The sequence below is a fragment of the Ruditapes philippinarum genome, unplaced genomic scaffold (genome assembly GCF_026571515.1).
Source record: "Ruditapes philippinarum isolate M1 unplaced genomic scaffold, ASM2657151v2 ctg6280_1_1_1_1, whole genome shotgun sequence".
Classification (NCBI taxonomy): Eukaryota; Metazoa; Mollusca; class Bivalvia; order Venerida; family Veneridae; genus Ruditapes; species Ruditapes philippinarum.
Window position 1 is genome coordinate 5831 of NW_026864649.1, and position 68976 is coordinate 74806.

Below are 68976 nucleotides of genomic sequence, written 5' to 3' on the forward strand. Positions count from 1 at the left end.
ACCAATAGTTCCTAGTTATGTAGCAGATTAACTTACCTACATGTCCTCTAAACCATTTTTTATCCATGTTTAATGGTGGACTTATGTTCAGTATATGACCATGAGAACTTTTCTTCAAATATGGTAGACATGCTCTTGAACTAAAACAGAAAATATTATACTTCATTTGTTATCTAGTAGATTGATGATTTATACACACCAAATGCTAAGTTTGAAAAAGACATATTAAGAACACCAAATACATGTATAATGCTACATGTCATTTAGTAAAGCTACCTGTTAGTTGGAAATAACAAGATGAAACCTTAAGAGGGCCAAACTTCTATAAACTTAAGAGGGTTCATACAGACACAATATGGGGAGACCAGGTTCTATACTGTTGAAAGATAAATTTTGTATTTTGATACTGAAATCATTTTATTTTGAATTTAAAATTTTGTTCGAAGTTCAGAAAAAGGCAAATGCATTTCACATATTCAGCAGGCTAAGGGTTAATGAAAATTTACCATAAGTATGTGCCTCTCCCATTCACACCCATCATGAGGTCATATTTTTTCATTGGTGTAGCCATAGTTCCTGTAAGACTGATTGCACTAGCATTGTTCACTAGTATGTCTATACCTCCAAACTTGGCAACAGTTTCTTCTACAGCTTTCTCTACCTCTTTTTCTTCACGGATATCAACTATACATGGCAGGCACTTTCCACCTAAAGCTTCAACTGAAATCACCATTCAACAAATACAAATATCACAGCAAAATCCTAGTGCTTAGGAATGATGGTATAAAGGGCAAAATGTTTGGAAAGAAGCAAGGCCAGGTGGTCTAGAGAGGAGCAGTAACTTAGTGAAAACAAAGGAGCAGGTGGTAAGACGATGGTTCAGATCCCAGGTGGTAAGACGATGGTTGATCCCAGGTGGTAAGACGATGGTTGATCCCAGGTGGTAAGACGATGGTTGATCCCAGGTGGTAAGAGGAAGGTTGATCCCAGGGGTTACTGTAAACAAGTGACCTTCAAGTTGTAATGTGCTGCATTGATATTAATAATAATTCTAAATATACATCTTCAAATTGATATTTATATGCTGACAGCACAGTTTTATTTACATCCTGGCTTTCAAATTTCATTTTATGATACTATTTCCTTATTTATTTCTTTGCAATACAATGATTCATAATACATTTTGTATAAAAACAGTGCAGAAAAAGGTAAAACAATATCTATATACATAAGAGATGTACAAACCCTCTTGTGCTGCTGTATATATGGTACCAGGTAGTTTAGGGTGAGGTGTTGCAGTTTTAGCCGCTATAACAATATTAGCTCCATCTTTTGCTGCCTTTAAGGCTATACTTTTCCCTATTCCTCTACTTGCTCCAGTGATGAATAAGGTTTTACCTGCTAGCTTTCTGCAATGTTTCATATAATTTTCATATATCAATTATATTAAAATGCTTTATCACATTATGCCTCAGAAATGAATAAATTTTTACTTTTTTAGAAAGTGCAAACATGAACTTTTTAACATTTAAATATTGGCTTTTCAGCAATGCATGTTTAATGCTTGTTACCTGATAAAAGTAGTGCCAAATGTAAAATAATTAGTGAGAAAAGTAGAACAAGAGGGCCATGATGGCCTTTATATTGCTCATCTGTTTATTAAGGCATGAAGATAATGTTAGCAGATAAAATGTAATAATCTTAAACTGGTATCATAACATTCATATCTGCATCTGAAAAAGTGCAAATGTAAACAAGGTTTTCCAAAATATGGGCTCAGTGGCCTATTTTTTGAACACAGATGACCCACCTTGAACTTGACTTAGAAATCATTAAAACAACCTTGCTGACAAATTTCCAGGATATTTGGGCTGAAAATATTAACAATTAATGTTAACAATGGGCTCAGTGGCCTAGTTTTTGACCCCTATGCCCCATTTTCAAAGTTGAGCTAGAAATCAACATAACAACCTTTCTGACCAATTCCCAGGACATTAGAGCTAAATTGCCTCCAGAGTGTTGGTTTAAACATATTTATTTAAGCTCGATTGCGAAACAAGTTCTTCCAACTTATATTAATCACTTTCGAGTTGGCTTCCTGGAACCAGCCAGTACTGGTGTCGTATGAAGAAACATGGTCGTGACCCGAGTAGGGCTCGAACCCATGATCTCTGGGTTGAGAGGCAGACACCTTAACCCCTAGGCCACCGCTCCACAGTGTTAACATTGTTTTTCAATATTTGGGCTGTGTGACCTATTTTTTCACCCCAGATGACCCATTTTAGAACTAGAATTCGTCTAAACAACCTTTCTGGTCAATTTTTCTGGGTATTTGAGCGATTACAAGATTATTTTTTTTGCTCCAGTTGTAAAGTAGAATTCCAATTACAACAGGTTATATAATTATTTTATAATATTGTATAATATTACTCAAGAAGTAAATCATATATAATCTTCATACATATTTTTAAAGAAATATTAAGGGTTTAAGCTTTGTTACTTTAATTTAGATTTAAGTTTAGTTTAAAGTTTAATGATATCAAACATGTACTGTTTTATAGACATTTCATTCTTTTCATACACTAGTTTAATGTTGATTATAGTTGTATTAAGCAACATTGTAGAAATTATTGATACACTCTGTAACAGTAAAACTTAACTTAGCATGGCCTAAGACTCTTTATATACAACATAGAATGTTTCTACTTTTACTTATATTTTAAATTTAGTGAGATACATATTGTTAATTTAGCATTTGCGTGATTTATATATGTTTAAGTACCTAAATTCTATTTATAGAATACAAAGGGTTTAATAATTTTCAACACCACATTGACAACAGTGGTGCCAAGTGAGATAGCAGCCTGCTTCTATTTTTAGAAACACTTATTAACATATTTTTTCATCTCCAGAACACTCCCTAAATGACCCATGTTCAAACTAGTCCCAGAAATTACTTGAACAAACATCATGACCAAGTTTGATGACAATTAATGCAAAAATGTGACCACTTGTGTGTTAACAAACTAAATGTGGACGGGAAGACAGACAATCAATGACCCTAAAATCTCACCCTGAGCCAGCTCAGATGAGCTAAAAAAGTTGACTTTCATACCAAGCACTAAATCACCTAAAGAAAAATGGTTCAGGTAATCAGTCAATGAGTTACTTTTTGGAAATTATCAAAGTACACCAGCATAAAAATGTCACAAAGTAAACCATTTCGTAAATGCTCAGAAGTGCTTTCAGTACTTTGATTTTTGTAGTATTCTATTTTCATGCCGAACCTCAGTTTTATACTAAATCCAATGTAAATTATTGTATCATCTTTTTGTAAAATTCAGAGTTATCGAGTGAAATTACTTATTTCAGTATTTTTATTGATTGCTTAAATTTCTTGGTATCATTCCAAGCATTTTGACATATTTTTCATAAAATTCGGTCCAGTAATAAGAAAGTTAGATTTTTGTGATAAAGTGCAAATTTATTTATGTTCTATAAATTTGATATTACGGGCCTGTATATTTTGTTATACATGAGTTCTGGAATGCAAGAAAATCGTGAAAGTTATGTTTCACGCTTTCCACTCTGGGTAAATGCCAGCACTGAACCATCCAAGGTATATTGCTTTCAAATATGAAAATTTCAGTCTATAAAACAAGACTGTATAAAAATCTATATTTTGCACCCTTGACTTTGACCCAAGGGTTGTTGTGGCCAAGTATGAAGACAATACACCAACAACTTAGAAATTAATGATCCAGGTAAAAGTTAGCGAACAGCAATGGCTACAACAACGCTGCCAGGACTATACTTTTTTTTTTCAAAAAAAAAAAAAAAAGTCGAGCTAAACATATCATTAAAAAATAAAGGCTTAATAGCAAATGTGTAGAAATCTATTCTTGGCCTCCTTGACCTTGACCTACTAACCCCTAACTCAATTGATACAAGTTATCTTCCAATCAAATATAAAAGGCGTCTGTCCATGAATAAAGGCTTTATGGGCAAAAGTGGGGAAAATCTACTGTTAGCACTGATGACCTTGACCCAACTGACCCATTATCATCCCACACAATATAAAAAACATGATCATCAGTAAAAATAATGCAAATTTTGACATCCTTGACCTTGACCACTGACCCCTATCTCAATCAAAAGGCATACATGTGAACTTTTTCGATGATTAAGTAGGTGATTTTTCTTCAATAAGAGGGAGATTTTAGAATATGCAATAAACAAAGAAGAAAGTTCTGATATAAAAAAGAGGGACATTTCTTTAATTTGTGAAAATAGCCCTTATTTTAAGTAAAAATCATTGAAAATATGGCTAAAGAAAGTGGGAGCCTCCTGCTAAAAGTGGGAGAATTCACATGTTGTATCACACGTTCACATTTTATCATCCCCTCCCCCCCCTTCAAGATTGCTTTGCATTTGTCCTTGTGTCAGTTCTTAGACCAAATGGTTTTCAAGTGATAACTAGAGAACGCTTAGGCCTAGGAACTTCAAACTTGATATGATGATTGTTCATGACCAGTAGATGACCCCTATTGATTTAAAGGTCAAGGGGTCAACAGTCAAGGTCACATTGCCCTTGTAGGTATAAATGGTTTCAGATAAATAACTAAAGAATGCATAGGCCTAGGAACTTCAAACTTTGTATGTCAGATGATTGTTCATGATCAGCAGATAACCCCTATTGATTTTTTTGTGGAGTAAGCGGTCTCTAGGGTCAAGGTCAAGGTCACTGGTTTAAAAAATGAATATAAACATTTTTGCTCATACAGCCTTTATATTTTAGTTGATGTTTTAGTTTAATACAAACATGTCAAGGGAGGTCCTCCTTCTTTGGATGTAGTAAGGGGTAATTTGGGTCAAGGTCAATGTCACCAATGTCAAGGTCACCAATGTTAAAAATAGATTTTTACATTTTTAAAGGTGTATTGACCTTATTCTATTGACAGAAATGTTATTTATAATTGATAGAAACATAAACTTTGATGGAGTTAGTGGTCAGTTGGGTCAAGGTCACCAGTGCTAAAAATAGATTTTTACACATTTGCTCATACAGCCTTTATTAAGTGACAGATATATTTTATATTTGGTAGGAAGATAACTTGCATGGTCATCATTTTGATTGGGGTAGGGATCAGTGGGTCAAGGTCATTTGTGCTAAAAATAGATTTTTACACTTTGGCCCATACAGCTTTTACAGCTATATGCCCGCAGCCATAAAAAGACCAAAAAATAATTATGGGAGACGAGTGGCATGATCTTACACACAGTACCTAGTCCTATAAAGATGTATTGCTATATTTATCTATTATCAGGATATACATTGCCTTGAATTTTTTGTTAATAGTGTGAGCTCAAGCAGTACCAGCACAACAAAATAATAATTCCAACAGCTTAAATATGTATTAAAATTGTCTAAGTTTAAACGTGCTTTTTATGTAAATACACTAATATCATAAACATAATCGTAATCTAGTCCAACTAATTGTACTCCGCGACGAGATATTGTGCTATTTTCGTGTCTGGGCAATATCTCGCCTCTACGTTAAAGCGAGATTCTGCCCCAGAACGAAAATATCTCAGAATCAAGCTTTGGCACGTCAATATATTTTGACTAAATCGTAATCATAAATAAATGGGTGGGGTAGATTTGTCTTGGGCCGAATCATTCGATCCTTATACAACCGATAGATTTGCAAATAAAAAGAAAAATGGGATATAAATATGCAGTTTATATAATTAAAATGACGATTTCTGTTTATTACATGAGCCGCCATATAAACCTTACATTAAAGAGTAAGATAACAATTTTACCCGGTGTTTGCTGCCATTTTCTGTCAGTCTCCGTTGTCGGTTGTCGCTGGACTTTGTGACTTCAGGTATCAATTTTGAATGAAAAATGAACCACCAAGAATTGAATAAATTATTTACCTTCATCCCCTCAATTATCAAAACAAAGAAAAGAAAAAGAAAATTAAATATATTGGATATGTTTTGTCGTTACATTTATTGAATAAATTGTATTTCAAAATGCATTTTGCATATTTTCGTTTAAGAAATATTTCGTTTTGTAGTCTACCGACTTCAGAGGTCATAAAATATATCGTTCCTTGCAAATCACGAGCTTGAGAAGTAAACAAACAAGTATGCTAAAATTTATTTGATCGTCATCAACACCATAATACAAAATCGTCTTAATTTAACTTTATCAGTTTATGTCAAGGGATTGTGTAACACAGTATTCTAATAGCATTACTTTTAGACATTAAACTACAAATTTGTTTTGTTTGTTCATTACACTTTAATCGTCTAGCTTTATCTGTTTATAATAATTAAAGTACAGTACAGTGTATAATGTTTACTTTTCATTAATGAAGTCTTCTTGTACATGCCACACACATAGAATTCTCAGAAGACTATGAGTTAGTAGGCCCTACTGATTAAAACATCTAGAAAGGTGAACAGTTTGAGTTGTTCTTCATAACAATATGGTTGATGAATTTCTTGACATAGGCTAGTCCAATATATTAGACGTTACAGGCTTGTTATAGTTTTTGTCGGTCTAGTCCAATATATTAGACGTTACAGGCTTGTTATAGTTTTTGTCGGTCAAGCCTGACGTCTAATAGTTATTGCTCAAAAACGCATAGCATCATAAAAAATTCCAAAAATGTCTATTGTCCTGCCTTGCAAGCTTTATTCAAAAGATTATCATATTTTCTTTCAATTTCATGCTCAATCATACACAAAAACTGTCAAACGATGTACTTATCAATTTAAAATAAAATATAAACATCAATCTATTTTTGTCTGTCAGCCATACTGGTTAAGCAAGGTGCTTTACAGATTGATTCCAAATTTTTGAACGGAAAAATATATTCGAACACACTGACGGTGCATGGGCAATTATTTCGTTAAAAAAATATTCCGTTAGATTGTTCTGACTCAGTTAAACGCTTGCATTTGAATTAGCCAATCAGATTTCGCGCACTTTACGGCCGCCATTTGTTTATCGGCTGTAAAAGGAATTGAAATACATGAGAGGATTTAATCGTGATTTTTCGGATGTGACAGTTTAATTATTTTGACAAAAGGTATTTATTTTTTAGTTTTGTTCATAAATAGGTCAAAAAATATGTAAATACACGCTGTCTTCATTGTTTTTCGTTCCGCCCGATTTTCTGGCGGAACATGCTATGGGTTTTTGAGCAATTTCGATATGACGTTGCTTTGCCCAGAAGCAAAAATATCTCAAAGCGACGTCATATTTATAGGACTAGACATAGGCCTACTGAGTAAGAAAAATATACTGTAGACACTGAGGTTTAATTAGTCCTGAACATCAAGGAATAGCTTTTGACCATGGTTTCATGTTAAATGCCAAGGTATAGGCGACTCCACTTTCTTTTGCCTATCTGACTGGTAGTCAGACTATTCTCTCCCTTACCAGTTCCTTCCCTGACGTTTCCTCCCTGACGGTTCTCTCCCTATTTTGGGGGAGAACCGTCTGCATGTTTGCAAGTAAGCAGACAGTTCCTCCTCATTTTTATTTATATTAATACATTATTTTTGAAGTATATAGATGTTTAATAAATGGATAAGTTTATTATTAAATAATTATTAATTGAAATAAATTAGAGAAAAAAATATTTCATTGAAGTGTTTAGATGTTTCATACATGCATGGCCATTGGTATGTTAATGATTAATTGATATAAATTAGATTAAAAAAAATAATTTTAGCACATAAGTATATTAGACTGATTGTTTTATTAGATCTAAAGTATACTTTTTCATGTGTTTAGTCATTGAAAATAATTATTGAATAATTTACTTGATTAGGATAATCATTCCATATTAATTATTGTTTGAGTTTTTTTATTTGCTTTTTTTAAAAATAAGAAAAAAAATCATAAGAAAAAATGATTTATGAATTTTAATTGCTAAATTTCATTCTTTTGTATAATGAAGAAAGGAGTTCAATACACATTTGCATTAAGTTTGCTGTCAGAGATAATTAAGGTGTTTATTAATTAATTATTCAAGACTCAAGGTGTAATCTAATGATTAAACTAAATGTGAAAAGGTGTTGATAAATAAATATTTATTAGTTATTTGGTATTATATATTGTTTCATGTTAATGACTACATGTTCTTTAATAAATTTTTTTATGAAAGTAAAAGTGAAATGTGATTGCATACCAGTTGTTGCTTATTTATTTTCTATAACATACTTGTTATCACCTTATTAAGTAATTCCCTATTTAACAAATGAATGAATATCCCTAGACTTTAACATAATTAGAGGTGTATATCAATCACTGTCAAATAATCTTACCTCTCACAATGAAGGTGTTAATAGGATTAAAATACCTGAAAAAGGTGTTTAATTTACAAACACTTTTCAGAATCAAATAAACATAAAACATTAAATGCTCTTAATGTCAAATACATTCTTTTAATATAGTCTTCATTAAGAAATATTAGAAGTAAAAACTAAAATGATAAATAATAAAAAAATTGGGGGAGAACTGTCTGCATATTTCAAATTTGGGAGAGAACCATCAGGGGAGGAAACGGTTTGGGAGAGAACCGTCAGGGAGAGGAACTGGTTAGGGAGAGAATAGTCTGTCATTCATCTGACTTCAGGTTTGTTTGATACTGTTCTAAATGTGGCAGATTAAATTTCCCCCTTCCTCTCTCAGAATCCTTAATTAGTCTATTTTACTCCTCTTCAATCCCTCAGTAATGATGAAAATATTAATTCCCATCATCTAGACTGCAGTCACTCTAGACCCATAACAACTGCCACTCTGTAAAAAATGAGATTCCCAGTCTACAACAGTTTATCACCAAAATAAAGCCAGCCATACTAAGCTTTACAGAAACTTGGCTCAAACCGGAAATAAATTCTTTGGAAATTTTTCCAGACCACCTGAATTTTAATATATATGGGGATGATAGATTAAATAGGCCAGAAGGGGGGACGCTGTTAGCCATATCATGATCTATTATGTAGGGCTGGGGCGAGTATCTGAGTACTCGGATAATCACGAATCAAAGTGAAAAATCGAGTTTGAATATTCGTAAGCCCAGAGATCGTGCATCGCGATCTATTTTTTTTATATACATTCACTGTTTCTCACACTCATAAAATCGAGAAAAATACGATTTGAGTATAAATTATATGAAGTTTACCTAAATACAATTTGCCGGTTAAAGACCATGTACCATGATGCTGAGCTAGGAAGTAATTGGTTTAAAAAAAAATACTCAGTCATCCAAAGAATAAAAACATAAACCTAGTTTATATTTTATATGTTTAATGTTTAGTATTGTTTTTTTAAATAAACATGTTTTTGTAACGAATGTACATGTTTTTATGGGTGTGTTGATAACAAAAGATTTGTGGTTCCATTTGTGAATCGTAAGTGCTGAATCGTGGTTCGGATCGGATCATCACTTATCCGACGATCCACACCCCTACTATTATGAGCCAGGAACAGCCCCACCTCTAATCAAATTGTAACGCTATCTGGGCAAAGATTACTAAGTACCCTTAAAGGTATAAGAAATATATATATATTTCCTCTTTTGACAAACCTCATGAGAATGATGAGGAATCCCTTAATCAACTCTGGTCAACCCTTAGTAAGATCCCAAGGAATAGCTCAGTTTGGAACCTTGGTGATTTCAACATGCAAAGCATAAAGTGGTCAAATGAATCCCTAAAAGATGGCCGTAGGCACAAGAGCATTTATGTTGCCCTTTTAGAAAACCTTCTAACAGCCTCGCCATTTTTTAGCAGAAACATCCCTTGATGTCGCCCCAGCCAGTGTTATATCCTCGTAACTAACTCGTTTCATGTACTATAACTATTACATATTATTCTTAATTATACCCCCACAAACGAAGTTTAGGGGGGGTATATAGGAGTCAGCTTTTCGGTCGGTCGGTCCGTCGGTCGGTCCACATCATGGTTTCCGGACGATAACTAGAGTTGGGAATGAGGTATTGTAATCAAACTTGGTATATAGCAACCTTATATGGAAACTCCGGTTGGTATTGCATTTGGACCCCCCGGGGTCAAGGTCAAGGTCACTGTTACTAAAAATAGAAAAATGGTTTCCGGACAATAACTAGAGTTAGGAATGAGATATTGTTATCAAACTTGGCGTATAGCAAGCTTATATGAAGACCTGGGTTGGTATTGCATTTGGGCCCTCTGGGGTCAAGGTCACTGTTACTAAAAATAGAAAAATGGTTTCCGGACAATAACTTGACTTAGGAATGACATACTGTAATCAAACTTGGTGTATAGCAAGCTTATATGAAGACCTGGGTTGGTATTGCATTTGGACCCCCTGGGGTCAAGGTCAAGGTCACCGTTAGGAAAAATAGACAAATGGTTTCCGGACAATAACTAGAGTTAGGAATTAGATATTGTAATCTAATTTGGTGTAAAGGAAGCTTATATGAAGACCTGGGTTGGTATTACATTTGGACCCCCTAGGGTCAAGGTCACCGTTACAGTGTTACTAAAAATAGAAAATGGTTTCCGGACAATAACAAGAGTTAGGAATGAGATATTGTTATCAAACTTGGCGTATAGCAAGCCTATATGAAGACTTTGGTTGGTATTGCATTTGGGCCCCCTGGGGTCAAGGTCAAGGTCACCGTTACGAAAAATGGTTTTCGGACAATAACTAGAGTTAGGAATGAGATATTGTAATCTTATTTGGTGTATAGGAAGCTTATATGAAGACCTGGGTTGGTATTGCATTTGGACCCCCTAGGGTCAAGGTCACTGTTACAGTGTTACTAAAAATAGAAAAAATGGTTTCCTGACAATAACTAGAGTTAGGAATGAGATATTGTAATCAAACTTGGTGTATAGCAAGCTTATTTCGAGACCCCAGTTGTGATTACAATTAATTGAAATATTTCTTTGTACACAGTTGATAGTTTGTGTTCAAATTTTTCTTCAGACTACTTTTTTTTCAAAAAGTCAAAGTTGTTGGTGGGGGTATTAATCACCTTCAGTGATAGGTCTAGTGAGAGTTTGTAACCCTTATTAATTTTGATATATTTTGTTCATGGTAAATCTGTTGTTTGACACTGAAGTAAATAATCATGGGGCTGAATATAAGCATGTATATCTATAAAAATAACACAATATTAGAAATCTTCAACCAATCGGAACTATTTTTTCATTACGAAAATTAATGCGCCTGTCATTTGACAATCTTTACGCAGTGTCTCCCCTTAATTTTTTGGCGTTAATGTACATATGAAGGGAAGTAACCGCTTTGAGAAGTTTGGACTACTTTCGGCATTTGCAAATAAGAATATCAGGGTCTGAAATTTCGCTATACCATTAAAAAAATCATGTAAAGACCTTTTTATACTAAAAGACTGTGAAAAGTCAGTGGGCTTTTATTTCTCTATAGATAAAAGGACATGTTATTTTTTTAGAAAAGTGGAGAAAAGTGAAAAAAGATCATAAATATGGCTGCAAAAAGCAAATCCAAAAGAGTTTTTGTTGCTGGGACAGGATTGACCAAATTTGAAAGGCCAATGACAAAAGACTGGGATTACCCAGACATGGGTAAACAAGCTGGTTAGTATGTTTATCATCTTTGCAGTTATATTTCCAATCCTTGAAGATGATTCAGTATGACATTATTATCGTTTGTGGTACAAATGTACAAAATGTATTTAATATTCCTTCTATTTGACCCTTTTCTACTGTATAATCACTCTTAAGATATTTTGCCTAGTTTTCAAATTTGTCTTTTGACAGCTTCATAACATCTCATCTGCTTTCAAAATTCCATTTTACAATGTATTTAGTTTTGCCGATTGTTTTCTCGTTTAGGACACAATCATAATTTTCATTCTTTAATTTAGGGATTACACATTGCTTTTCAAGGAATGGCACAAACATGTTTCATTGAAGGTTCCATGACGGACACATGTGGATTTTTCTAAATTTAAAATTTCATCATTTCATCTTTAAATGTTGAAATCTACTTAAGCAGGGGCTAGGGGGTATGAAGTCTGTGAACAGACTAGATTAAACTTAGCCTGTAACATTTTCAGATTTTGCTCCTTTTTTTGGCATTCTTTAGGGATTCCCTTTTTCTGTGTTACATGTATATTACATTTTGTGTTATTTTTTCAGGTTTAGAGTTGTCATTTTGTAAGAATAAATTTGATATTTCCTTGTAAAGCAAGAATTGTTGTAATCTATGTTAATAAAAAAACTTATATTACAATAATATTATATCACAGGATTGGCTGCTCTTAAAGATGCTGGTCTGAAATACAATAAAATCCAGTCTGTTGTAGCAAGTTATTGTTATGGGGAACCAACCTGTGGTCAGAGAGCTGTATACCAGCTAGGACTTACTGGGGTACCAGTATACAATGTAAACAACAACTGTTCATCAGGTTCTACTGCACTAATGATGGCCCGCAGACTGGTACAGAGTGGTGTTGAGGACTGTGTACTTGCTTTAGGTAAGTTTATTCCTTGCTTCCTTCTTAAGATTGGTCAAGTACTTTTACTTATAAAGAAAAAGAGTAACTGGACTTGGTCATCTTTCTTTATCTGTTTATACTTTATAGATCTTCTCTAAAAACGTTGTACTTATGACTAATAGAGGGTCAGTATAAATATTTTGTATTTTATGTAATTTATTGAAACTTTAAATGAAAAGATCAGTAGTTTTCATTGACAGTCCTTAACTTTTACTTGACATTTTTATATAGTAAAGCTTGATTATATAAGGTCCAGCACACACACACTCCCTTTTCTTATCACAAAAAAGTAATAATCAAGGCAGTTAAAAAGGGCAGTTCCAGTGGTAAAAGATAATTTTAATCAAGTTGTTAAATGTTATAAAAGTTGGGAATTTGATGTTTCTTTATGTATACACTTATTAAGACATATAATAATTTTGTTTTTACAGGTTTTATTTCATACCATTGTGTAGATAGTAAGATAACTTTATAGCTCTAACAAATTAATGCTTGATATCCTGTTGTAGGATTTGAGAAAATGGAGAAGGGTTTATCTGAAAGGTATACAGACAAAGCGTCCCCTGTGGCAGTACACATGAATCACATGGTTAAAATAGGCGCCAAACCAGGACTTATTCAGCCACGCATGAACAACATGACCTCTGATGTCATCAAATTGTATGCTTATGCAGCCAGAGAATATATGAAGAAATTTCCTCACACAAAATTGTCAGACTTTATTGAAGTAGCATATAAGAACCACAAACAGAGTATCAATAATCCAAAAGCAACAATGTCAAAGGAAATATCAAGGGAGGACATTGGTGGTAAATTGATGTTATGTGAACCAATTACATTTTGGATGTCAGCACCTGTGGCTGATGGAGGTGCTGCGGCTATTGTATGCAGTGAAGATTTCATGTTAAAAAACAATCTTCAAAACAGGTATAATATTTATAATACTTAAGCAACTTCCAAAGCACCTATCAAATATTGCCATTCTGTTTTTAGGTCGACTTTTTTTTTTTTTTTTTTTTTTTTTTTTTTAAATAGTAGAGGTATTGCTATAGTCGCGGCGGCGTTGCCATTGCCGTCCTCAAACTTGTACCTGGATCATAACTTTTTTTATTTCTTGGTGTATTGTCTTCATACTTGGCCACAACAACCCTTGGGACAAGACCTTTCAGTAGACCACACTAACCTTGACCTTCATCCATTAAAGACCTTGACCTTTAAGGTTAAAAGTCCAAATTTTGCTTGTTCATGCTGTTATTGGCTGTAACTTTGTTATTTTTGAATGGATTGTCTTCAAACTTGAACATAATAATCTTCAAGGATATCCCTTAAAAATAACCAGACAGACCTTGGCCTTCACTCATAAATGACCTTGACTTTGAAGGTCAAATTATTGAAATTTTCATGTTTTTGGCTATTATTGGCTGTAACTTTGTTATTTTTGAATGGATTGTCTTCAAACTTGAACATAATAATCTTCAGGGATAACCCTTAAAAATAACCAGACAGACCATGACTTTCACTTATTAATGACCTTGACTTTGAAGTTCAAATTATTGAAATTTTCATTGTTTTGGCTGTAACTGGCTGTAACTTGCTATTATTGAAGGGATCAACTTCATATTATAACAGAACATACTTAAGGACAAGACCTTGTTGTTTATCAAACACTTGGGCTCATTAATGACCTTGACCTTGAAGGTTAAATTACTGAATTTTCTCAGATTTGTGCATTAAATGACCATATATATTTATTGGTGTGTGTGTGTATATATATATAGATATATCATCATCTTCACCACGTGACACAACCATTTGACACCACATGTCTCCACCACGTGACTCCACCTCATGACACCACCACACAACTCAACCATGTGACACCACTGCGTGACTCCACCTTGTGACTTCACCCAAGACTCCACCATGTGACTTTACCACGTGACTCTACCACGTGACTTCACCACGTGAAGCCACCACATGACTCGGTCTCATGACACCACCATGTGACTCCACCACGTAAATTCACCAAGTGACTCTACCACGTGACTCCACCTCGTGACTTCACCATGTGACTTCACCACGTGACTCCACCACGTTACTCCACCACGTGACTCTACCACCTGACACTACCACGTGACTTCACCATGTGACTACCATGTGACACCACCATGTGACTCGGCCAAGTGACACCACCACATGACTCCATCACGTGATTTTTTCACGTGATGAAGTCATGTGACTCTACCACGTGACTCTACCATGTGACACCACCACATGACTCCACCACATGACTTTACCACGTGACACCACCATGTGACTACGCCACATGACTACCATGTGACACCACCTAGTGACTTAACCATGCGATACCACCACATGACACCACCACATGACTTTACCACATGACTCCACCACATGACACCACCACGTGACTCCACCATGTGACACCACCACATGACTCAACCACGTGACACCACCATGTGACTTTACCACGTGACTCCACCACTTGACTCCACCACGTGCCACAACCATGTTGCTCCACCACGTGACTCCACCACATGACACCATGTGACTCAACCACTGACACCACCACAAGACACCACCACGTGTCAACCACGTGACACCACCACGTGTATCTATTTATAAAATTGCATGTTTCTATTTATAGAATTTTCTATTTATAGAATTGCGTGTTTCTATTTATATATATATATAATTTAGTATATTTATATATACAAAATATATAGACAAAACTTATGTGACAAGACAGACAGATTAATTTTATAAAAAAGGAAACGTTAAAATTTTGTTCGAACATTTCTTTGTTTGCTTTTAGAGAAAGCAAAAAGTCGAGCGTTGCCCCGCCCGGCGGTGGCTCTTGTTAAATATCCTTACAACAATATCTGTAGTATCAGAATCTGTGTTTTGAATGGGGGACATCCATAACCAAGTGGTTAAGATTCCTGACTGTATTAGTAACCATTGTGTGAATATACTGACAGAGAATTTGTTTATATGTTATATTTGCTGTTAAATGTTTGAAGAACTGCATGACTAATTAATAGAAACACAAGGTTTTCTTCTACCGATAAGATTATGGTAGAAAGTTATATATGTATGTATACACTGAGACTGGCATGATGTATGTATAAGTATATATATTATCATTGTTTATGTTAACAGAGCAGTGGAGATTGTTGCACAAAGTATGGTAACAGATCTACCATCAACATTTGAAAAAAGTTTTATGGATTTGTCTGGGTTTGGTATGGCAAAGAAGGCAGCACAGCAGTGCTATGATGAAAGTGGAATGACATCCTCGGATGTTGATGTTTTGGAGGTAGAGTAAAGCTTTTTTAAGCAAAGCTGTATTTAGATTGATTTTGACTTATAAATTTAACTTATATAAGCTTATGTTAAGAGTAAATGTTGATGGACATGATAGTAGGTGTACATATTTCAACAATTTCTGTCGAAGGGTATTTACTATATATAATGAAAAAAGTTCAGCATGTGTATATATTTTGGAGGAGACATTATTAGTTATACAAGTTGCTGACAGGATATACACGAGAATATAGCCTGAGTTAGATAAATATGACCCGAGGCCCTAGCAGAGGGTCATATTTATGTCAGTAAGGTTATATTCTCCTGCATATCCCATCATTACTTGTATAACAAATTTATAATTGCACAAATTGTTATTGACAATAGTTTCATAAGAAAACCAAGCAACTTTCAACGGCCACAATAAAAGGAATTCAAGTACAGAGTGAAAAGTATAATTTTTTGTGTGTGTGTGTTTTTTTTTTCAGGTTCATGATTGTTTCTCCTGTAATGAGATGTTTATGTATGAGGCGTTACAACTTACAGGAGAGGGAAGGGCCGCAGACTTGCTACATTCTGGCAAGTGGCGAAAAAATAGCAAAGGAGGAGATCAGTTTGTACTTGGTGGACGATGGGTCGTAAATCCATCTGGAGGACTTGAGTCTAAAGGGCACCCAATAGGAGCTACAGGTAATGTTGATTATTCTGTACTTCAGAAGTAAGGTACATGTACATGATCAAATATAATCATGGACAAAACTTTAACACCATAGTCATGCTTATACCTGTATATCAGATTTTGATATGTCAGATATTAAAAACTTGTGTTTAAGTCCTTGTGACATGTATCAGATTTTGAGTTTTTAGCTCACCTGTCACAAAGTGACAGGGTGAGCTTTTGTGATCGCTTTTCGTCCGGCGTCCGCAAACTTTTACTTTAAATGACATCTCCTCATAAACCACTAAGCCAATTTCATCCAAACTTCACAGGAATGTTCCTTTGGTGGTCACCTTTGAAAATTGTTCAAAGAATTTAATTCCATGCAGAACTCTGGTTGCCATGACAACCAAAAGAAAAAACTTTAAATATCTTCTTCTAAAAAAACCCAAAGAGCTAGAGCTTAGATATTTGGCATGAAACATCTTCTAGTGAGTGTCTACCAAGTTTATTCAAATAAAAGCCCTGGGGTCAAAATTGGCCCGCCCCAGGGGGTCATTGATTTTCCCTATATGCATATAGTAAAAACATAAAAAATCTTCTTTAAAATAACCAAAAGAGCTAGAGCTAAAATATGTAGCATGAAACATCTTTTAATGGGTGTCTACCAAGTTTGTTCAAATAAAAGCCCTGGGGTTAAAATTGGCCCCGCCCCAGGGGGTCATTGATTTTCCTATATTCATATAGTAAAAACTTAAACATCTTCTTTTAAAGAACTCATAGAGCTAGAGCTAAAATATTTAGCATGAAACATCTTCTAATGGATGTCTACCAAGTTTGTTCAAATAAGAGCCCTGGGGTTCAAAATTGGCCCCGCCCTGGGGGTCATTGATTTTCCTTATATGTGTATAGTAACAACTAAAAAAATCTTCCTTGAAAAAACTCAAAGAGCTAGAGTTTAGATATAAAGCATGAAGCATCTTCTAGTGAGTGTCTACAAAGTTTGTTCAAACAAAAGCCCTGGGGTCAAAATTGGCCCCGCTCGGAGGACATTGATTTTCCTTATATGTGTATAGCAAAAACTTCAAAATCTTCTTTGAAAAAACCCGAATAGCTAGAGTTAAGAAATTAAGCATGAAGCATTTTCTAGTAAGTGTCTACAAAGATTGTTCAAATAAAAGCCCTGGGGTCAAAACTGGCCCTGCCCCAGGGGTGTCAGTGTTTTTAACTATATGTGTAAAGAAAAAACTTCAAAATCTTAAGCAATCTCTACCAAGTTTGTTCAAATAAAAGCCCTGGGGTTTAAACTGGCCCCGCTATGGGGGCCTATATACAGGTGAGCAACTTCAGGGCCATGATGGCCCTCTTGTTTTAATATAATGTCAGATTTTGAGTGTTTGTGTAATATAATGTCAGATTTTGAGTGTTTGTGTCATATATATATATTATGTATTGTAGGATTAGCTCAGTGTGCAGAGCTGGTATCACAGTTACGTGGAGAGAGTGAGAAGAGGCAGGTAGATGGTGCGTGTGTCGCACTTCAGCATAATTTTGGAATTGGTGGGGCAGCTGTTGTCACCATGTATAAAAAATATACACCAAGTGTTGCTCAAGCAAGGCTTTGAAAACGCTGATATTCCTTTTTGGAAGCAGACATTTGTGATAGCATGATTGTGATGTACAAGTCATACCATGTGACTATAAAGTACATGTATTAACCTTTAGCCTGCTGGTGGTAATTGAATCTACCCATGTGACCAGTGCAGACCAAGATTAGCTGGCACTTCCTTGCCTTCTGATTATGATCTGCACTGTTCAATATTCAGTCAGTATTTATTTTGAAAATTACCCTAAAAATGTTGAGTGATTTTATTTAAATTGAAAGATGGACAAGTCTATTTAAAATAATATACAGGTTAAGGGTTAAAGATATTTTATGTCAACCATGACATACGTATTAAGCAGATACATTTTCATGCATACTGTAAAATCATATACATGTATTATTGATTGGGCAAAATTTAATTTCAAAATGACATATATTGTTAAATGATGTTGTTCTTTTATTACATAAATGTATGTATGTTATAGAATCAGTTTTCTATTTAATTTTATCTGTAAACGTCTGCAAATTTTCAGTTTTCTATTTTACATAATGTATCTATTAAAAGTCTTTTTTTACTGTTTGTTTATCTTTAGAATTGGGCATAATACAAATAAAGATATAATAACCTATTTGGCGGTAATCATTTAAAATGGGTAAAGGTTGCCTAGTGGTAAAAGTGGTCTAGTTCACAACTCAGGGATATTGGGCTCAAGCCCTATTCTGGTCACAATTATGTTTCTTTATATTATACAATCACTGGTTCCTAGCAAACACGTGGTTAAAATCAGATTTAAACTTGATCAAGCTTAAATAAATATGTTTCAGGTATGACTATCCTAATGCATTTCCTCTGCTATGAAGAGTATCTAAACAGGCTACAAATGCATTGAAACTGAGGGTTGTGGGTTCAAACCCCATAGGGTCAACTCTTTTTTTTCTTTCTTATTTTTCTTTTAAAATTTTTTGTGTATTAGTTGGATCTCCTTTTGATAGAAAAAGTGTTTAATTTTGATTAAAAGAAGATCAACTAATATACATCTGAGAAAATTTGGGCAATCTTTGAAAACAGTCCCTCAGTTGGGTAAATTTTAGGTATCTTTTACTTTTTTCTAAGCAGGAAAATGTGTTTAAAATGGGAGAGGTAGGGTAACATTTTCCCACATATTTCAAATGTTTTGAGAAGAAACAATCATTTTGCTTCAGTCATTTCTTAGCTGAGTGTTATCATTAGGAAAACTCATTTCAGAAGAATGATATTCCAAATCATTTAGAGATACCTAGTTTCTGAAAAAAGGCCTTCTTGTTTCCAATCTGTAGTTCAGAAAAAAGTCCATAACTCGTAAACTGTGTGGTAAATTTCGTTAAATATTTTGCATACAGGTGTCCTTTAAGGCAATTTTTCAGTTCCTAATAATGCCCGTTAGGGTAGTCATACCTTAATTAAACCATAACTGACTGCGTTTTATTTTCAATTATTAGGTTGTACTATCAAATTAACTTCTATGATTTTATTTAGAATCATCTGGCTGTTTAATTCATTCTTAAAACTAGTTTTATTCCTTTGTATTATTTATCATGTTAAAGAATGCTTTACACATAGCAATTATTACCTCCACTTGTCACTATTTTGGGGGTCACTCTCAATATATCATATGCTGAGAATAAGATAAAAATCTCTCTTACATAATATTATTTTGCTGCATATGTATAAAAGAATTTGAGAATTCATGTAAAACTTCTGTTTATATTGTTTTTTGCATATTTTGTCAGTTATATAGATTATTGACCCCAGAATTGAAGGTAAATATAGTAAAAATTTGGAACTGATCAAAATGTATATGGAATGAATTATTTGTAAGCTAAATTTAATAGCTGTTCTGTTTACTCAGGGGATATTTCACTTATATAATAGTATGTTTCACTCATGCTGTTGGGTGTTTCACGCTGGCTGTTGGGTGTTACACTCATGCTTCATGCTGTTGGGTGTTTCACTCATGCTGTTGGATGTTTCACTCATACTGTTGGGTGTTTCACTCATATGGTTGTGTGTTTCACTCAGACTGTTCTGTGTTTCACATATGTTACTGGGTGTTTCATTCATGCTGTTGGGTGTTTCACTCATGCTGTTTGATGTTTCACTCATACTGTTGTGTGTTTCACTCATATGGTTGGGGTGTTTCACTCAGACTTTCTGTGTTTCACATATGTTACTGGGTGTTTCACTCATGCTGTTGGGTGTTTCAGTCATACAGTTGGGTGTTTCAGTTGTAAAGTTGGGTGATTCACTGAAGCTGTTGGGTGTTTCACTTGTGCTGTTGGGTGTTTCACTTGTGCTGTTAGGTGTTTCACTCATACTGTTGGGTGTTTCACTCATACTGTTGGGTGTTTCACTCATGCTGTTGGGTGTTTTACACATGCTACTGTGTGTTTCACTTGTGCTATTGGGTGTTTCACTCATACTGTTGGGTGTTTCACTCATGCTGTTGGGTGTTTCACTCAAGCTGTTCAGTGTTTTACACATGCAACTGTGTGTTTCACTTAAGCTGTTGGGTGTTTCATACATGCTCTAGGGTGTTTCTACTTTACTTTGAAATGAAGTACATGTTTAAGATGTTCCTTATTTATAAATTCAAACTATTTCAGCCCTAATACTTCTGGATAACTTACCAGCATTAAAGAATTTAAAGTTCCTGGCTTGATTCATGGAGGGGAGGGGCACAGAGGGAGAAACATAGGCACTCCTTAAATATACATCAATTATATGATGGGCAACATATAACTGAAACAGTTGAAGTTTGTTTTTAGATAATTTAATTTTAAAACAAGGATAAAATAGCCTTCGTTATTTAACTGATGCGTGTGTTTAAAGATGTTCACTTATACAAAAGTCAGTAACACTGGGCACAAAATATTTGTTATTCAGAATGACTTTAATGATATTGATTATGTTTGTTTTACATAAAAATTTTGTCACTAAAGCAGCATGCCTACAGATTATTTCAACCTTTGATGAAAATTAAGAAAGAGTTCTGAAAGGTTAAAAATTTGTTAATGTACATGTATAAATACAGCAACTTGTGGAAGCTAAGACACCTAGCATTCACAAAAATTGCATACAATATGTCAAGATATAGAGGATATTGAATGATTGTAGTTTAATACTAAATTTATTGAACAAGTGGAATAAAATCATATTATGCGAGCCTCTGGCGAGCTTAATATTGTTTTATTCAACAAGTTCAATAAATTTAGTATTGAATCTACACGATTTTAACATTCTTTTTATCACATATATAAAATAAAACAGTAAACTGTTAAAATGAGTAATTTTTCAATGATGGGCCTATTGTGTAACGCTAACATTAGTGAACTTTAATGCTATGTTTCTAGATAGCGTAAATGACGTCACATCAAAGTGTTATTACACTAGTGTAATATCGTTTTTATTAAATGGCTTTTTTGCACTCCTGCATCGCAGTTTATGTGATAAACTAACATATAGCTTGTACGTTATTAGAGGAGAAATGGTAAAAAAATAAAGTTATTTCAGTGACATCTTGAAATAAAACAAGTTTAATTTTCTTAAATAAGCATCTGGAGGCATGCCACTTTAAATGCATATTACATATTTATTAAGTGGTGCAAATATTATTTTATATCAATAAACATATATAAAAAATAAAGATTTCACCAGCTTTGTCATTTTTTGTCCTCAGGAATGTCAGTGGAGCTGCATTTTTTTTTAAAAAATAACCCTTTGCTTTATGTCAAACATAAAGATATGAAATTAAATCAGATTTTTATCAGATGTGGTTGACATACAAGAAATAGAATGATATAATATTATCACTGTTTACATGTCAGCTTTAATAAACAGTATAGTCAAGCCAGCTTAAACTTCTTTGCAGTCTACCTCGGTGTATATTTACAAGGTATGATCGTGTAGAAAGCTGTAATAAAACTACCGGGACTATCCTTGCATTTAGCTGTTTTCACATTGTAAACTAAGCCGCTTGCATTACACAAGTTTTAACTGTATGTACATAGTGAAAATCAATGATTCCCCTCCCCACTGAGTGGGACAAATTTTGACCCCAGGGCTATAATTTGAACAATACTGGAAGAGGTCCACTTATAATGCAATGTTGCTTGCAAAAATCTAACCTCTAGCCTTTGTGAATTCAAAGATGATTTTTTAACATTTTACTATATACATATAAGGAAAACCTATAACCCCTGGGGCAGCTAGAGGAAAAATTTGAACAATTTTGGTAGAGGACCTATAGATGATATCATATACAAAATATCAAAGCTCTATTAGCTTTGTACCTTCAGACAAGAGAATTTTTATAGATTTTACTATATGAACATAATGAAAATCAAATACCCCTGGGGCGGGGCCAATTTTGACCCCAGGGCTTTAATTTAAACAATCTCGGTAGAGGTTTACTAGACAATGCCTTTTGCAAAATATCTCTGTTCTAAGCCGTGTGGGTCTTTACAAGAAGATTTTTAAAATTTATTCTTATCATTCCTTTTGATTGCCATGGCAACCAGATTTCTGCATGGAATCAAACTCTTTGAACAACTTTAGAAGCCCACCAACCAAGGATCAATCCTGCCAAGTTTGATTAAAATTGGACTAGTGTTTTTTTACAAGAAGATTTTTTAAGTTCACTATATAATCTAATATACAATGTATGTAACACACATACACACACACGCACACACACACACATAGGTGAATCTCTATATGCCACCTTATTGCAGATACTGCAGTGCCATAAAACATGCTACAACTGCATGTGGTCATGAGAACCTATCAATTAAAATAACATTATGCCCATTCAAGGGTAAGTAATGATTGAACAGGTGAAAGTCAAAATAAGTTTATTTTTGCCATAATTTTTAATTTTTTAATTAATTCGCATGGACAATAAATAACTTGCATGGCCCATGGAAATTTCTTTAAATGTCCATAGGAATTTATCTGAACATTCAATTTATAGAAAGAGTGGGGCAGTCTTTGTATATTTTAGGCCATCGTCGGTTACCCACGATTGATAAACATGTTACATAACATGCAATCAATATAAATGTTAATGGTTCGGCCGTGATGATCCGACGATGATTTTAGGCAGATTTTTATATTTTATCCATAACATTTTCTCAGATAAAATGTTGATCAATCATATCAGTCAATCTTATGAAATAAGATAGTCATTTCAGCTCAACTTGACTTTGAAAAAATGAGCATAATGTCACTTTAATGCATGTTTTTTCCTTGTTCATGTATACCTGAGACTGCAATTTTATGCAAGAGTGAAGAGTAATGAATAAACTGCTGAGTTGCAATGTTTCTTTACCAGTAAAATTAATGCTTATATACCATGTAGTGTAATTGTTTAACAGTGTTAAGCTTTAAACATGCAGATTATAAAGTTGTTAGTTTTCTTTAATTATCTTTACATAAATGAGATAATAGAATGTTATTTTATTATCTTAACATTAATGAGATAATAAAAAGTTATTTTAGTTACCTTCAATTATCTTTACATTAATGAGATAATAAAATGGTATTTTGTTACCTTTACATTAATGAGATAATAAAATGGTGGTATTTTAGTTATTTTTACATTAATGAGATAATAAAATGGTATTTTAGTTATTTTTACATTAATGAGATAATAAAATGGTGATATTTTAGTTATTTTTACATAAATGCGATAATAAAATGTTATTTTAGTTATCTTTACATTAATGAGATAATAGAATGTTATTTTAGTTACCTTTACATTAATGAGATAATAAAATGGTATTTTATTTATCTTTACATTAATGAGATAATAAAATGTTATTTTTGTTACCTTTACATTAATGAGATAAAATGGTGGTATTTTAGTTATTTTTACATTAATGAGATAATAAAATGGTATTTTAGTTATCTTTACATTAATGAGATAATAAAATGTTAATTTTGTTACCTTTAATTATCTTTTCATAATGAGATAATAAAATGTTATTTTCTTTTAACATCTTACAATGCAGGGAAAGATAATATTTCAAACATTCATCTTTTATTTAAGTTCTTTATCTAAGTTCTTACTTACCTTATATTAGCTAACAGTTAATGTATATAAAAATGTATGTCTAAATGAAACATAATCTGTATAAACTTGATAAAGTATTCATGAACTCAACAATCCAAAATTCTCTTTAATATGGGCATTTCGACTTGTCCAAAAGGGGTGGTGTGTGCATCTATTATTGTCCAGAAGGGGAAATGTTGGCAATTGAACTTGTCCAAAAGGGGAATAGTGGGCATTTCAACTTGTCCAAAAGGTGTTGAGTGGGCATTTCGACTTGTTCAAAGACGGGGAATGTGGGCATTTTGACTTGTCCAAAAGGGGGAATGTTGGCATTTTGACTTGTTCAAAGACGGGGAATGTGGGCATTTTGACTTGTCCAAAAGGGGGAATGTTGGCATTTTGACTTGTTCAAAGACGGGGAATGTGGGCATTTTGACTTGTCCAAAAGGGAGAATGTGGGCATTTTGACTTGTTCAAAGACGGGGAATGTGGGCATTTTGACTTGTCCAAAAGGGGGAATGTTGGCATTTCAACTTTTCCAAAAGGGGAATGTGGGTATTTTCACTTGTCCATAAGGGTTGGCATTGCAACTTGTCCAAAAGGGAGAATGTGGGCATTCCGACTTGTCCGTTAGGGGGAATGTGGGCATTTCAAATTTCAAAAAGGCGTAATGTGGGCATTTCTACTAGTCCAAAAGGGAGAATGTGGGCATTTTGACTTGTTCAAAGACGGGGAATATGGGCATTTTGACTTGTCCAAAAGGGGGAATGTTGGCATTTCAACTTTTCCAAAAGGGAAATGTGGGTATTTTCACTTGTCCATAAGGGGGAATGTTGGCATTGCAACTTGTCTAAAAGGGAGAATGTGGGCATTCTAACTTGTCCAATAGGGGGAATGTGGAAATTTCAAATTTCAAAAAGGCGTAATGTGGGCATTTCTACTTGTCCAAAAGGGAGAATGTGGGCATTTCGACTTGTTCAAAGACGGGAAATGTTGGCAATTGAACTTGTCCAAAAGGGGGAATGTGGCCATTTCAATTTGTCCAAAAGGGGGAATGTGGCCATTTCAACTTGTCCAAATGGGGTAATGTGGATAGACAATTTTTAAAAAAAACACCAGTTTATTCAAAGTCAAATTATTGTATAATAACAATCACTATTTCAAGAAATATACATTTTAAAACAATTACTCAAGTGAAAGTCAAATTTTTTTACACAAAGTCTATGATAAAAGAAAAATTTACAACATAAATAAATATTTAAATCTCCCTCTATCTTCATTGTATATTTGTAGAGAAAGGTAATACTTGCTACCATCAAGTGCATTTAGTTTAAAACACATATTGTATCCCAGTTGTTGGTTGCCATAGAAATAATTATTTTGTTTACCTTTATTTTAAAGGAATCTTTTATTGAGAGAATGTCTTCAGTACGAATGTATATTCTGGTAAAATTTGAAAGAGATATTTATTGAAGAAATTATGGACATGTGGCAAATGGACGGACGACTAGAGATCCAAAAACTTTGGTTCATACATGTTGTATATTGGGTATCTAGGCCAACATTCATATCCTCATATTAAACTACCTGATAAAATAACGGTATACAGTGATTCAACACTACAAGTGTTAGGGCATCAACAAAGTTGGTGCTGATTAAAATACTGGGTCAAATCTAGGACACCCAACACTAAACAATGTATTATTTCTTAACTAGATATAATTATGCAAATAAATATACATGTACATACAATTGAACACATGTGAACAATATCACTTTTTGTTATATATCTGCCTGGAAATAATCTTTGAAGATGATTTCATACCAGAGTTATAAAACAACAAATTCCTCCGAGTCTATTGTTGATGACCTAATTTTTCCACTTTCATCTATTGTAGCATGTTTAACACGCACATACTTTTCCTCACTGAGGCTCAAGTCCTGTATATTCATATCACTTCCCTTTCCTTCATTAAATACAAACATTGGATATAATCCGCTGCCTCTACTTGGTGTTACCATCTGCAAATGTAAATAAAACATTATTTATTATTATTATTATTACATCTCGCACCAACACAGTAGAGAAAATATGGCATTTTCCAGCTTTCTCACATAAAAGACTCCAAAGTTCCTAGCAAAACTAGAAACCATAGTGGTGAGGGGCAAGTGGTTTGAAGCCAATGACCTTGGCTTCAGATCCCCCAAAAATATAAAATAAGTAAAAGTAATGTGCACCATATAGACTAAGTTAATGATCACTAACTATACAGCTGTCACTGCTAGGCATTAAGCCACTATAATAATTAGTTTGTTAATACAGACTTCACTCTCCTTATGGCAGCCATTATTATAGAATCATGGAGTAATACCAGGAACTCTGTTACCTGTTTATACCTGGATGAAGTAGACCAATTTCAAGTACAAATGTATAATTTCTTCTTTGTTAACTTTGATAAATTTCTTGTTTAGAGAAATTAGCAGTGTCCTTCAGGACCTCTTCAATATTTTATTTCCTAGTCTATCTCATGTGACTAAAATTGTTCTTTTTTAAAGACACATTCATGTCATTATAAATTTACATTGAAGGATCTACTATAACAATATAATACTAGTTTTCTATCTTTAGTTCTATCTCACAAAGTGATCACATTTAAAACCAAATCATTCACTTTCAAACTACTTTTGACAATTTTTTTGCAATTTCTTGCTTTAGCGCAGTTTTTTGACATTTTTCTACAATGTATGATATTTCTTCATACCTCTTCTGTATGCTCCACAAAACTCTGAAAATCTTGTTTGGTCCTGCAGTAAAAACCCACACATGCACTGGGATCCATTTTGCCCAACGATACTTTCCTTGGTGAAAAGCAATGGAATGACTGTTGATAAAACAGAAACAATTAGCTCAAAGTTGTTGTTTTTTTAATTTATGAAAACAAAACATAATAACTGGGAATTACAGGACATCAACAATTGTTTTCTAAGAACTGTATTTCCTAGTTTGCAGTGCAGTCTATATGCATGAGTGAATTTCCTTAATTTACCTGAAGTTGAGAAAAATACTTTTAAGTTTAATATTATTTTATTGCATATATAAATATACATCAACATATCTACACAATATACAAAAGTGTTTGCTAAATCCCTTTGAAGAATACTGAAGAATTGGGACTCACACTAGCAATCACTGAAAGTGTTTACCAACCAGACCTCATGCCAACTTCTTACATATTTTCTCCTTTCATTTTAATACATATTTAGCATACATATTAAATTCAGTACCGTGTATATTAATACCATAACTGTAGGCAACAATACATGCATCCTAAAGGTTCTAAATGAGGTTTGATAATAATTTAACATGCTCAAGAGAATTTCATATTTTTTCACACCATTGGAATACAAAGGCTACCAAGCTTGATATAGAAACTTCATTTATCACATAAACCGCGGCGCAGGAGTGTAATAAAGCCATTTAATAAAAACGATATTACACTAGTGTAATAACACTTTGACGTGACATCATTTGCGCCATAAAGAAACATTGCGTTAAAGCGCGCTAATCTTAGCGTTACACTACAGGCGCGTCATTGAAAAACTACTCATTTTAACAGTTTACTGTTACTATTTTATATATGTGATAAATATAATATTATATTCGTGTAGATTCAATTCTAAATTTATTCAACGCATTGAATAAAACAACATTATGCTCGCCAGAGGCTCGCACAATATGATTTTATTCAACTCGTTAAATAAATTTAGTATTAAACTACACTCATTCAATATCCTCTATATATATACCTTTTTAGCCATCTATACAGTTCATACATATTTAAATGTATTCTTCTACTTTACTCATTCAGCAAGACATAATGTTAAAAAGGCACCCCACACCCCCTGAACCTTCACCATTGTCATTGTGTTGTATTTGTGTTTCAATGCAAAATATTGTAAAGGAAAAGCATAAAAAAAGTATTTTAGCACCATTGACCTTGACCTAAATAAATTAAATCTACATCCAATGTTAGCGAACCATCCAAGGTATCCAAACATCGAGGAAATAAGACAATAAATGATGTTGCTAGGAGAAACTAAGGACCACAATGGAAACAAGAGTTTGTTTTAAATCTTTTTACTCATTTTTATGTAAAGTAATGTTAATGGCTATTTATAAATGTATACATCTCAAGTCCTTTTCATGTCTGTTTCGTGTATGTTGTATGATGTGCCTTGTCCTTACATTGTAAACTGAAATAAATCTGTTTATATAACTATAGGAAAAATCAAGAGAATTACTTAACAACAAAGTGATGACTATATGCTACCCAAATATTTTGTTTTGTTTGTTTGTTTGTTTGTTTCATTTTACGCCTTTTCCCAACAGTATTTCAGTCATATAGGCGGGTAGTTTCCTAACCATCGTTCCTGGAGAGTTACACCAGTACTAGACTACCATCCTCCGCGCTTAACTACCAAAGCATCTCCCGGGGATCGAACCCACGCCAGAGAAGTAACTAGATTAGAAGTCATCGATTCTAACCCCTCGACCACGGAGGCGGTCCCAAATATTTTCTGGTAACATAAATTTTTATACCAGAGACCACTTGTTATATGGTACTATTGCCATGTGGTAGCAAATTAATTTAGCAATTGATAACAACAAGAAAGAAAGCAATATAAAAATTACCTCAATCTTGAAGTCCCTCTGCAATGTATCTACATGATCTTGACAAAAATGTGGATCCAGGTAAATCAGTTTATCCTCTGAAAGAAGTACATAACATAATCTAAAGTAAATTTGTCAAGTATAATTTAAAAAATCAAGAATACTTCAAGAAAACAAAATCAAGTCTGGACTAATATCTTAAAAAATACCATAACTGACAACCAACATAGTGAAAAACAACTGCTATCTGGCCAAGCTATTTATGGTTTTATTTATGTAAACATAAATGCATGCATTACCATTGCCAGCCAACACATTAGTTCTAGCAGTAAAAACAATATACTATCTTCGCCTTTTAGTCATGAAAAACAAAGTGATATATTTGCAGGCAAATTTGATTTCATTCATGCAATACAAATAATACCTCTATCAGCCAACATTTGGTACTAGAGGTCTTTTACAAAAGTCAGTATTTGGTTTTTGCAGGATAAAGTGGACAAAAGCACTTCCTTTGTCACCCAAGTTTAGGTTCAAGTTCTCTTAAACAAAATACCACCTTTGCCAACTTTGAATAAAGTGGTTAAAGTAAATGCTCACCTTGCCAGACAATCTATATGATACTAGAGGGTTTAAAAAAAAACAAAAAAAATAAATAAATAAACTTAGCTTGTGTCTCAACTTTAGTTTTAGAGATTCAGATAAATGCTTACTTTGGTTATAGAAGTGTAAAAAGTAAAAATTCTAATCTTGAAAGTTGATATGTGTCTCTGATGATATAAAAATAAATAATAATCTTGCTGGCACATTTTTGTTTTCACTGAGCTAGAAACAATGTACATGTACTAACCTTGCCAGCCAATGAAATACAATGAATGTTTTGGCTTCCCGCCAATGATTCCTATACATGACTCTACTGCCATCAGATTTTTTAAGCACGGTGAGTAAATGGGATTAAATTCTTCACCACCAAGTCGTACTGGTATCAGAATGATCACAGATCTTTTCCATTCACTATTATTAGTATGACTAGAACAAGCATTGCCTATTATATTGCTGTCATCACTGCTGGTCAAATTCCTCGGTCTTGAACAGCACATCTCAATAATATCTTGTTTATACACTGTATAAAATAATACATCATGATTTATACACTGTATAAAATAATACATCATGATTTATACACTGTATAATATAATACATCATGATTTATACACTGTATAATATAATACACCACTGTATAATATAATACACCATGATTTATTCACTGTATAATATAATACATCATGATTTATTCACTGTATAATATAATACATCATGATTTATTCACTGTATAATACATCATGATTTATACAGTGTATAATATAATACATCATGATTAATTCAATGTATAATATAATACATCATGATTTATACACTGTATAATATAATACATCATGATTAATTCAATGTATAATATAATACATCATGATTTATTCACTGTATAATATAATACATCATGATTTATACACTGTATAATATAATACATCATGATTTATTCACTGTATAAAATAATAAATCATGATTTATAAAATATGGCTAAATTAATGTGGCAAAAAGAAATACAAATCAGTATAAAATTTAAATTTTAATAGAGAATCATGGTTTCAGCAGTTCTGGGCTATTAAAAACAAAAAGGCCATAATTTTATCATTTTGTTAGGTCAAAGTTGCAAAGAGAGCAGCTCATATGGTATTTTTTCACTGGCAGAAGATGGTAGACTAGACACCTTTTCAGTATAATTTTAAGTGTGCCCCTCAGGTAAAACCACTGACCTTTAATATACCTGAATAGATTACTCACATGAAAGACTACAAAGTCCCTTGCAGTATTAAAACTCACAGTAGATGAAATGCTGTGCATGTACCTCAAAGTCAAAGACATACACAACTTCAGCCTTTAAGTCTCTCAATGCAAGAAAATGAGGATTCAGGATAGCCTATAAGTATCAACAATATTAACATTTTTGAAAAACATTAAGTTTAAATGAAACATACCAGTGCAATCTTGGGCAACGTATATACACAGATCTTTCAGAACTGGCTGTGAAAATGAAGCCTTGACCACAGCATCTCTGAAAGAAATAAACATGGATGTTCATATCAGAGGAAAAAAATGCATTGTGCATTTGACAAAAATTGTAAAGCCTTTACAAATGTATTAGTTTAAACAAAAGAATTCAAGTTGGATTATGTCGGAAGCTATGGGCTTATAGGTCTCAGATTCATTCCTGGTTCCAACTAGGACTAAGCAATGAGTGTACGAGTAGTTTCTTGCTTATGGAAACAATGGCTTGCTTAACATGCCTAGGGATACCTAGATTACTAGTCTGACATGTTAACCACTCGGCCATATCATTACTCTTACATTAGTTAGAAAGATTTTTGAAAGAATATATGGCCTAGTGGACAATATAATCTAAACTACTTGGTAAATATAAGGATTATATTGCAAAAAACCTTTTATACCCAGCTTTATAACCACAATATATACCAAACCTATAAGTAACCTATCAAAAATCTTTATCAATTAGTTATAATACAGCACAATACCTATAATAGGGGAAAATTGAAAAGCATTTCATTTATTTACAGCAGTCATATAATCTTTCAATTGTTTTATAATTGGTTGTGTAATAGCCTAAAATGTAATTAATCACATAGCCCCAACATCAAACCATGACCTTACACATTTGTGTTGGTTAAGAGAAATATACAAATGTACAAACCTGATGATATAAGAAACAGATGATGGCCCATACCACTCTCCTGCTTGTTTCCCATACACCTTTCCATACTCTACCAAATGATGCAAAGAAAATGGACACTGGTCACTTAGTGAGTCACCAAACCATTTAATAATTTGACGATAAAATGTTTCTTGCTCTTTGGTTTGATTATGCACCCTCCAGTCTGTAATCAACAAAAAACAAGATTGCATTTTAGAAAATGCTATGCCACCGCATTAATACAACACTAAATAGAAGTGTAGGAACAAATACTGTTGAAGAACGGGTCTTTTATTAACCTCGTATATTATTGTCTGGATGATTATATTACTATAAACTGCTAGCATTCCCTTGCAGAAAGATAAGCAGACGACAGCCTAATTTCATGACTACATCAAAGGACAACACAGAAAGACACTTTTGTCAAAATCTAGGTCAGCTGATATCAAAGTTCTCTTTACATCTTAATCTGTGCACATGGTTCAAATTTCATAGCTGTACATCAAAGGACAAGAAAGTAGGTCACATAATCAAAATCTAGGTCACTTGATATAAAAGTTCAATTTTACAACTAAAACTTTGCACATGGTCAAAATTTCATTGCTGTTCATCAAAGGACAAGAAAGTAGGTCACTGTCCCCTTGGGCAAGGCAAAATTTTGAGCTAAGGGTTTAATTCAAAACAATCTTGATACAGTTCCACCAAACAACATTTCAAGTCAAATATCTAAGCTGTAGCTTTCTCCCATTCAGAAAAACATTTGTTTTATTTTCTGTTTTAATAATGTGTACTTAATGAAAATCACTGCGCCCAGGCAGGGCCAATTTTGACACCAGGGGAAATATTTGAAAACTTTGGTAGAGGACCTACAGTTGATATTATATAGCAAACATCAAAGCTCTATGCCTTGTACCTTTAGACAAAAATAGTTTTTATTTATTTATTTTTTTTACTATATGTACATAATGAAAATCAATGAACCCGGGGTGGACCCAATTTTGACCCCAGGGATATAATTTGAAGAATGTTAGTAGAGGTTCACTTCCCAAAGTCTCATGCCATAAATTTAACCTCTAGCCTTTGTCAATTCAGAGAAGAAGATTTTTTTCAAGTTTTTACTTTATACATATAAGGAAAACTATCGCCTCTAGGGCAGGGCAATTTTTTCACTAGGGGCATAATTAAAACAACATTAGTAGAGGACCCATAGATGATATTATATACCAAATATCAAAGCTCTAAGCCTTGTACCTTCAGACAAGAAGATTTTTTGATTTTTCACTATATGTACATAGTGAAAATCAATGACCCCTGGGGGTGGGGCCAATTTTGACACCAGGACTATAATTTGTACAATCTTGCTAGAGGTTCACTATACAATGTTTCATGCAAAATATCTGAACTCTCGCCTTTGTAAATTTAGAGAAGATGATTTTTTAAGTTTTTACTATACACATATAAGGAAATCCTATGGCCCCCGGGGCGGGGCTAATTTTGACACTAGAGGCAAAATTTGAACAACTTTGGTAGAGTACCTATATATGATATCATTTAATAAATATTAAAGCTCTAAGCCTTGTACCTTCAGACAAGAAGATTTTTATTCTTTTTTACTATATGTATATATTGGAAATCATTGACCCTCCTGGCAGGGGTAATTTTGACCCCAGGGCTATAATTTGAACAATCTTGCTAGAGGTTCACTACATAATGTTTCACGCAAAATATCTAACCTCTAGCATTTGTCAATTGCTAGAAGAAATGTTTTTAAAGTTTTTACTGTAAGTTTTTTACAATATACATATAAAGAAAACCAATGACCCCAGGGGCGGGGCCGATTTTGACCCCAAGGCTATAATTTGAACAATCTTGCTAGAGGTTCACTACACAATGCCTTATGTAAAATATCTAAGCTCTAGGCCTTTTGGGTCTTCACAAGAAGGTATTTTAAGTTTTTACTATATGTGCATATAGTGAAATTCAAGACCCCCCGGGCGGAGCCGATTTTGACCCCAGGGCTATAATTTGAACAATCTTGGTAAGGGTCTACAAGAAAATGCCTTATGCAAAATATCTAAGCTCTGGGCCTTTTGGGTCTTTACAAGAAGGTATTTTCAGTTTTTACTATATGTACATATAGTGAAAATCAATGACCCCCGGGGCGGGGCCGATTTTGACCCCAGGGCTATAATTTGAACAATCTTGGTAGAGGTCTACCAGACAATGCCTTATGCAAAATATCTAAGCTCTAGGCCTTCTGGGTCTTTATAAGAAGATTTTTTAAATTTATTCTTATAATTCCTTTTGGTTGCCATGGCAACCAGATTTCTGCATGGAATGAAATTCTTTGAACAACTTTGGAAGCCCTTCACCCAAGGATCAATCCTGCCAAGTTTGGTTGAAATTGGACTAGTGGTTTTTCACAAGAAGATTTTTTAAGTTCACTATATAATCTATATAACACACACACACACAAACAAACACACACACACACACACACACACAGGTGAATCGCTATATGCCACCGCATCGCAGATGCTGCGGTGGCATAAAAAAAACAAGTATACTGTGTTCCTCTTAGTTCACCATACTTAACACTTTAAAACAAGACGTAAAACAATGAACTTACGGTACAAAAAAATTGTTATTACCTGTAACATTTTGGTATTTTATCATTTTTATGTTGTATGATACAAGAAAACAACATCATAATCAATCAAAAATCAGATAGAATGGTCAAGACATAGATCATAGGACTGCCATTTTAAAACGATATGTACACTAAAATTTCAATACTCAAGTTTTTTTTTCATATTTCAGTTTTAATTAGTAAATGTTACATCGCTCAATTTTAAATATTAAAACTATCTTTACTTTGAAACTCAAAATTTATTTTTTCAACAAACAAGAACATTTAGAAAATGATGACTGTTTCAGACATATGTGCACATTTTATTGACTATTGTGGCTTTTTAAACTACAGATTTCAAATATTTTGCACAAAAACTTTGTTGTTTAGGTGTATGTCTACAATATGTCTCTTTAGACCAATTTTAACACTAGTCATGACATGGAAATATGCCATTACCGTGAAATAAGTGATGATGCAAAATTAGTGATGTTGAGTATACTAGTATCTAGTATAGAAATGAAATAACAATCCTAAATTTATTCCCACTGATACATTGTATTTAATCTTATGGGACAATTATTTTTGGTCACTTTTCTACTGATAAGGTCATATGGGTATTTTCTCCAATACTGGTGGAAGAAGACCATTATGTACCCCTCTGTGCATGATTTCAGGTTCAAGCTTCCATTGAGTAGAACCACATACATTTTACAATCACATCTCAAACTGTAATTAAATACGCACAGAGGGGCACATCAAGTCTTTGACAATAGAGAATATACATGTAACTTAGATATACATGTAAGTAAGCAATATCACAATATATAAAATACCTCTGCCGAGAAAATGGCAAATCAACGCTTGAGCTAACATCATCTGACTGCTCCGTAACATACATCCCCAGCCACAATCTGTTGTAAACTTTGTTTGGTGTAACATCTGAAATCCTCGCCGATAAGTAAACCAAAGACGACTCTGAAAGTCTTGCTTGAACAGTTCCATGCTTGGTGGACAGTGACTTACTTCTCCCGGCTCTGGTTCATCATCTAAACAATGCAAGATATTTACATGTACCAATAAATGCCAGAAACTTCAAACATTCCTGCTCAGTTTTAACAATAGTCAGCCTATTGGTACATTTGTATAGGCGATTTTGCTTTAAGGTAGGACACCCCTGATGGGCTTTATAAGAAACTGTAAAATTGACAATATTGGACAGTTATATGCCTTAAAGGACACATCTACCCTGTATGAACACTTTTAACAAAATTAACTGTATGTTTTACGAGTTATGGACATTTCTCTGAACTAATTTGGGCTCTTTTTCAGAAATGAGAAACTATAAATAATCTACTATATCGTCATTATGAAAAACTGATCATTGTTAAAATAAAATACTAGCATTCAGGTAACAAATCACACAAGCAAAATAATCGTTTCTACACAAAATGTTTTAATATGTATAAAAATGTTACCCTTCCCTGTCCACTTTAAACACATATTAGTTAATTTCCCTAATTCAAAATATCCCTAAACTTTACCACAATGAGGGGCTGTTTTCAAAGATTGCTTAAATTTTCTTAAAAGTATATTGGTTGATCTTGCAAAATATAAAATACTTTTACTATGTAGTTTTAAGAAAAAACAAGAACTGTCGGAGGACAGTAACGCTCGACTATTCGAAAAGTTGTCACAAGGGTGTTTCATCCAGTATAATAATGCTTACCTATATGAATACATAAAATTGTCAAAGATACAAAGGCTTGTAATTAAGATGTTTATCGAGTAAATAACTGCTTTATTATTATGAATGCATAAAATTGTCCCAAAAAAGGCACAAACCCTTCAGTAGTTATGGAGATACAAGCTTACAAGCAAAACCTTTACAAAGAATTTCTAAGGCGAAAAAGGGGCATAATTATGCAAAAAGCAAACAGAGTTATGGGACTTGTAACAATCATGATAGATAATCACAGAGAACAAGTGTGTGAAGTTTCAATCCATTCCCTTCAGTAGTTCTGAAGATACCAGCTTACACGCAAAAACTTAACCAAGAATTTCTAAGTCGGAAAAGGGGCATAATTATGCAAAAAAGCAATCAGAGTTATGGGACTTGTGCTAATCAAGTTAGATAATCACAGAGAACAAGTGTGTGAAGTTTCAATCTATTCCCATCAGTAGTTATGGAGATACCAGCTTACAGAAAAAAACTTAACCACAGGGATGCTGACGCCGACAAATGGGTTGACTGCATTAGCTTGATTATTCTGTGAATAGTCAATCTAAAAATGGAAAAAAAAATGCCCCTTCTGGGGTTTGAATCCACACCCTTCAGTTTCAATGCAATTGAAGCATACTTGAATACTCTTCGAAGCGGAGGTGATGCATAAGGGGTATACTACCTTAAGAAAAAGTTTGATGCCATTAACGACACATGACTGACACAGAGTGATCCCAGAAGCTCACCCTTGAGCACTTTAGTACATGTACATGCATAGAATAGGGCTGTCTCTGAATATATGCGATATCATCGATATTCATAATCCGATACAATATCGATACACACTCACATATCAATACAAGCTAATAAAAAAAATTATTTTTGTTAGTGAATATATCTCTCTATTTTGGCTTATAAGAGAAGTCAATTTTTTCTACTTTTCTTGGCTAACTTGAACTTTAAACACCGTTTTCAAATGTCAGTGACAAGAATAACAGAGAAAAAAACTTTCTGTTAGTTTGTAGTATTTGTAATGTGTATTACAAGCATGCATAACGCCATCCAGGGCCAAAACACCATTTTTGGGGAAGGGGCCTCAGCCTTTTTCTTGGGGAAAATATGCATGATTTTGGCATACTTTTGGAAAAGGGGTCTCAAATTCAACACAAACTTTTAACAAGTTCTTCAAAATAGAAAAGCAAAAAGCACTGGGAAATACTAATAAGGCAGTAAAAGACCTTAATTCAACACCATCATTTAACTTTGTTCTAAATTATATGGGAAATTTCAAAAGACTGGGGAATTTTGAGGACTAAACTGGGGAAAAAAAAAGGCTAGTTTAGTCTGGGAAGCAGCCTATATTCGGCCTCTACAAAGAAGGGTTTTTTGGCCCTGCCATCATCCCAATTTATAACACATATTATTATTAAAATGTTTTTCATTGTATCTACTGTCAAAGTCTATATATCGTCAATATTTGTCTCTCAATATATCGATACAACATTTTTCATCAATGACAGCCCTAGCATAGAACAACACAACTTACTGAAAATGATGACTTTCAAATTTGTATTGGTCTAAAGCCTCATTTCATATAAATATTTATATATTTATTTTATTTCTTGAAAATGGTGTACAAAAAATTTAATATTTTAAAAGTTACCCTCAGGTCGTTTATGATAGCAGCATCCAAGCAAAAATATTGGGCTGTCTTTTCCAAAGTTTGTCTTGGTTTTTAGTGTCCAACCTAAAATAATGATTGTTTATAAATAATATGCAATACAAAATAATTGTTATATAACCTAAAATAATACTGATTAAAACAAGAGCGATCAGTGATCATGTGTCACCTGCCAATGATGACTTTAAAAACATTATTTTCTGAAATATTTATCCTTTTTTCACAAGTTTAAAGTTTTTTAAATAACATCATGTCAAATGTTAAATTTTTCATTTGTGCTCTTGTATTTAATTTTCGTCACGGTCTTTTTCTTGAACACTTGTTAAACATAATTTACTTATAGCAAACTATACCAAGTTATACTGAGACATGTTTAATTGTAGCGAGAAGAGTTTACATAGCGTGTTTCCAGATCATTCTGTTTGAAAGACCCTGGTGCCATGCATGTTAAAATGAATAGAAATTTAAAAAATTCTAAAATATGTGGATGAATTCCAATCTTAGTTGTTGGAATTTGATTTCAGGATTTCCCATTTTCTGAGTAACTGTGCTATATTTTTCCCTTCAGAAAGCCACAGGTTGATTTGAAAATTGCAAAAAAATCACTTGGATATCATTTGAATTGGACAAAAATTATGTCTTTGTGTAAACTGTTCAACATGGAAAAGAGTTAATAAAAATAAAACCCTTATTTTTAATGTTATGAGAGTGGAAGGTATATAAGGTAAGTCTGATTAATACTAGTATAGTAGACTAGTACTGTGCAGTTACCTGTCCTCAATGATTTTAATACATAAAAAATTTACAAAAGTATATTAACTTACCATATCTAACATTATTCCAAACAGACATAATTTTATTTTTAACTTTTTCGCTTTGTTCAACATCTTTTAATTTTACGTTGTCATTCTGCTTTAAAAGTGCTGAATGCAGGTATGGTATGCTTTTATGTTTCTTTAAATATATGTTATTTGGCGTCAATATTCCATTCAATCTGTCTTGGGATGGAAATATTGGTAAACTTTTGTGTCCACTTGTGCTTACCAAACTGCAGTCACATGGTATATTAGACTCAGACATGATACTATCTGTATCTAGAGATTTTGGACCTAATTTCTGGCAGTCTTCACAATAAATATTTGTATTTTGTGATGATTTTGAAACAGATTTGGTGGCTGCTTCACTCATATAGCCTTCATTGGTTTTAGATCTATTGGTATGATGGCCGAAAACAATTTCCCCATGCTCAGGTTCTGCTGTCTGTGTAAATGGTTCACACTGAAAATCAAGGTAATTAGACGTTTGTGTATCATCGTTTCCTTGTTTATGCGGCATATCAAATTTCGTAAGTTTAGTTCTTGTCAAATCTGACTTTTCTGGTCCTATTGCCGAACAAACACTAGCGACATTTAGTTGTAGTTCATTGCGTACACGTTTTGTATTATTAATACTTCCTGATGGTTCACTTTCTCTTTCAGACATTAGTCGACTTTCTTCATCGGGAAATTTTGCGCTTCTACTTGAGGTTTTAAAGTCATTCGCCATATTTACAACAATATAAAATAAATTTTGTGGTCTTCGTTTTCATCTTATTGTTAATTGTGAGACATTTATGGAAATTTGGTTTTTACTTTCTTTTCTACTCATCCGCCATTTTGTACAAATCATCTCAGTCACATGATCCCACCATGAATGAACACCACTACTGTAACATAATGACATTTCGGTTCAATTCCACTAAAAATGTTCCTCCTATATCTTTTTTTCTGGGTATAATTAGCCCACAAATTACTAAACGAAATATGTTTAGCATTATCGAAATCCATTACTTTGGTTAGAATTAGAGACATTTAAAGTCCCAGATGGTGTTGACAAACATTTTAAAGTCCCAGATGGTGTTGACAAAAATATATTATCTTTTATTTGACACATATTGAATATATATTATCGGACACGAATAGGTTTTCTTTAATCGGTCGTACCATTGTGATGTAATAGGTTTAACAAGTTATTCAATCATTATATTTTGCCCTTTGATTACAATATACATATAGAAGATGGGCACGTAAATCCGAGTAGCGTAATGTTTAGATAGTCCAGTTTATGAAGAGCTGTCGTTATGAAAATGGTTTTTTTCGAGTTCAAATATGCAATTGTGCACATCTTTTAGTATTGTGTTTACTTTCAGAATATATTTTTTACAGTGCGTCAAGTAACTTTTCATTTTCTCTTTATGAACCTGTCATTTACTTAGTATTTAATGTTTGCACAAATTAAAGGTAGACTTATGACGGTTAAGCAAAGTTGAATGTATTTTATTTTAACTGTCATTGAACGGATTGAAAAGTATTATCAATTTTATTCTGTTTAAAACTCTAAATGCCATCCGCCACATTTTTTAAAATTTGGCTGAATTTATATACATAATTTTATATCTTTTATTACATTATTTGATCATTTATCATCCTAATCACGGCTGTGCTGTCTTTTACTTTACCTGTTGATAACACAGAATGTTCTCGAATTTCATCATGTGAATGAAATTCATGAGAACTAAAATCTAATTCGTTGTAAAAAAATCTAAAAAAAAAAAAATGCTCTTTCCAGGATTCGAACCAGGGTCTCTACACGCACAAACCTTCCATTACACTATTACGCTGAACAGATAATACAATGTAAAAGGAAAAGCGAATTCGAGCTGTAAAATGTAGAGTTACACTTATAAATAAATAGATATTTCATCTTAATTTTTTATTATCAATATCTAAGGAAAGTGGAACAAGTAAAATTTCAATTTTCATTTAAAAATGCTAAGAGCCTTCAGTTACAACTGAGTAAATACGATTTATATCTATTCAGAACTGCAGTTTAACATTGAATAGGGAAAGTAATCATGAAAATATATTTTCGTCTCTATCAAAAAGCATTTGAAAGGGTCAATCATAATATTTTATGTGATGAATAAGATCTATTAGGCGTCAAATCTATTTCTTGGTTTAAATCATACTTGTCAGGAAGGTTTCAAAAAGAAAGTATTGGTTATTGGTAAAGCTGTTTCAGACTCAATTCCTATTACATATTATATGCAAATGATTGTACAATACTGTTTTCGCACAAGGATCCAAAACTTATAGCCACAAAATTTGGAAAGGTTTTGGAACGATGCGCTGAATGGCTAGTTGACAATAAATTACCTATTCGCCTTGGCAAGACTGAATGTATGCTGTTTGGTTCTGATCAAAAATTTAAAAAAATACAAACAATTTATATTCCATGTATTGATCAAACAATAAGGTATCAAACAATAAGATCTTCGTATGAAGTTAAATATAAAAACACAAACTTCAAGTAGCTCAAAGTAAGGTGGTACGTTTTATAAAACACTATACCCCGAGGAATTCTGTGACAAATTATGTTCTGTCTGATAGTTGTTAAAGTGTGGTTCAGTTTTAACTGCCCAACTCTATCATTGACATTCAATATCTTAAGATCATTGTACTACAATCAAGACACATTTATCGATATGATATATACATTACAAACACTTGAAACAGCCATCACAACCAATCTAAGTTACCAAAATGAGGTCAAAATATTCGGAAATAGTCTTCACTGCGTTAGTAACGCAGTAGAAATATGCTTAAACATACTGAAAAATGTATCATAAATCGCATAAAACATGTAAATAATTACTAAAATCTTGAATCTTTTTACATTTCCTAAAGTCAAAGTACATTTTTCTCGGGTTTGATCTTATTGAAATATTTTTGCTCATCTGGAGGCACGCAGCTTTAAACGTTTATAATATATTTTCGATTGACCGGTAAAGAATTCCCGTCTTTTGTAGCATTGTTGAAAAAAACATGTTTGTAACATGAGAATCATTTTGTGGCAAAACAAACATAAAATGACTAGATCTCAAATTGGATTCTCTACATACCTTTAACAAAAATTTGATTGTAGAACAATATTGGCAAAATTATTTCATTAATTTTAACTTAATAATGATTTATCATAATGTAATTTATTGTATTTTATTAATATCACAGTAATTGGACATAAGCTTTTAGCTTAATGGGCAATCCTTGAGTAACTTAAAACATACTACTTGATTTAATAATTATTTTTGTTGCATGTTTGCATGTTTTATATGCATGTTGATATATATGATTATATATGTGTTTATGTATATTTCCCTGAATAAATCGATACAAACATCATCGATATCAATCATTATTCGCTACTTCTTGTAAATGAAAAATGCAAACTGTGTGGACACGTGATTCCGGATGTAATTTCGAATCGATTCGGCTCTAGAATCATTGAATTTAATTTAGTTTGATACAATTGTCTCGTGGCTGTTGTATTTGTATGCCTTAAAAATTTCACTTGTAATGTCCATTTAAATATCTAACATTATTTTTTGTACACTAGATAGACAGTATTTCAAATAACACATTTACTTTAGTAAATCGGCTGACTATTAATCAGTCAAGTAAATTGACTGTTTATAAAAATAATTTCAAACATTACATTGGTTAGCAATCAAATTTTGTTAATGCTTATTAACACTAACCTATGCAAAATACAATGTGATGTTAAATAATCCAAAAGGTACGGAATGCCGTTAGGGCCATTGCCTATGAATTTGTTGATCTGAAACGCGATAGTCGATAGTACGATGGTGAAAACGCGAAATCACGAAACTACGATGGTGAAAATGCGAAAGTACGATGATGAAAACGCGAAAGTACGATGATGAAAACGCGACAGTACGATACTACGATGATGAAAACGCGATAAACTATCGTGTTTTCACCATCGTACTGTCGCGTTTTCACCATCGTAATTTCGTGATTTCGAGTTTTCATCATCGTACTGTCGTGTTTTCATCATCGTACTATCGCGTTTTCACCATCGTACTATCGCGTTTTCATCATCGTACTGTCGTGTTTTCATCATCGTACTATCGCGTTTTCACCATCGTACTGTCGTGTTTTCATCATCGTACTATCGCGTTTTCATCATCGTACTATCGCGTTTTCATCATCGTACTATCGTGTTTTCACCATCGTAGTTTCGTGATTTCGTGTTTTCACCATCGTACTATCGACTTTCGCGTTTCAGATTAACACATTCATAGGCGATGGCCCTAACGGCATTCCGGAATGCCGTTAGGGCCATCGCCTATGAATGGTTTGATCTGAAACGCGATACTCGACAGTACGATGATGAAAACGCGAAATCACGAAACTACGATGGTGAAAACGCGACAGTACGATGGTGAAAACACGAAAGTTTATCGCGTTTTCATCATCGTAGTATCGTACTGTCGCGTTTTCATCATCGTACTATCGCGTTTTCATCATCGTACTTTCGCGTTTTCACCATCGTAGTTTCGTGATTTCGCGTTTTCACCATCGTACTATCGACTATCGCGTTTCAGATCAACACATTCATAGGCGATGGCCCTAACGGCATTCCGTAAAAAAAGGTATTATAAACAGCACTTGAAAGTCAAGAAAATAACACTTTTCAACCTCAGATTTTAAAATATGACACAACCACCCCAATCGCACATATGTATTCTTCATTCCCAGTCTCATCAATGTATATACAACTAAACACGCATACAAATAGAAAGCCAACCTGTTATTATACCGAACACATTTCTTTATATTTATCAGTTATACAGAAATACCAATCTCCGACATACGATGTAGTCATGAAAATTATATTCCTATTATTATGTTATACATTGTACTAAACTGATAAATATAAACAAAAGCATATTTTTTCTATATACAAATATAAACATTTATGCCTTAGAAAACAGTATCATTTAAAGTAAAACATCGATCACAATTTACTTTGCAAGCTTGAATAGTGATACTTCTTTCTTGGAACTAATTGCGCTTTCCTGCGTCTTTTGGCTCCGATTCTTCAATTTACCCGTTGTGGTAAAACTTTGCTTTCTGTATCCTTTTTAGGTACTTGCTGATTCTGTTGTTCAAGTGGTCGGAATAAAGCTCCAGACAACATGCAATGAAGAAGAATACCCGATTGGATGAGTAAAGTTCCGCGCCACCCATTTACATCGATCAAATATTTGATAAAAGCTCCAATACTACTCCAACATGACAGGAGCCTCATAGACAAAGTTTGCTTCAAAATAACGAGCAACGCTAATAACAGCTGGAAGATATGTCAGACCGAAACCTGAGCTTAAAAATCGTGACAAAATAAGATTCAATATTACTAGTATGACACTTTTTTTAATATTGCCATCTGGCTTTAGTCACTTTCTGTGGTACCTCCATAAATGTCATTCAAACCAGCTTTTTATAGTAATAATTTTATAAATTTATTGAAATTATTTTAATAAAAAAGCAAACATTTTTGAACAAATGCCTTTGTAAATAATTGTTTTTGAACAAAAATGGTATAATTTTAAATCGACGTATCAATGTCATTTTGCTGTTGGTTGTGTTGTTGTTGTTGTTGTTGTCATGCATGAAATATCAAAGTCATCTTGCTGTTGTTTGTGTTGTTGTTGTTGTTGTTGTTGTCATGCATGCAATTTAAATAAACAACAATTATTACAAAAATGTTTTAAATCACAATAATGGAAATATATTGAAAGTGTCTGTTGTCGCCTTAATAGAGCAAAACACGTTTGCATATACTATTTATAATTTCATGATAAATTGATTCGACACATTTTCGAGAAAGATATGGACATTTATTGAAAGTATGATAATCAAATGATAAGATAGAATCACAATTTTTTTATGTCACTTAACTTCATAAACATCAAAATTGCAAATGGTATTAAAATTGATGAAACGTAAAAGACAAAAAAAATTACTTGAAAGTGTTCTAAAACTTAAATACAAGGAGAGAACGTGCTTAGCAAGAAGCCAAGAGAGGCTACTAAACTACCGATGATTGGTGAAGCTCAATATCCAAACTTGTTCGTCAAAAAACCGGCCATGGGTCCTGAAACAAATTAAATTCTATCATTTGAAAGACAATTTAATTGTACGTTTTTGTATTTTTAAGATACTTTTCTGTTTGAAAAGACGGGAATAGTTTAATGCCTATGTCAAACATTGATAGTCCTAATTTGCTTCATTGTTTACAAGACCTTTTAGACCAACTTGTTTTTTTTAAATAACATTTCTTGCGGAATTCCATATACTGTAGGTCATAAATTGATATGCAAGATAAACTCGCTAATGTTCATGGGTTTTTTTCAACTGTCAACATTTAGTTGTTTATTTTATTACTAAAGGTATTACCTATTATTGTTTTGCTGTACCTCTCTACTCTTACTTATTATTAATATCAATTAACGAACTACATTTTCATTCCCTGCGGTCTCCCTGCGGTCTGAAGACCGCAGGGTATTGGTACGCGTTTAACTTTTGAGGCATGGAGGAGCACGTGACCTGTTTTCGGTACATGGAGGAGCATGTGATCTGTAAACCGCACATGATTGGTTAATTGACCTTTTCGAAAACCTAGCTAAATACCGTTTGCCGGTACGTTACGGATTTACCTCTAGGGAATTAGTCCGAATTACACCTTATTAACAACAAAAAACTATTACGTGATATTTCTAATTTTCTATAATTATTTTACCGTTTAAGGTGGAAAAACTTGAATGATGTGTTTGAAAATTATCAATGTTTCTTTAATATCTATCTCAAATTTTACAAACAATAAATTGTTTATACTGAAAATCTACAAAATTAAAATATTCGTAGTGGCATCTGCCATACCAAATAGAGATATTTTCTGCGTAAACTTATGTGTTTACTTTAATTTTTTTGCTCGGAATTATTCAGAAAATGGTATTTAATCATTTTCTTGAAAAGAAATAATTGTTTTATGTTCGACCTTCTCCGGTCTCAGGTCTTCAACGGTCACTAGTTTCCAAAGACCTTCTTCTATATTGATCGATTATTGTCAACTATATTCCTGATACAAACGTTTATTTATTCCCTGAAACAATGTTGAAAATAGTTAAATGAAATATCTTTATATTATTAAAAATGTTCCCCGCAGGAAATCATTTTACTTGTATACTTCTTAATTCTTTATTAATTTCAGTGATATATGTTTATAAATTCTTTCTTTTGAATTAGATTTATTCATTTTCATTTCAAACACTAATAACCAGTATGATAATAAAAGTAACACGCAAAAGTGTTAACAATAACCTCTTACCAGTTAAATGCTGGAGTCCTGTTTCCAATGAACCTATCCAGTCTGTTTCTCCTTTAGCGCTGTCAAAATAATTAAGGAATTCAAGGTACCCTATTCCAAATGAGTACGCATATATCTACATCTCTGACGTAATCCATCAGTTATTAAGTAGATAAATAAGCAATCAAACATTACCCTCCTATCCACCATCTGGCGATACAGTTGTATTCGCATTATTTTCCAAATCATTGAGAGTGTCGCCTTTCTTTTCTATTATTTTAAATGCTGCTGTTCATCGTTGTGTAACAATACCCATCTAATGATCTGTCCACATCAGTCTGGTGCATTGCTGTTATGTTTATCAAGTATAAGAAACACACATGCAGAACATCACAATGTGTGAATGACTCAAGATGGATTTTGTCCAACATTGGTCATTTTTTTAAACAAGAACACCTTTGAAAGTCACAATCCTGATTTTCATAGTAATGACAAGGAATGACACGATTTGTTGCTTTCCTCAAGCTATCTAAACAATGTCTTATTTTTGGATATACTATAGCTCAATGAAATGTTTAAGAAGCAGGGTTACAAAATATTATGCATATGCCAGTTTAAACTGTTTTTATAAAGCACATATGAAGTTGTTAAGAAAATGTTACGACAAAAATGATATATGAAACGTTCACGGCAGATGGTCATAATCTAACAAAACATGCATATTTTGGGAAAATAAACATGAGCAAATACACGATAAGAGGCGAAAGAGTGTAAGAAAAGTTGCAGAGCAAGACTGAAAACATTTTTGATGACCATACATATAATCCAGAAAAATATTGCATTCATTCTCAATACACGGTCAAATTTAATGAAAATAATTAATTGTAAGACTTAACATCACTACCCGATTGTGACTACTTATACCAACTTCGAACAAGTCAATAGCTTATTCGACCTGACATTATGACCAGCGACATCATTTTTTATATATATGAATTAAAAATATAATTGCAGACTAATTATATTTATTTTTTGCTTGTCATATATGTTATCCTTTCTTTTTACACTTACAAAATAGACTGTGAAATCATATCTACATTTACATTGCACATTCACTATGCAATCATTACATCAAATATTTTGCATAAGCACGACCTCAATGTTGCAGTATATTCATACTTTCTTTTAACCTATTTATCTCAACTCGATTGTGATAATTAGAAACAGTTATCATGCAAGTAACCAGTACTGGTGTTTTATGAGGAAACATTGCCGTGACAAAACCAAACATTAGCATATAACGTAATGTCTTAACATAACCAGGCAGCTGAAAATGCGATCATTTATATGAAATTGCGTCAGTACGCTACTTCTTGTATAAAATTACTTGATTGTTAACTTGCCTGTTAATATGCCAGCATTAAGTAGAAATGATATGATATTATTTGTAAGGTTAAGTATGAGACATTAGTAAACAATTCTATCAGGTCAAGTGTGGACATGTGGGCATTAAAGATATGCATAGCAATAAGCTCTAAGTGTGACCTTGATGACCTTTGAACTGGATGAACTGAAACGATCCCATTCATGGTGGTAAACATTTCCATAAAATATAATAAAAAATCTTTCATGCATGTAGGAGATATGCTCCGGACAATATCAAGATATTTCATTATCATAAGTGACCTTGACCATGATACATTACTTAAAATACAAATTTCATGACGGTGGCCTTGACAATAACCATTTGTGTTATAATCCCTCAATAAATTATGACATAATGGTCCCTATACACATCCTATTTTTCATCTGAAATTTGACCCTATGTGTGATTTTGACCTTAGCCGCAAAGACCTGAATTTTGGGCTTGATACTCTGCCTCACAAAATGTGTACAAAGCTAAATTAAAATCCGTCTATGCATGTAGAAATTATGCTCAAGGCAAGTGTTTTTGAATGATCTGTATGTGCGACCTTGGCATCTGACCTACAGACCTGGTTCATAGACGCGCCATAGCTTCTCATAGAAGTGAACGTTTCTATGAAGTTTCATTCAAATTCCTCCAGGCGTGTAGCAGATATATTCCAATCAAAGTTCAGATATTTCATCATCTTTAGTGACCTTGACCATACATACTTGACCTTAATTACAAGTGTCTCATATGTAGCCATGATAATGACCATTTGTGTTACAATCCCTCAATAAATGATGACTAAATGGTCCCTAGACACGTTTTCATATTTTTATAAGAACTTTGACCCCTATTTTTGACCTAGACCATGTGGACCTGAATTTCGCAAACCACACATCTATGCCAATTTCAATTAAAATCACTCCCTGCATTTAGAAGGTTTGCTCTGGACAAGCTTTTTCAATGACCTCTAAATGAGCCCTGTTCATGCGCGCGACACAGCTTCTCAAAGTGGTGAACATTTCTATTAAATAGAGAAAAACAGAATCCCTAAAGAAAGTCCAACGCGACAAAATTTAAAATGTTGCAGGCTCGGTTTGATTGACGGTACTGGAAAGTGCAAGTTACCGTCCAAGCCCCCTAGCACCGGCTTAAGCAGAATTCAACATTTAACACGAAAATGGTGAAATTGCATATATTGACCTATTACAAGTGTCACCGATGTAGTCATGACAATGACCATTTGTGTAACAATCCCTCAATAAATGATGACTAAATGGTCCCTATACACAATTTCATATTTTAATTTGAACTTTGACGCCTATTTATGACCTTGACCTTAACCGCTGGCACCTGAATTTTGCGCGCGACAATCCAGCTAACAATGGTGAACTTTCAAAGAAAGATACTGCGCTTCATATAGTTTATGTGGCTTAAGATTTGGACGGACTAATCATTAGACGTTTATCTGGAAGGCAAACCTATAGTTCCATCTGGTGCACAAGTAGAAGTATGATAACATAAGGGGTGGATGCATAGGTCGGTCAATGTATCAGAACATCTGAGTAGACGAAAACGCAACGAAATGTTCACCAACAGTCACATACACGTAAACGTCCATTGTACTATCCACATGCTTTAACGAGACACATAAAACATATTTAAAAAAGTCCCTTTTCACGTGAAGGCTATAAAACCAAACAAATATAATCTTTTTTTTTACAATCGACGCAAAAATTCCCGAATATAGAAATTCAGGTCATTAGTTTTACATTTATAACTCTGAATAATAAACATTTCGTAGTTCAATCAAGAAATGATGCAATTTAAATACAGGTATGATGGCATCAAATAAGCAAAAATATTTCGTTTGTTCACTTGTGTGGGTGCATGAGAGCATGCACGAAATGTTTCTCGTTAGTTAGTCATTTTCATTTCACTTTCACATCCGTCGTAACGCTTGCGTTTCGTAACACAGATAACTAAAGCTAACATTACTCCAGCAATCGTTATGCTGATCCCAGCAACAATGAAAGCTGCATTATAACTTTCTGTTTTGTCATAAAGCCAACCTGAAGTAAGAATGAATAGTGCTCTTTTTTCAAACAAAGGTATCAATCTTCAATATAAGATGTATTCTAGAAAGATATATATATGGATATTTACATGAATTCATAAATTATTGATAATGAAAGGTAACAGGTAAAAATATAAAAACATAAATGAGGTAAAACAGAGGTCTCAAGAATTTTGGTTGGCATCCAAATGTAACTGCTACCTTTTCAAGAATGCACGTTTCAACATGTGTATATACAAACTTGTAAGTCAAATATTTACCCGCAAACGGCGGGCCAATCAGATTAGCAAGTCCTTTAAACATCAAAAGTAAACCGAATGCGTTTGTTAACATTTGCTTTCCTAAGATATCAACAATCACAACAGACATAAGTGGAACGTATATACCTGAAATACAAAAATCTTCGATATGATAATGGCATTTGATAGAATTATCAAATTAGCTTAAAAATGTCTGTTTCTACTAGCCTATTTACATCAATATCTACATATATATTTGTCTATCATTAAGCTTGTTTAATTTGATCTTTAACGGCAACAAAAGTAATATAGGCGCTTACCGAAGGAGAGTCCGAACACGCAAGAGAAGGCGACAAGCCAAGTAAAGTTTGTGCATAGTGGACAAATGGTAGTTGAAACGCCAACAATAATAATTGTGCTGCTGAATAGCATAATCTTATTTATCTTCAGTTTGTCAGCAAGAATCCCACTAAACACTCTGCCAACGGTATTTGTTATCCCTATGATGGAACCCAACCATTTTGCACTTTCTGTGTATATGCCCATCTCAACGGCACGATCATATAAGAATATGAAAGGTGTATTAAGACTGAAGCTTATTAAAGCGTTTGAAATAAGGTAAACAATGAACATCATATTTTTAAATTGGGATAAATTGCACGACTTTGACATCATGCTACAAAGATTATGTCCTAAACATTTCGCTTCATGCTTCAATATCTCATCTTTACTGAAATTATGACTAGAAGAGGTCTCCCTTATACAAGTTTGCAATGGTCCATCTTTGCAATGACATGAAGTATGTTCTGCAATGAAAAATAAGTAATAAAACTAAATGTTAAAATTATTAGTAGTTTTCAGAAAAAGCACTTAAGATATAAAAAGTGCCTAATAGTAATGAATAGATTAAAAAGTAAACCTTACCATGTTTATCTGAATGAAAAGCTGGTTCTCCGCTGTGTCTTTTCTTAGATACAGAAGAGTACTGGCACAAACTGTTCACACTGTCGGAGAGTTCATGCTCGGTATCATTCTGCTGACTTCTTGCTAAATGTGTTAACTCTAATGATGATACTTCATTAGTTTCTAAAATGTTATTTGTGTCGTTAAAATTTTCTTTTTGTGTAAAGAATTTCCGCTCTGTATTTTCAGCTTGAGGTACTGGTTGATTTTGTTTTGTTAGTGGTCTAAATAGGGCTCCACACAAAATGCAATTAAGTTGAATACCCGCTTGAATGAGTAATGTTCCGCGCCACCCATAAACGTCGATCAAATACTTTGATAAGGGATTTAGAATAAAAGCTCCTATACCACTCCCACAGGACGCAAGCCCCATAGCCAAAGTTCGCTTGCTTTCAAAATAATGAGCCACGATAACAACAGCTGGTAAATATGTGAGACCAAAACCTAGACCTGAGGTAGAAAGTATAACATGATATTATTTTTATGGTTTAATATTTGAGCATTAATATACACTAAACAAGACATATAGATTTGTGATAACACGTTTAAGAAAAAAAAGAGACAAATTTATTCGGATATCATCTAGAAATTAAAATTTCGTTCAAAGCTTTATTTGAATTAAGCACTTGCAAAGTGTAATTAAAAATCATGCTTGACAGGATGTAAAAAGTAACATTTCATATACCTGAAAGTATGCCAAAACTGAAATAGAGAAAGTAAAGACTTGGTGAAAAAGCGCTTAGTATGAAACCCAGAGAGGTTACTGTAGCACCAATGATTGTTGTAGCTCGACATCCAAACCTGTTCGTCAAAACACTCGCAATCGCTCCTTAAACAAATTAAAGTATGTTGTTAAAAAGACAATAAGATTGGTCTATTGACAAACGTTCAGGATATTCGCACTTAATTTGCAAATAATATAAAAAATATGTATGAATCAGACGGATTAGTTTGATAAATTGATGACTTTTATTTGCTAATTTGTTTAAAACATCATCAAATTCATTAATATTTTCTTTTAATAATCTACAATTTAAATTCCATTTTCCCTTCAACCTATGTCACAAAATGATAAATTCCTTGATCGTCACTTTTCAGTTGGTGCTGGGCATTTATTACTACCTATTATTAATACCAAACTAACAAAATTCTTTCGATTTATTCAATGTGGCCATACCACGTGACTTTTTGGGTACGGAACACGCCGATTTTTCACCCGATTCAGGTATGTTTTTATTCACAGCTTATTTATTACTCAACCGATTTTGATCAGATAAGGCGCAGAGTACCCGTAAATATATCAGCTATCCACGGTATATCAAAATTCTGAAAACCCCTGAATGGTTTTTTGAGAACATTCGAGTACAGTTTTCTTTTTATAGCCTGGGCCGAGGGGAACGGTACACACTCATTTGCCATAACAAGCAATTTCTAGCAAGTCATATGTTTTTTGACACTATTTCATAGAAAAATACATGTTAAATCTGATATATTTACTATGTCCAATGTATCGAGTGAATGCAGTGATGTTTTAGCATAGTTTCATAAAGTTATGTTGAAATGGTACGGAACACACTGTTATTTCAAAAGATACGGTACACACACAATTTCTGTCTTTGTAATAATTCTAAAATAAAAATTACTAAAATTTAATTTCAATTATAATGTGAGTGATTTTTTTCATAGTTATACATTTTATTAATTTAAACGAGAACCCAGGGACCTCTTTTGCAATGTATCGTAATGCTTACTTTTAATGTTTATATGTATTTGTGCACTATATTTCAAGAGATCACGCTTAACATTTACAACCTCCATGTAATTGTCCTATTTAAAATCACCTAGAGTATTTTAAACACTTCAATCTTCACAGAATCAGATAGTTGCGCTCTATAGAAAGAAAATGTTGTTATATAATGCTGTGTTTATTGTTGTTTTTTATTTCTTTTAGTTTAAGTGAAGTAAGATATGTCTTTTTGCTTCATCCTGAAAAAATAAAACAAGGTCATGACCTAAATCGCTAAAAAGTATCATTACTTGATAACAATTTATATATATTTATATTTTGTTAATAATAAGCAAGTCATTAGGTACAATTTTGCAATATCATGGTCATGTTTAATTAAATCAAATCACAGAAGGCACTGAATTCGTTTGGGTCTCAGAATGTCAGAAAGGTGGAGGCTGTGAGATTGTAAACCAATTTGTTTTTGTATAGTGCCACCAATGTTGTTTCTAGTATCATAACTGTAGTAAATTGGCTATAAGGCTTATTGCAACACTGATATGTAATGCATTGTTTATTTGGCTTAAACAATTTAAAAAAAAACAAAAAAAACATGCCTTAACTTGGATTTGAACTCAGGACATCTCTCTTCCTAAAAGAGCGTGTAACCCCTCGACCACGGGAAAGTTATAAGATAACAGTCTGAAGAAAACCATATCATTCTAAATTAGGGTTTGTAACCCTTATTTATTTCGTTTGACACTGATGTAAATAATCATGGAGCTTAATATTACATGTATATCTGTAAAGAAATACACAATATTTGAAATCTTTGGCCAATCGGGAACTACTTTTTCTTCTCCCGAGAAGGCTTGAAAATTAATGCGCCCGTCATTTGAAAATCTTGACACAGTGATCCCCCCTTATTTTTTCAGCGTTAGAGTACATATAAAGGTAAGTAACCGCTTCCAGGGGTTCGGACTACTTTCTTATTTTGCAAATAAGCATATCAGAGCCTGAAATTTCGCTACCATTATTTGTTTTGTCTGACGACCCAAACAAATAAAAATGTAGTCGCCATTGCTTAAATTTTTAATGTTTAAAGGCATGAAGCTTTAAAAATAACTTTTAATTCATGTAATGAGGTCATTTTTTGGTTTGGTTTCACGGCTCATAAAACTGACATTATCATGTGGCGACTTTCGAGTTTTACAAGTGCCCCTTTGGGTACAAATAAAGGAACGAACGGGCACCTGAGTAAAACGACCGACAACGGTAGTAAGAAAACTTTCTCACATAAAAAATCGAAACATCGAAGTGACACTTGTGGTCTCGTACCTACTTCATGTAGTATATAAAACAGAACGCAGCCTCCAAAATCCATAGCATTTGATTGACAAAATGGGTATTATTAAATATCATTTTTATTTTTAACACAAACACGCAAGCACACATATCCATGAACTCAAGTGTTTAATGCATCTTGAAATGAAAGTCCAAGATAGGCATAATTTTACCAAATTTCCTAACATGTTTATTCTTACATGTATATATGTAACAAGGTTACCTTGTATAAACTACGGTTTACGTTACGATATATAACAGGCCTTGTTCCCATATGGGTTCTTCAAATTATCAAATTATTAATTTTGATTTCACGTAAAACTGCGAAATATATTTGTCCATATGTAGATAATTTGATAATTTAGATACATGCAGTTAGTTTGGGACCCTGGCAGATTATTCATACCAAATATTATGTGGCCGAAAAAAAACTTTAAACTTTCCGTGATTTAAAAAAATCCTCTTACATCAAAACCAGAGTTTTTCCTCCAAATTCGATTATTTAAACATCATTTTGCAAGGAACATATATTTCCAACTTACTCCTAACTTCTTGTTTGTTTATATATTCATACTACGTTTAGACAGTCATTTATATATTCGAACAAACAAATTAAATGAAATAATAATCACACATAACAGATGTCCATGAATTTCACAATTCGTTTTATAATCAAAAGAATATACCTAATTGTTTCAAATGAAAATCAAAACAAAACAATATTTTGAATGTCTTCCGTATTCCTCCCTAAAATTTTAACATTTTATAGCCAAATATTAATTGCTCAACATATAAAATCGAATTTTGCGCAACGTACTCTCAAAATGTTCTTTTATTTTTTGAATAATCCTGTTTACATCAAACTGTAGGCATAATGATACTTTGCAAAACAGGTCCCAGGGTTCTCGTTTAAATTAATAAAATGTATAACTATGACAAAAATCACTCACATTATAATTTAAATTAATTTTTTTATATATTTTATTTTAGAATTGTTTCAAAGACAGAAATTGTGTGTGTACCGTATCTTTTGAAATAACAGTGTGTTCCGTATCATTTCAACATAACTTTATGAAAATATGCTAAAACATCATTGCATTCACTCGATACATTGGACATAGTAAATATATCAGATTTAACAAGTATTTTTCTATGAAATAGTGTCAAAAAACATATGATTTGCTAGAAATCGCCTGTTATGCCAAATGAGTGTGTGCCGTTCCCCTCGGCCCAGGCTATGAAAAGAAAACTGTACTTGAATGTTCTCAAAAACTATTCAGGGGTTTTCAGAATTTTGATATACCGTGGATAACTGATATAATTACGGGTACTCTGCGCCTTATCTGATCAAAATCGGTTGAGTAATAAATAAGTTATGAATAAAAAACATACCTGAATCGGGTGAAAAATCGGCGTGTTCCGTACCCGAAAGGTCACGTGGTATGGCCACATTGTTATTTATAGTAGACAATGATAACTAATGAAATCTGCAGAACAACTAATTAACTAGCACTTTTCTCCTACCCGTTACAAGCTGAAGTCCTATTGCCAAAGAACCTATCCAAGCTGTCTCCCCTTTACTGCCTTCATATTGATTTAAGAATTCAATATACAATATTCCAAAAGAATACAACAATCCGTCAGTTATTAAGTGAACAAAGAATGAACCAAGCACTACTATCCAACCCCAACCACCATCAGGCGATACAGTACTAGTTACATTTTCCCTTTTCTCCAATTCAAGTAAATCGCCAACATTCTTTTTTATTTTCAATTCTGTTGTTTTCGATTCATTGTTGTACAGTAATGTCCTGATTTCGTCTGCATGTAATGATCCGTCTAAAGTCGCGTTCCCGGTGTTCATCTGAAAATAAAAGTGTTTTTATATTTTTTTTATATTTTTCATTGAGTCCAGGCTGCGTGTGCCGATTGTGATTTTCTGTGTATAATTTCCTGCTCATGACTTTCTTTTTTTATTTATATTCATTTATGGGCGGTATTGGCCTTATAAAATAATAAATCAATATAATAACTATTTTGACCTTCAAGGTTGGATTTTCCATAAAGGTCTTGTCGTAAGGATTGTTGTGATCAAGTTTGAAGACAATCCATTCATAAATAACAAATGTGTAGTTGTTTTTGAAAAAAAAAATCAATGATTTGACATTAAAGGTCAAGGTCATTGATGAGTGATAATCATAATCAATTATATGTTCTTGACGGAAGGATTATTGTGTCCAAGTATTAAGACAAACTATTTATGATATAAAATTATAGCCAATTGTTATTTGACATTGAAGGCCATGGTCATTTACGAGTGAAGCCAAAGGTCTGTTGTGTTCAAGTATGATGGCAATCCATAGATAAATAAAACAAATAACCAACGTTTAAGTTGAAATAGCAACTGCACGGCAACGGCAACAGCAAAGACAACATGACTATAGCAATAGCTCTTTTTTCTTCGAAAAAGTCGAGCTAAAATTAATGTACCATAACATGCAGATTTGGTTTGTATTAAACTTCAGCGGGTCCAAGATATTTTCAGTCTAAGAAAGTTTGCGGAGCTAAATTAAATCGATTTTGATTAAAGATATCGTGAGGCATCTTAGCATGTTAGCATGTTACATATAATATGGAAAGAAGGTTATATACTTATGATACTGAATGTTCATATTGCATAAAGCCCATTGTAATGCTTACATAATTCTAACTATCAGATTAATGGATTCAATGAGAATGTTACCAAAACATTATCTGTTAACAAAATGCCACATGCTCGTGTTCTTGGTAGAATGTATTGTTATTCTAATATAAGGTCAGAGTAGGGATCTATCCATTAATAGCAAGCTCATAAATTATTTTATGGCTAAGAATAGTATGATCGGATCTAAATTAATAAAATATCCTCAAATAGAAACATAAATATATTATTTACAATGCCATTATTTAGTAGTGAGGTATCGTAGTTAGCATCACGTAATTTTAACAGAAATTCTACAAATAATCCCTGCTATATATTGTTCTTCTCTAAGGGATATATTACCAGTCGAGGAAACAGTAGCAGTACATTGACCAAATTGCCGTGATTATGATGTTTCCTAATAAATTATATCCGTCCATCCATCCGTCCTTCAGTCCGTTCTCATTTTGTGTCGCAGGTAGCTCAAAAAGTATTTGACTTAGAGTCATGAAACTTTACAGGAATGTTCATCAGCATAGCATATGTAGTTGTGCAACTGGGTATTTTCGTATGGATATATTTAGTATTTTTAGAGTTATATTGCCCTTGACTTAGTAAACATTTACAATTTTAAACTTGTGTCGCACGTAACACAAAAGTATTTGACCTAGAGTCATGAAACCTTACAGGAATGTTGCTCAGGATGTGAACTTGTGCATCTGGGTATTTTCGTGTGGATATATTTAGTATTTTAGAGTTTTTGCCCTTGATTTAGTAAAAATTTGCAATTTTCAACTTGTGTCGCACGTTACTCAAAAAATATTTGACCTAGTCATGAAACTTTACAGGAATGTTGATCAGCATGTAAAATTGTGCACCTGGGGTTTCGCTTGTGGATTTATGTTGTTTTGAAAGAGTTATTGCCCTCGACTTAATAAAAGATTTGCAATTGTTAACATGTGTCGGACGTAGCTCAAAAAGTATTTGACCTAGGGTCATGAAACTTTACAGGAATGTTAATCAGCATGTGAAGTGTTGCATCTGGGGGTTCGCTTGTGAATTGATATGTTTTGTCAGAGTTATTGCCCTTAACTAAGTGGAAATTTGCAGTTTTCAATTTTTGTCGTACGTACCTTAAAATGTATTTAACCTAGAGTCATGAAACTTAATAGAAATGTTGGTCAGCATATGTAGTTGTGTACCTTGGATTTCGCTTGTGGATTTATCCAGTATTTGTAGAGTAATTGCCCTTGACTTTGTAAAAACAGTTAGTTTCATTATGTTGTTTTATTTGTTCCTTGAGTGCTTGAGTTAAAATCAATCAACTTTGCAGGAATAATGATCAACATCGCTGTGAAGCTATGCACTAGGGATTTTGCATGTAGATTTTTTTTCAGTTTTGTTAGAGCTGACTTAATAAAAATTTGCAATTTTCAATTTGTTCATGCATAGCTCAAAAAGTAATTGACCTGTAGGCCTGAAAGTTTACAATAATGTTGGTAAACATGTGTACTCATGCACCTTGGGGTTCACTTGTGGTTATATAAAAAAAATCCCATTACTAAATAAAAGATTTTTAGTTTTCAAATTGATGCACATGTAGCCAAAAAATATTTGACCATAAGATTGACAAAACATGAGTTTGGGGGCATCCGTGTCCTATGGACACATTTCTAGTTTGTTTTTTTATTATTAAAAAACGCGTCAAACTGTGTACGCACAGAGAGATGGACATTGTTAACAGTAAAACTGAACATGACTGTTTACTTTTCTTTATGTGAGGATTGTATGAAAATTCATGTTAATGTTCCGTCACATTATAACTTTAATTCTTTTATTTTAAATCACATGAATTCAAATTATATTCAATGATTATGGACTGTCACAGTCACTACTAAAGGAATTCAATTTATATTCACATGACATTGATCTATTTTCTATACTGTTTATTTCATTTCATGCGATTCATAAATATATTCCTATCTTTAGTAAATTGAAATCATTTCTTGACATACAATGAAAATTGTTAAATTTCAGAAGAAAACAAAATGTTTACTTGCCTTGTATGATAAACCTGTCTTCCTCTGGATGTGTTTACACTTCTTTCTTATCAATATTACATTTAAATAACCATGTTCTAAATTTAGGTCATTAAAGCTAGTAATCTAACTGCTGTGCATATAAATAATTCATACACACAGTAAATATACTAAGTATCTATTTTCATGCTATATGCAGTCATTTTTGTGCTAGTAATATGTTATGTAGGCCAACCAATAGACGTGCCAGTCCGCATCATGACATGTACATCTAATGCATTTTATAAAATATTGTCCGCTGTAACATTAAATTTTGACCCCGTTGAAATTTATCCACCCAACATTTAAAAATCTAAATTTGATTTTAAAAACAGAGTATGAAATGTGATCAGTAGTAAAATTTTGTTCAAAATTGGGTCATTTTTGAAGGACGTTTGATTTCGTTAACCACTTCTTCCTAGCAGTTACTGTGACAGTCCATAGTCCATACATTAATTCATTCTAAGGTCATACGAGGGTAATTTGATATGTTCTGTTTCTAATATGTCTCCGTAGTTTTATACTCATAGTATTTTAAAACGCTTCAAAACTCTAAAATCTTACTAAAATCAGCTTCTAAATAACCTTATTGTATTTTTTATTTATCTCGTACGCACGAGATACTATGTCATGGCCATGAGTTACTAATTCGTGGCCACGAGATAGTTAATTCGTGGGAACAAGATACTATGTCGTGGCCATGAGTTACTAAGTCGTTTCCACGAGATACTATGTCGTGGCCACGAGATACTATGTCGTGGCCACGAGCTACTATGGCGTGGCCACGAGTTACTAAGTCGTGGCCACGAGAAAGTTAAGTCGAGGGAACGTGGCCACGAGTTACTAAGTCTTGGTCACAAGATAATTAAGTCGTGGGAAGGAGATACTATGTCATGGTCACGAGTTACTTTACTCCTTAACCGGAAGTTGATATGGTTTACCTATATCGACAGTTTATCATTGACCTATCAATAACTTGTATAAATGGCACTTTTACAGGCAGGTGAAAAAGGGGCATCCTTGTACTATAGCACTTGTCTAGTTAACTCGGGAAATTCATATAAGTGTAATATGATTGGTTATTTATCTCGTGCGCACCACTTAACTATCTCGTGGCCACGACTTAGTAACTATAATTGCGCTGCTGAAAAACATAATCTTATTTATCTTCAGTTTGTCAGCAAGAATCCCACTAAACACTTTGTCATTTTGCACATTCTGTGTCTATTCCCATCTCAATGGCACGATCATATAAAAATATGAATGGTATAAGAAGACAAAAGCTTATTAAGGCGTTTGAAATAAGGTAAAAAATGAACATCACATTTTTAAATTGGGATAAATTGCACGCCTTTGACATCATGCTACATAGATTAACAGCAAAACTTTTCGCCTCATTCTTCGATTTCTCATCTTTACCGAAATTATAGCTTGAAGAGTTTGCAATGGTCCTTCTTTGCAATGACAAACACTATGATCTGCAATGAAAAATAAGTATAAAACTAAATAGTACAATTATTTGTAGTTTTCAGAAAAAGCACTCACTATACCTATCAAAATTGCCTACTAGTAATGAATAGATTAAAGAGTAAACCTTACCATGTTTATCTGAATGAAAAGCTGGTTCTCCGCTGTGTCTCCTCTTAGATACAGAAGAGTACTGGCACAAACTTTTCACACTGTCGAAGAGTTCATGCTCGGTATCAGTCTATCGACTTGTTGCTAAATGTGATAACTCTAATGATAATTTATCAGTTTCTAATATGTTTTTTGTGTTGTTAAAATTTTCTTTTTGTGTAAAGAATTTCCTCTCTGTATTTTCAACTTGAGGTACTGGTTAATTCTGTTTTGTTAGTGGTCTAAATAGGGCTCCACACAAAATGCAATTAAGTTGAATACCCGCTTAAATGAGTAATATTCCGCTCGATCAAATACTTTGATAATGGATTTAGAATAAAATTTAAGCTCCTATACCACTCCTAGAGCTTCACTAAATTTTTTAACATTTCATTTTAAAATAAACATAGCATTTAAACTCCATTTTCCATACAATCTACATCTGTATGTCACAAATTGGTGTGCACGATAAATTGACTGATCGTCACTTTGCAGTTGTTGCTGTGATTTTTTTATTACCTATTATTAATAGCAACTAACAAACACATTCAATTATAGTCCTTCAATTCAAAGTAAGACTAGCCGTCATAAATAATGTTTTAGATGTAGTTTTGGTTAAGTTGATTATAATTTTATGTGTTATTTTCTTTTAATTATTTTAATTACTTTCAATCAATGAGTAGATAATGATAACTAACTAGAATGAGAATCTTTGTTTCACAAATCCAGAAGACCAGTTATATACTAGTAATATTAGATAAAAAGTTTTTTTTAAAAAAACTCGTAAAACTCTGTTCGCAGACGGACGAAGTACTATAACAATAATAAAACTGAACATGACGGTCTACTTTTCTTTATGTGATGATAGTAAGAAAATTCATGTTGATGTTCCATTTAAATAACATGAATTGAATATTTAAAGATATTGATTATTTTACTGTTTATTTAATGTGATTCATAAAAAGATTCTAATCGTTAGTAGATTGAAATCGGTTTTTTTTTGACATACGAAGAAAATAAAATGTTTACTTGCCTTGTATGATGAACCTGTCTTCTTCTGGATTTGTTTACACTTCTTGATATATATTAACCAACCTTATCAATTTAACATTTAAACAAGGTTAGCTTTTAAAAAAGCTAGTAGCGACTCGCTTCGTAATTTTTTTCAAGGGGTGTGTTTAAATGTAAAAATGAGAGTTCTGTTAGCTGAAGAGACTTCAGCGAACATCAAACTAAAAGTGAAGTCAACACTGGCCCAGTGCCCGATGGCCAGTGTATATAAGTTCAGGCCAGTGTAAATTTAAGAAAATTTTGTTAATTATTTAGTAGAATAAATTCAAAACTGGAATTCGGGCCAGTAAATTCAAAATCTTAAACTCATTGACTGAAAGTGACATATAAAGTTCTCTCAGTTTAACCAAGATGAGTATGAGTATATATGAAGGTGCATGTAAACAGATAGAATGAAGAACCTATGTCTATGCACATTTACTATATGGCCTGTTGACCTTGACCACAAAATGTTAGATAGGTAGATTTCATAAAGATGTCTCTTTATACAAAATTAAGTTGTAATACATGTATGTTATTTAGTATTGGAATGAGAGGCACAAGTCCTAAAGTAAACACAAGTTGTCAATCAATTCAGCCAGAAAAGCCGGGATCCTATTAAAAAATATAGGGATCCCGGAAATTGACCAGTCTAAGAAGATGTTTTTCAGATAAGCCGGGATCCTATTAAAACATATAGGGATCCCGGGAATTGACCAGTTCAAGAATATAGTTTTCAGAAAAGCCGGGATCGTATTAAAATGTAAATAGATCTCACGGATTGGCCAGTTCAAGTATATAGTTTTCAGAAAAGCTGGGATCGTTTTAAAACATATAGGGATCCCGGGATTTGACCAATTCAAGAAAATAGTCTTTGATTTTTCCAATTAATTAGGCATATAATTATAAGTATTGTGATTTCCGCATTTTAAGTTTGCTAATAAATAGCTCTAAATATATCTACATTCTAAGTTAAATTAATTTAACGTTCATTATATACAATAAAAAAATTAACGTTTAATGGCCTTTCATTACGACAACAATCAACACAAATATAGTTCATTAGGTTTTTCATCCATATCTTATACGATCCCGGATCCCGGGCGTCCCGGATCCCGGCCAGTAAATACATACACTAAATATCGGAAAGGATAAAATGACCCGAAAAAAGGAAAAATAAAAAATGCACAGAACGAGATGTACACTTATGTTAATTAACCAAACGGAAACTTACTACAGAGAAAACAGGTGAAATCGCTAAATCAGAAGTCAGTGTAAATATGATTTATTGAAAAGAATTCATAAAGACAAACATTTTAATCATCATTATATCTTTGCGCTCAAAACAATACTTGCTGATTTTTAAAAATGGCGTGAAAATTGAAGGTTTTTTGACGCTATGTAAGATTAAATTTGATTGGCTAAATGATTTTGGATCCTAGCCCTGATAGATAAATTTTGTAGAAAGCTGGAAGCCAAGCTTCGATTAAATTTTTGGATAGCTTCGGAGTTTTAGGTTGTTTCTCAGTAAAATCCTACCGTAATACCAGGCATAACCATGTCCTTAATTTAGGTCATTAAGGTTAGTAACCTGTTAAAGGCATAACCACTTCTTTAAAATCTACTGACAAAACTAAGAAAAAAAGATATATCTGTAGTGTATATAAGTAATTTATATACACAGTAGATATTACTTAGTCCATATTCAGACTTTTGTGTTAGTACATAATAAACCAATAAACGTGTAAACTCAGCATCATGATATGTACCAATTATGCATTTTATAAAATACTGTCCGATGTAACATTAAATTTTAACCTCGATCCCAACAGTTAAACAATAAATTTTCATTAAAAAAGACATTGAAATGTAATCAGTCGTTAAATTTTGTTTAAAATTGGGTCACTTTCTTAAGTGCGTTGGATTTCGTAAACCACAACTATTTGCGGTCTCTTACTTCATGCAGAGCCCAGAACCACCGCGGTAAGTTACTGGGATGATCCGAGACGATCCGGGGTGAAATTATTGTTGCAGTCACACTTTTCCGGTAGCACTACGGTAATTCCCAACTAACACCCAGCATGCGCCCCGGACCATCCAGACAGAGCCCTGGAGAAGCTACGGTTCATGCCGGTGCTTCGATGACGCCGGCAGAGCCCCTGTTGACCCAGACAGAGCCCCAGTCAATCAAGGCAGAGCCCCGGCAAAGCCCAGGACGATCCTGGCAGAGCACCGGTAGAACCCCGTTGGATTGAAAACGCTAAAAAATGATGACGTTGATACATAACTTTCTTTTGATATAATTCTAAATGATTTTTTCTCCTATTGAATAAGTAATTCATTATGATTTTCTGAATAATCCTTATGCAAGACTGGACAGAAGAGCAATTTGGGTAGGGTTTAAATACAAACAAGTGCTATCATCGCAAATTGCCGTGATTCTTTTGAAATGAACCGGACTTTGCCGGGGCTCTACCGGGATCAACCGTAGGTCCATCGTCATCCTCTGGGGCTCTGATGGCATTCACCGGCGCTCTGACGGCATTCACCGGGGCTCTGTTAGCCTTCACCGGGGCTCTACCGTAGCTCTATCGGCTATATCATACCAAGGATCATCCCCATTTTGTGCCGACAGAGCTACGGTGCTTCCTCAATGTAACCCCGGTCGTTCCCGGCAGAGCTAAGGATGAAGCCGGCAAAGCTATACCTTCCCGGATTACCCCGGACCATCCCGGTGATAATAAAGGGGGTCGAATGCCGGATGTTCCCGGGTCATCCCGGACGTTACCGGCAGATTTACAGATGTACACAGGTTGTTCCCGGTTCTCGGATCACCCCGGACATCTACCGGGACACTGCCGGGGCTCTACTAGGATGTAAGTGAGACCGTAGCTTTGAGGTACACAAACCCTGTCGCATCACCAAGAGTGTTTTGTGTCATTATTTATGGGAAACATTCCTTTAAGTTAATCCACTTACTTTAGTTTTTGCATATTATCATGCTCATTGTCAGTATTATGACGTTCTACCAATGTCGTTACACTATCTTGTGTTGTGACAGTATATAAAATAGATACATACAGAATCCCTAAAGAAAGCCCAACACGGCAAAATTGAAAATGTTGCAGACTCGGTTTGATTGAGACTGTTCGTGGACGGTACTGGAAAGTGCAAGTTACCGTCCACGCCCCCTAGCACCGGCTTAAGCAGAATTCAACATTTAAACATGAAATGGTAAAATTTTGACTTTAGAAACATCCGCAGATGTGTTCATACGGCGGTTATCATGGAACCTTCAATGTGACACAGTAGTGCCATTCCATGAAAAGCGGCGTATGGTCCCCAAGTAATAAAAAGCGTGTGCCCTAAACGAGAAGACAATGGGCGGAACTAAATAAAATGGAATTTTGAAAGGGGATCAGAGGTTATAAAGCCTGCGTATCACATATAAGACGTCAAAAGACAAATTTAAAAAGCAGGCAACATATCCTAAGGGTGATTCAACATTATTCAAGTAGGAATATTGGAACCACCCAACTAGAAAATGCCGAAAAGTTGAAACTAAAACCTACCACAAGCACAACAATAATGTCGTGCTGAACGATCTTCAAGGATCGAAAATATAACATCATTGATTAAATGTACGGGGAGACTTTTTACAGCCGCCACACGGCACAAATAACACGGATGTGATCATAAAATAGATACATACAGAATCCCTAAAGAAAGCCCAACACGGCAAAATTGAAAATGTTGCAGACTCGGTTTGATTTAGCCTGTTCGTGGACGGTACTGGAAAGTGCAAGTTACCGTCCACGCCCCCTAGCACCTTTATAATTTATACCTAGTATAAAGGTCATACTAGGGTAATCTTATTGGCGACGCCGGTGAGCGGCTTCGTCTCTTATGGAATGCTTTTTATTTTGGCCTATGGAAGGAGCTGTTATTTGTGTCATGTTGTGTTAATTAGTTTTATTTTGATTCGTAAAAATCAAGTAAACAAATATGTTGTTATATTTGTATTTAATAACTTTATGTAAAATGCATGTGCATTGTGATATTATTTTCACGAAATTGCAGTCTCAGTTTAACAGCTTGTCCCTTAGTTACTAAAACCCGGATTTCGAATATCGTTGTCTACATATTGATGCCGTATCCATTCATTCATTCATTTATATATTTTCAAAATTTTCCTACAAGAAAAAAGTGCACCTGCAAATGAGTATTAGGATAGGTTATGAACTGTTGTAAACGGATATCCTATTGATTTTATCCAGATTACGTTTATCTGTTGCACAGAATATTTGTTTTTACAAAGTGTACCAGTATCCGGATGGTGAAAGCTATCCGATTTTCTGCAATTACTGCTGTTACATGTCCATCTATTTTTTTATGAATACTTTACCATTAATTTGCATGGCTTAATAAAACTGAGCCTGCAACATTCATAATTTTGCTGTTTAGGGTGTTCTTTTGGGTTTCAGGTTTTCTATATTTTAAGGGGAAGTAACTCATGTTTACTAAATTATTTGTTCTTTTCTGTCTATCTTAGGTATTACTTACTATTTTTGTTGTATAAAATTTACCAGTTGTAAGGTCATCAAAAGCATGTTAATGTAAGGATTGGGAAACTGGGAATTATTAATGTTATGTGCATACATGTATATCTTAGTATATTGATATGACTTATAATATTTCTGAATTTAAAGAGTTACAGTTATGTCATTATTATTAAAGGGATGAGACTTTCATTTAAAGTTATAAATGATAATACATGTATTGATTGATAATGTCCTTAAACTTGGATCAAGCAATATAATTAATAAAGTCTCAAAAAATCATACATGTGCATAGTTTGAAAAAGGACAGCTTCTGTCTTATCTATTTGTAATGGAGGGACACCGGTCTCAACCTCCAGGTATCCTGAGTCAACCCGACAACAGACTTTTTATAGAGTAGATTGTTACTTGCCCTTGAATAAATTTGTGCACTAAATTTTATAGTGGATGATTTGTGCCATATGAAAACCAACATAGTACAAAAAGTAAGTGGGCGCCAGATGAAAACATGAAAATACAATCTACCACAATGTGGTTCGTCTGTTGCATTTTCATGTTTTCGCCCGGTGCCCTTGATGCAAAATACAAATCAGCCTTCATAAAATTTCTAATCATAGAAAAAAGGTTAGTTTTTTATCTGTACAAAAAATAGATATTGTACTGTCTAAGCCCTTTTTAGTAAAAAAAACTATACAATTATATATAAATTGTTATTTTAATTAAGACTATGAGAATGTAAGGTTTTTTTCTTAATTAATTAAGAATTAATTATCTGTTAATTTAACAAATCTAAAAGTATCTGTCATGGTTTAGAACTGTTCACTATTTAGGGGAGAAAATGTGTAAGCGGCCAGATAGCTTAATCGCTTCAGCTGCGGTACATTATTCTGTGGGTCACAGGTTCGAGTTCCGGTCAAGCTGAACGTTTTTCCCATCCTGTGACTGCATATAAGCATGAGTTCAATTCACTATGCTCTGAAAACATAAGAAATTCAAGGACACAAATCAATATAGTGGGGAAATATGTTTTGGTTTAGAACTGTTTCATTATGAAAGAGAAAATGTGTAGCCGGCCGGATAGCTCAGTTGGTCTTCTGAAAGTCATGGGTTCGAGTCATGGTCAGGCAGTTTCAGTCAAGATTTAGAAGTGGCTTTTCAACTGACACATGTTTGATTCATTTAACAGATTGCATTAAATTTGAAATGGACAAAGGCAGAATTGCATGATACTTTGAGATCTACAAAGGGCATTTGATACAGTTGATCACACTATACTGCACATGAAGAAGTTCTTTTTCTTCTTCTTCATGAAACTTTAAGCATCTGCCATATGTAATGACATTTTTACATGGTTTAAGTGTTATCTCTGATAGACAGCAGCTGGTGGATGTGGCTGGTACTCATTCTACTACTGCTCTGAGTACCTATGGTGTCCCCCTGATGTTCATTTTAGGTCCTCTTTTATGTCTAATATATGTCAATGACATGTCTGCAACCCTAAGCAATAAGCTTTTATTATATAGCACAGGCACGAGAATCAGATAAGGAAGAAAAAACTGTGTTCATAAAAACCAAAAAAAAAAAATGTAAATAATGACCCCCTTTAAAAATATACTATTAACTTAAAGTATATTTTTAAAGGGGGTCATTATTTACATTTGTTTTGGTTTTTGACACAATTTAAGATGAACACAGGTTTTTTATCAATCTGGTCATATTTTTTCTTTCCAGGTCCGATACTCGTGGCTGTGATTATATGCTGATGACTCAGGTATCCTTGTATCTTGTAAAATAAATCTAAGGAAATTCTTTCTTAAAGCATGAGTCTTATAAGATTGGTGAATGGACTATAAATTGTCTTTGCATCTTGGCAAGACAGAGTCTATTCTTTTTGGTTTAAGTTTCAACTTAAACTGGGCCTAGCCTCCAGGTAACATGTAATGGTACTGCTATAAAGTACACATCTTTTGTTAAGTATTTAGGTGCAAACCTGGATCAAATTCTTTTGGCGTCGCCCTTTGATGCTTTGCATCAACGCTTTTCTTGTAATGTTTTCAAATTCTCTGATACAAAAGATTTTTGATGTACAACATATCACAGGGCTTTAAGGTTTAACTAAAGTGATATTGCTATGTTTGAATATCATGTTCTTTTTTTACCTAAAAAACATGTCAATGAGCCAGTCTATATTCTAATGACGGGCAGGGAATCATAGGTAGGACTAAAATTCGCACCGGATATTTTTGGGCGCCACGGAGATGATTTTGTATAAAGAGCACAATAAATGTTTATAAACTATAATTATCAAACTAAAACATTAGCCGCAGACACCTGATTTTTTTCGCAAGAGATTATGTATATGTTAGAGCCGATAACAAACATTGTTTGGGTAAAGATCAAAAAGCGACTCTGTATTGCCAAAGGGATTATCAGAACAAAGATGATGTATATATGAGTTTTCTTTTCTTCCAGTGGACAAGTCGTTTAAGTGTCTTGACCATGTGGTCACACAGTCCATGACAGAACTTACTGAATGACCCTCGTAAATATCAAGACCAAACCAAAAGATTTTTACACGTGTGTTATTTACTTAATTTAAACATTAAAAAAACAAGAGCTTCGCCAAAGCTAAGTCAGTATACGCCCGAATGTAATGTTTGCTCCGTCATAATAAGAGGTTAATACACGGCAGGAGAGGGCCGGAAGGTGATAATCGGCCCGCAAAATGAATAATGGACCCGAGGGCTTTAGCCCGAGGGCCATTATTCATTCAGGGCCGATTATCACCTTCCGGCCCTACTCTGACGTGTATTAATGTCTTTAATACACTTGGTAGATCTAAAAGTAGCATATTAAAAAAACAACAACAACAACAACAAATACTTTGAAGTTTTTTTCGTTGAAATTCTTGTCTACACTTCTACTGTTCTGTACAGGGATGTTTACTGTTTGTGTGTTCAAAGCAGAACAGTAGAATCAAGAAGCAAGTTTTATTTTCATTTTTTTTTTCGGAATGAATTTGTCGTATTATTTCTTCAAATTTCAATACTAACAAAAATGTGTTTGTACTAAATACGCTTAAGCTCTCATAATAAAAATAAAGCGATTCGTGCTGACAACCTACTTTCACTTTTACAGTTAACTGTTTGATGACGTAAAATATGACGTCATGTTTCAGTTTGTGCACGTGCACATGTTCTGCGGGCTGATAACTAGTTCTCGGCCCCGGGCCGCAAACTCATAATAGGTCACGTGACACTCATAATCAGTTGAAATCATAGGCAATTTTGTTACTATATATAGTAACAAGTGTATTAA

At 33.5% G+C, this 68976-nt stretch overlaps 4 protein-coding genes across 4 annotated transcripts in view; 1 reads left to right on the plus strand and 3 right to left on the minus strand.

The window, feature by feature from the left end:
• LOC132726397 (hydroxysteroid dehydrogenase-like protein 2) overlaps nucleotides 1–5987 on the minus strand; it is a gene marked incomplete at its 3' end in the record, with an annotated part of 9964 nt that extends 3977 nt beyond the window's left edge. Inside the window, 4 exon segments of the mRNA XM_060711713.1 lie at nucleotides 37–140; nucleotides 507–720; nucleotides 1246–1409; nucleotides 5827–5987. Of these exon segments, the coding sequence (XP_060567696.1) occupies nucleotides 37–140; nucleotides 507–720; nucleotides 1246–1409; nucleotides 5827–5843 (499 nt within the window).
• Nucleotides 5988–6090: 103 nt separating this feature from the next.
• On the plus strand, nucleotides 6091–21828 carry LOC132726396 (sterol carrier protein 2-like). The gene is made up of 7 exons (XM_060711712.1): nucleotides 6091–6156; nucleotides 11487–11631; nucleotides 12306–12533; nucleotides 13064–13481; nucleotides 15738–15894; nucleotides 16370–16571; nucleotides 17998–21828. Exons 2-7 carry the CDS (start codon nucleotides 11520–11522, stop codon nucleotides 18162–18164), a joined length of 1284 nt encoding a protein of 427 aa, XP_060567695.1. The 5' UTR covers nucleotides 6091–6156; nucleotides 11487–11519; the 3' UTR covers nucleotides 18165–21828.
• Nucleotides 21829–26040: 4212 nt separating this feature from the next.
• On the minus strand, nucleotides 26041–39386 carry LOC132726399 (cysteine protease atg4da-like). The gene is made up of 9 exons (XM_060711714.1): nucleotides 38528–39386; nucleotides 37686–37769; nucleotides 35136–35348; nucleotides 31671–31854; nucleotides 30940–31016; nucleotides 29754–30026; nucleotides 28928–29004; nucleotides 26997–27116; nucleotides 26041–26256 (listed from the first exon to the last, which is right to left on the minus strand). The coding sequence occupies exons 1-9, from the start codon at nucleotides 39246–39248 to the stop codon at nucleotides 26065–26067; spliced, it is 1941 nt and encodes a 646-aa protein (XP_060567697.1). The 5' UTR covers nucleotides 39249–39386; the 3' UTR covers nucleotides 26041–26064.
• Nucleotides 39387–45889: 6503 nt separating this feature from the next.
• LOC132726400 (monocarboxylate transporter 12-like) lies at nucleotides 45890–58588 on the minus strand. The gene is made up of 7 exons (XM_060711715.1): nucleotides 58415–58588; nucleotides 55199–55538; nucleotides 51290–51433; nucleotides 50566–51054; nucleotides 49962–50447; nucleotides 49663–49788; nucleotides 45890–49397 (listed from the first exon to the last, which is right to left on the minus strand). Exons 2-7 carry the CDS (start codon nucleotides 55536–55538, stop codon nucleotides 49243–49245), a joined length of 1740 nt encoding a protein of 579 aa, XP_060567698.1. The 5' UTR covers nucleotides 58415–58588; the 3' UTR covers nucleotides 45890–49242.
• Nucleotides 58589–68976: the final 10388 nt, after the last annotated feature.

Bases quoted from the DNA above. Each gene is read 5' to 3' on its own strand.
- LOC132726399 (XM_060711714.1), bottom strand. From the start codon at position 39,248: ATGGCGAATGACTTTAAAACCTCAAGTAGAAGCGCAAAATTTCCCGAT. The intron at 27,117-28,927 runs GTAATTTTTATA...TTTTATCAACAG, and splicing joins AGAGGGACTTCAAGATTGAG to TCATTCCATTGCTTTTCACC. The intron at 26,257-26,996 runs GTATGAAGAAAT...TTACATTTGCAG, and splicing joins TTGTGGAGCATACAGAAGAG to ATGGTAACACCAAGTAGAGG.
- LOC132726396 (XM_060711712.1), top strand. From the start codon at position 11,520: ATGGCTGCAAAAAGCAAATCCAAAAGAGTTTTTGTTGCTGGGACAGGA. The intron at 13,482-15,737 runs GTATAATATTTA...TTATGTTAACAG, and splicing joins AAAAACAATCTTCAAAACAG to AGCAGTGGAGATTGTTGCAC. The intron at 16,572-17,997 runs GTAATGTTGATT...TATGTATTGTAG, and splicing joins GCACCCAATAGGAGCTACAG to GATTAGCTCAGTGTGCAGAG.
- LOC132726400 (XM_060711715.1), bottom strand. From the start codon at position 55,538: ATGAACACCGGGAACGCGACTTTAGACGGATCATTACATGCAGACGAA. The intron at 50,448-50,565 runs GTAAGGTTTACT...TTTTCATTGCAG, and splicing joins TTTTCATTCAGATAAACATG to AACATACTTCATGTCATTGC. The intron at 49,398-49,662 runs GTAAATATTTGA...TTCTTACTTCAG, and splicing joins GATTGGCCCGCCGTTTGCGG to GTTGGCTTTATGACAAAACA.